This window comes from Oryctolagus cuniculus, chromosome 3, assembly GCF_964237555.1.
Source record: "Oryctolagus cuniculus chromosome 3, mOryCun1.1, whole genome shotgun sequence".
Lineage (NCBI taxonomy): Eukaryota > Metazoa > Chordata > Mammalia > Lagomorpha > Leporidae > Oryctolagus > Oryctolagus cuniculus.
Genome location: NC_091434.1, coordinates 29530049 through 29602137, shown reverse-complemented (window position 1 = coordinate 29602137; position 72089 = coordinate 29530049). Strand labels below are relative to the sequence as shown.

Here is a 72089-nt window from a genome sequence, read left to right as displayed (position 1 = left end):
GCCCTGCCATTTGCCAAAGATAAGTTCTAATATATGCTTTGAATTCCCTGTGATCTTTTGCTGTGAGCTTTCCTTCCTTGGTTTCCTTCCTTTACCTTCTTTCATACTGATGACCGTGTTTCTTTGTTTCTGTGTGTAACACATCTTTAAGCATCTTTTGCAGGGCTGGACGAGTGGCAACAAATTCTTTCAATTTCTGTTTGCTATGAAAAGTCTTTATTTCACCTTCATTCACAAATGATAGCTTTGCAGGATATAATATTCTGGGTTGGCAGTTGTTCTCTCTTAGTACCTGGGCTATATCTCGCCATTCCCTCCTAGCTTGTAGAGTTTCTGATGAGAAGTCAGCTGTGAGTCTGATTGGAGATCCTCTGAGAGTAATCTGACGTTTCTCTCTTGCACATTTTAGGATCTTTTCTTTATGTTTCACTGTGGAGAGTTTAATTACAACGTGTCGTGGTGAGGATCTCTTTTGGTCGTGTTTATTAGGGGTTCTGTGAGCTTCCTGTACTAGGATTTCTCTGTCCTTCTCCAAACCTGGGAAATTTTCTGCTAATATCTCACTAAAAAGGCCTTCTAATCCTTTCTCCCTCTCCATGCCTTCAGGAACTCCTAGAACCCGAATGTTGGGTTTTTTAATAGTATCCTGAAGATTCCCGACAATATGTTTTAGATTTCTAATTTCCTCGTCTTTTCTTTGGTCTGACTGTATCCTTTCCTGTGCTCTGTCTTCTAAGTCCGATATTCTCTCTTCTGCTTCTCCCATTCTGTTTGTAAGGCTCTCTATTGTGTTTTTCATTTGATCTATTGAATTCTTCACTTCAGTCACTATCCCAGTTTCCTGTTGTACTAGTTGTTTCGTTTCATTTTGATTCCTCCTTAATATTTCATTTTCACGAGAGAGATTTTCTATCTTGTCCATTAAGGATTTCTGTAGTTCAAGAATTTGTTTTTGAGAACTTCTTAATGTTCTTATCAATTTTTTGAGATCTGCTTCTTGCATTTCTTCTATGTCATCATCCTCATAATCTTGAATTGGGGTGTCTTTTTCATTTGAGGGCTTCATGGTAACTTCCTTGTTTTTATTACCTTGGTTTTTGCGTTTGTTATTTGTCATATTGGAGATATTTGGTTTCTTCACTGTGGTGCTTTTTCTTGTTATACTATGACTCTAGATTAAGTGGACTATCTGTTTTTGATGGAGCCTTAGGGCTTGAGATGGGTGTGGCCTGAGAGCTCTGTTTGGTGTGCCAAAGGTGACACTCCCAGGTTAGGCGTGGTAAACCTCTCTCTCTCTCTCTCTCTCTCTCTCTCTCTCTTTTTTTTTTTGATTCAAAAGGGAAGTTATTCTGCACGGCTGAACGAAGTTGGAGGTAGTTAGCAGGCAAATGATATACCCACAGGAGCCAGAGATCGGAAGCTCTTTCCCAAGGACCACACAGGGAATCTGTTCGGCCCTCAGAGTGGGCTCAAATTCTCCTTCAGTCTCCCACTGGGTTGCCAAAGTTACGGAATTGTAGTGTCTCTGGAGAGTGCTCACGTGAATTCCGTGAGTTCTCTCCCCCACCGTCTCTTTTTTCACAGTCTCAGTTCAGTAGCACCACAAATTTACTAGGTCCTAATCTCCTGTTAATTCGCCCCGCCCAGAGTCAGGTTTTTCTGCTAGGCTCAGGGCCGGTGCAGACCTGAGGTCGCTCTGCTTATGACGTATGTCCAAGATGGCGCCTGCTCTTTGTCTTGCTCGCCCTTGAGAGGTGAGCAGAGAGAGAGAAACCCGTGTCCGTACCAGTCACCTTTTTTTTTTCCCTCTCTCTTCCAGTTAGCTTGGTGAAGTCCCCCCCCCCGGGGGTCGTTCCCTCTAGTCTCCTCTCTCCGCTTGCCTGCCAGTGTCTCGGGTTATTGAGGTTCGGCTCACCTCGCGTTCCAGCGCTGGTGTGTTGAGTCTGCCGCTGGTGTTCCGAACTGTGGGCTCCCACGCTCTCCACGCAGGTCTGCTCCCCTTCCAGCGCCGATGTGTGGACTCGGAGCCCTGGACGTCCCAAGTCTCCCCGCTGTTGCACTCCCCTTCGAGCACTTGCGCGCAGACCCTGCAGCTTGCGCAGCTCAGTCCCGCGGCTCGGCTTCAGCGGCTCGGTCCCGTGGCTAGGTCCTGCCGCTCGGCTTTCGCGCGCGGTGGGCGACCTTGTTCTCCCAGTAGGTCCTCCGATTCACGCCCACTGGATCCAGAAGAGTTTCGTCTGCAATATTTTCCTGGTTCTTTTTTCTGAGGCTACCGTAACTCCCCTTTTATTAAACTAAATTTTCCCGGACTATCGGTGCGCGCCCTCACTATTCTGCCATCTTGGCTCCGCCCCTAGTTTCCATTTCTATGATACAGACATATGAAGGACTTCAAAAAGTTCACAGAAAAACAAAACTTTTTTTTTTTTTTTGACAGGCAGAGTGGACAGTGAGAGAGAGAGACAGAGAGACAGGTCTTCTTTTTCCGTTGGTTCACCCTCCAATGGCCGCCACGGCCGGTGCGCTGTGGCTGGCGCACTGCGCTGGTCCGAAGGCAGGAGCCAGGTGCTTCTCCTGGTCTCCCATGGGGTGCAGGGCCCAAGCACTTGGGCCATCCTCCACTGTACTCCCTGGCCACAGCAGAGAGCTGGCCTGGACGAGGGGTAACCGGGACAGAATCCAGCGCCCCAACGGGGACTAGAACCTGGTGTGCTGGCGCCGCAGGCGGAGGATTAGCCTGTTGAGCCGTGGCGCCAACCTGGACATATTATTCTTAACATGTTGTATTCAATTTCCTCTTATCTGCTTGTCAAGCAAATAAAGGATCATGTCCACTCATTGCTGATGCAGTTAGAGATTTATAAAGTAGGGCTATGTGAAACAATATTATTTGTGAGTGTGATGGAAGTAAAAATATTAATAGGTAGAAATTTTCCAATTGCTTGTGGAGACATGGTTATTACACATATGAAGTTTCACATTTTTATTTACATAAACTTAAAAAAACTCCTGCATTCATGTTAGTTTCAATTTCCATCTTGAATCCATAGATCCTCTCAAGATAATGTGCCTTCACACAGAAGTCTGTGAATCTGTAGAGAAAATCTAGCACTAAAATCGTCAGTCTCTTTCATTCCAGTTAAAGCAGAGATGAGTCTCTGAAGTGCAGCACACAGAATTACCACAGCCACTGTCTTTATAGATACAGTGTTACCAGGTCTTTGGAATCTAGACAATACCAGTAATTGTTGCGAAGTAGTTTCTGCTGAAATTCTTAGGTTCTACAAAGCCAGCAACACCTGAGAGCTTTACAAATGTCAAAGCTAGGGTCTTATTCCAAATTGCATAAATTAAAATCTCAGGGGCAGGGATCTAAATTTTTAAAAAATGTTTTCTAGGTGACTCTTATATGCACCCACAGTTGAGAACAACTAAGCTAAGTATTAGGAGATTGCCACTTCTAACTAGGTTCTGGACAATTTTTTAAATTAAATTCCTGTCGCATTTGCTCCAGGTCTCTTGCAAATACTTTATATTCTCTTCACTTTTCCCTTCCCTATCTTTCAGCAGATCTGCCTCCTACTTAACCAAACCCAGTTCATCAGATGGGATTTCCTGGCTTCCCAGCTCTGTCCTCCCTAAAAGATCGTCTACTTTACAGACTCAGTTCTCTCTCCTTGTCTCAAGGAAGTGTCCCTCCTCCCTCTCCTGCCCCTCCCTAAACGTTCCTACTTCCTGCAGGATTGGGGTTCATCAATTGTCCTCTCTCATCCTGAATTTTTAGTTCAGGCCCAGCAAGCTTTTGAGTATCCCCTATGTGCCAGGTGCTAGGACTATAAAGGAGAATACAACAATCAAGGAGTCCATTCAGGACTGGGAGACAGAAATCGAGACCTAAATATACTGTGGTCTGGTTTGGGTAACAATAGAAATATGTGAAGGACACAGAGGAAGCAAAAATAAAAAGTAGTTTGTCCATTTTTTTGTATCTCATGCCTGCCTTCTGTGCTGAAAAAAAAAAAAAGTCAATTTCGCATAATCTAAATGGCAGTCACCTTCCCCTGATTCTTAAATTGATTGTCCTTTTTTTCATGTCTTTTTATTCAATGTTAACTTTCTTGAAAGAGTAGCATTTATTTCATGCCTTCAGTTCTCCACACACTTCATAAGCATCATCCATCTGTACTGCTAATATTTTCTGGCTTACTTTTTTTGAAGATCTCATCAAATTATCACTTCAATCTAGAAAAACAACTTAAATACAGAGTTTTTTCAAAAATACTACTGTCCAGGATATTTTAAAACATTCAATAAGTGTTAGATCAATTCCATTTGTCAATCTTGCAAGTTTTAGTTCAGTGTTTCTAATTGTCTATCAGCTGGTTATTTCTACATGCCCTCAAAATTTTTATTTGTTCAAAACTATTCTTTTGATTTATTTTTTGTATGAATTTGTTCATCTTTATACAAATATTGACTGAGTGACTAGCTGTCCTTGGGAAACACTGATGAACAAAAATGCTCATGAAAATAATCTTCTTAGGAAATTTGTGATTTACTTAGTTTGGTCTTACTACAAAATTACTGCCTTTTTTTTAAAGATATCTAGAGATAAAAAATAAAATAATAACTGACTATATTCACTCAACAAATATATAATATTTCATCATTCCAATGGCTGTAGTATAGTTGAATAATTGTGATATTCTCCTAATTGCTCTTTGATTTATTTTTCTAAAATATTGTTAAAGCCACACTTTAAGCACTTTTTGTTTTCATAGTCCTTCAGTATTTTTCATTTCACTTCTTTGCTCCAACACTTTCAGTGGGTCCAAAACCTATGGGCTAACATGCAGAGTCCTCCACAGTCAGGCCTCCCCTCTCCTGCCTGCAATCTCTGTGCTGCTCGCTCTCATACACACTTCCACTCCAACCAGACCAGCCTCCTTGCAGCTCCCTGAGCACACACTGATTGTGGCTCTTTGCTCTTGCCTTGTGTTCTGCCCTTCCTCACCTTTGCTTAATCTTTGAAACCCAAGTCACTCTTAATAGCTCAGTTCAAATCCTTCCATTTTTGATAAATACCCTTTCCTCCTCACTTCACATCATCTCTACCACCTGGGAGTTGCTAAAAGGATTTGTTGTTATCATTGTTTTCTTTCTAGAACTTTATGACTATCTCCTGTTATATCTATTAAATATTTTCTGCATTTGTTTTTCTGGTTGCAGCATCATTAATACACAAGACTGACAGTTCCAATTCAAGCTACTTTTTCCACAAGATATGTCCTTCCATTGCTCAATCTTATCAAATTCTTTCACATTGTTAGGTATGTCTAATACTATTAGCTCTTTCATGAGAGGAATAGAGTACATTGCTCATCAAACAACTGAGTAACAATTCATTATCTGCATGATTCTAAAAAAATCAATTAAAAAGTAGAAAGACTTGTATTGAAGGCCTCTAATGTTTCGTGTCAGTCAGTATTTTGATTACTTATTTCTATATGAAATAGATATTAAGAAATCAGTAGGTATGCTGATGTGTTCAAGAATAAAGGAGCATGAAGGCTGCAGCTTACTCCCTAGGGTGTATGCCCAGGAAAGAGCCATAAGACAAAGTGGAGAAAATATTAATGGTCAGGAGATTAGAAGATGTTTGGGAATTCTTTGTAATATTCATGGAGTTTTTTCTGTGAGCTTGAAATTGTTTCATGATAAATTTGCTTTAAAAATCTTGGGATGTAAATATCTTTCCTTCAACTGCTTGAATTGAGGATGATGTCAAAACAAATTCCCTTATCATGTTTAAACTTTTGAACACTGAAAATTTCTTTTAGGGGCAAACATTTTTGTGTGGTCAGTTAAGCTGCAGGTTGTGATACTGGTATCCTGTATCAAAGTGCCTGTTTGAGTCCTGGCTGCTCAAGCTTCTGATTCAGCTTCCTGCTGATGTACGTGGTTAGGCAGTAGATAATGGCCCAAGGACTTGGGCCCCCTAAACCCAAGAGGGAGTCCAAGATGGTGTTCCTAGATCCTGGCTTTGGCCTGTGTCAGCCGTGTTTGTTGTGATCATTTGGAAACTAAACCTGTGAGTGGCAATTCTCTCTCTTTCTGGCTCCCCGTCTCTTTTTCTCCCTCTCTCTCACTGATGCTCTGCCTTTTAAACATGCATATTAATAAATCATTGTAAAAATTCTTTTAAAATCTTTAAAACTCTAGAAAGCTTCTAATCCAAAATAACATTAAAATAATTTTTATCTTTAAAAATAATTTCTATGGCTAATGATATTTTGTATCAGAAATAAATGTTTCCTAACAAATTCTTATTGAGCATCTGTGTTGTTCTAGGCACTGTTCAGGGTGCTTAATGAGCTAGGATCCTGTCCCTATGTAGCTTAGATTTTGTGGATGATAATAGTGATGAAGAAAACAAATAATGATATAGCTGAAGGTGATATGGTCAAAAGGGATAATTGAAGCAGGCCAAGGGTCAATGGTAGGTTTATCTGAATAAATTTTCAGAGGAAGTGAGTGATTAAGTAAAAAAGGCTGTCCTGGCATGGGAATAATGAGTGTAAAGACCTTTGTATACACATGATGTTCAAGAAGCAAGACCTTAGCAGTAAGAAGAGAATGTGAAAGAGGGAGAATGATTAAGGAATGAAATAAGAGAAGTGGTGGGAGTGAGAAAGTGCAAGGCATTGCAAGAGATTGTAAGGTCTTTGTCTTTTTATCCAAGTGAGATGGAAATGCATTGGAGGGTTACAAGCAGGGACATGAAAAAAAATCTGACTTATGCTTAATGAGGATAATTATGGCTGTGTTTTGTAGGACAGACTGTAAGACGAGGATAGAAGTAGGAAGTTTAATTCAGAGGCTGCTGCTATAATCCAGTTAAATTATGGTAGCTCGAGAACTAGTGTACTATCTGTAGAGATGTCATGAGGAATGCTCAAAATTTGTCTATTCTCTAGCTGGAGTTGAAAGGATTTAAGAAATTGAGTGTTGGGAGAGAGGGTAGGAGATAAATCAAGAATTATTTCAAAGTTTTTGACTAATGGGGAAAACAGAGTGAAAAAGAGGATTTGGAGGGGGGGAAATCAGGATTTGAGTTTTGAATATGCTATCCTTGAGATAACTCTGAGATATTCAAATGAAGAGGTTGGCCAGGCACTTTGTTACAAATATATAAGCATGGAGTTCAAGAAAAAAAGTTGGTTGGAGAATTAATTTGGAGTTATCAGCATATAGATGATATTTAAAGCTATGAGAATTTATGGAATCCCTTAGGGAGTGAGGAAAGAGAGTGATATAACTGAGGTCAGAAAAATAAAAGAGCTTCCAGGAGAACCAGGAGAGTGTAGAATCTTGAAGAAAGCACTCCAAGGAGGTGGGAGTGAAATGAAACTAACAGATCAATTAAGTTGATGAGTGAGCATTCAGTAATGGAATGAGTGTAAATTATTGATTTGAATACAGAAATTCTGGTGGAATGGTACAAGTGAAAGCCTAGGGGATTCAACAAGAATTACTAGAGAAAAATAGAAGACAATGAGTAGAGACAACAGTTTTAAGGAGTTTTGCTATAAAGGGAATCAGAGAATTGGAATAAGAGTTGTAGGGGAAAGAGGAAGTCAAGAAGTTTTTTTTTAAAATAAAATTGTGTATTTTATAGGAAACAATTGAGCAGGGAGAGAGAGTTAGTAATTCCTTGGGCGGGGGCAGGAATTTCTCCTTGAGAAGGAATGGGAGATGGAATCCATGCAACAGGTGAATGTAGGGTAGTCTAGCCAGCTTTTCTACAGTAACTAGAGAAAAGGCAGGGTGTATGGGTAGGGAAACATTTTGGTGTGTAAGGAGGTAGGGAGATCTCATGGAAACTTTCTTCCAGTTTTTTTCCATTCTTTCCATAAACTAGGAAACAAGTAATCCTCTGAGAGTACAATGAGATATAAAGTGTTGTAGGTTTGAAAGGAGAAGTTGCATAATGCCTTTACTCTTTTAACAATTTTTGGGTTAAACTCTATTTTGTTTGTTATTTGGATGGCTATACCTGCTCGTTTCTGCTTTCTATTAGCATGGAATATCTCTGTCCATCCTCTCACTTTCAGTCTCTGTGTATCTTTGTTGGATAAGTGTGTTTCTTGTAGGCAGCAAATGGTTGGGACTTGTTTTTTAATCCATTCAGCCAGCCTATATCTTTTAATTGCAGTTTAGACTATTTACATTCAAGGTGACTACTGATAAGTAATGACTTAGTCCTGCCATTTTTTCATAAATATTCTGGTTGTTTACTTTGGATTTATTTTATGCTTTTACTAGGAGATTTTCTGCCTTCACATTCTTTCATAATGACAACTATCTTTCTATGTATACCACAACCATGAAGATCTTTTGTAAGGCTAGATGAGTGGTGACAAATTCTTTAAATTTCTGTTTGTTATGGAATGTCTTTCACCTTCATTCATAAATGAGAGCTTTGCAGTGTGCACTATTCTGTGTTGACAGGGTTTTTTAAAATTTTATTTGAGGTATACAAGTTTCATATATTTCATATATACAGATTTAGGAACATAGTTATACTTCCCACCCAACCTTCCTGCCCACCCACACTCCAACCCTTCATCCTCCTCCCTCTCCTGTGCTCAAATCTTCATTTTTGGAATATGTCTCTCAATTCCCTCCTAGCCTGTAGAGTTTCTGATGAGAAGACAGCTGTGAGTCTAATTGGAGATCCTCTGAAAGTAATCTGTTATTTCTCTTGGTCATATTTTAGAATCTTTTCTTTATGTTTTACTGTTGAAAGTTTGACTACAATATGTCATGGTTAAGACCTTTTCTGGCCATGTCTATAAGGAGTTCTATGTGCCTTGTATATGTGGACACAATAATCAAGATGGATATTGAATCAGTAAAAAAGACCTTCCCAACAGAGAAAAGCCCAGGACTATGTGGCTCCACTGCTGAATTCTACCAGACATTTAATGAAGAACTAATTCCAGTTCTTCTCAAACTATTAAAAACAATTGAAAGGGAGCTAATCCTTCTAAACTTCTTCAATGAAGCCAGTGCCACTCTAATTCCTAAACCAGAAAAAGAAATAAGAGAAAGAGAACTATAGACCAATGTCCCTGATCAGCATAGATACAAACATCCTCAACAAAATACTAGCTATTCAAATCCAACACATCAGAAAGATCATTCACCTGGGCCAAGGGGAGTTTATCCCTAGTATGCAGGGATGGTAAGACATTCACAAATCAATCAATTTGATACATCACATTAATAAACTGAAGAACAAAAGTCATATGATTATCTCAATAGATGCAGAGAGAGCATTTTGATAAAATGCAACATCCTTTCAAGATGAAAAGCTTAAGCAAATTTGGTATAGAAGAAGCATTCCTCAACACAATCAAAATGATTTATGACAAACCCACAGCCAGCATCACATTGAATGGGAAAAATTGGAAGCATTCCCACCAAGATCCAGAATCAGATAAGGATGCCCATTCTGACTACTGCTGTTCAATATAACCCTGGAATTTTAGTCAGGTTCATTAGGCAAGAAAAAGAAATAAAAAGGATACAAATTGGAAATGAGAAAATCAAACTATCCCTGTTTGCAGATGACATGATCCTATATATAGCTATGGGAACCAAAAGATTCAATGAGAGACAACTGGAACTCATAACAGTTTGGAAAAGTTGCAGGATATAAAATTTTTAAAAGATTATTTATTTATTTATTTGACAGATAGAGTTACAGTGAGAGAGAAAGGTCTTCTATCCACTGGTTCACTCCTCAAATGGCTGCAACAACTGGAGCTGGGCCAATCCAAAGCCAGGAGCCAGGAGCCTCCTCTGGGTCTCCCACTCAGGTGCCGGGGCCCAAACACTTGGACCATCTTCTACTGCTTTCCCAGGCCATAGCAGAGAACTGGGTTGGAAGTGGAGCAGCCGGGACTGGAACTGGCACCCATGTGGGATGCTGGAGCTGCAGGAAGAGGATTACTCTACTGTGCCACTGGCCCCAGGATATAAAAGTAACACACAAAAATAAATAGCCTTTGTATACACAGACAATTATTTGGCTGAGAAATAACCTCTAAAGTTAATCGCTCTCACAATAGCTACAAAAAAATTAAATACTTTGGAATAACATTAACCAAGGAAGTCAAAGATATCTACTATGAAAATTACAAAACATTGGGCCAGCGCCGCAGCTCACTAGGCTCATCCTCTGCCTTGCGGCACCGGCACACTGGGTTCTAGTCCCAGTCGGGGCACCGGATTCTGTCCCAGTTGCCCCTCTTCCAGGCCAGCTCTCTGTTGTGGCCCGGGAGTACAGTGGAGGATGGCCCAAGTGCTTGGGGCCTGCACCCCATGGGAAACCAGGAGAAGCACCTGGCTCCTGCCTTCGGATCAGTGCGGTGCGCCGGCTGCAGCGCTCCGGCCATGGCGGCCATTGGAGAGTGAACCAACGGCAAAGGAAGACCTTTCTCTCTGTCTCTCTCTCTCACTGTCCCCTCTGCCTGTCAAAAAAAAAAAAAAAAAAAAAAAAAGAAAATTATAAAACATTAAAGAAATAGAGGAAGACACAAAAAATGAAAAAATCTTTCATGATCATGGATTGAAAGAATCAATATTATCAAAATGTCCATACTACTCAAAGTGATTTATAGATTCCATGTGATCCCTATCAAAATGCCATTCACATTCTTCTCAGATCTAGAAAAAATGATACTAAAATTCATATGGAAACACAAGAGACCCCAAATAGGTAAAGTAATCTTATACAACAAAAGCAAAGCTGGAGGCATCACAATATCAGATTTCAAGAAATACTAGAGGACAGTTATAATCAAAACAGCCTTGTACTGGCAAAGAAATAGGTAGATCATTGGAACAAAATAGAAACTCCAGAAATCAATCCATGCATCTACAATCAACTTATCTTTTTTTTAAAAAAATATTTATTTATTTGAAAGTCAGAGTTACACAGAGAGAGGAGAGGAATAGAGAGAGATCTTCCATCTGATGGTTCACTCCCCAACTGACCGCAATTGCTGGAGCTGCGCTGATCTGAAGCCAGGAACCAGGAGCTTTTTGGAGTCTCCTACTCAGGTGCAGGGGCCCAAGGACTTGTGTCATCTTCCACTGCTTTCCCAGGCCACAGCAGAGAGCTTGATGGGAAGAAGAGCAGCCCAGACTAGAACCGGCGCCCATATGGGATGCCAGTGCCCCAGGCCAAGGCGTTAGCCTGCTGCACCACAGTGCCAGCCCCTACAATCAACTTATCTTTAACAAAGGAGCTAAAGTCAATCCCTACAACAAGGACAGTCTCCTGAACAAATGGTGCTGGGAAAACTGGATCTCTGCATGCAACAGTGCGAAACAAGACATTTACCTTACACCTTACACAAAAATTCAATCAGAATGGACCAAGGACCTATGATCCAATACCATCAAATTACTAAAGGACTGCATTGTGGAAACTCTGCAAGACATTGGCATAGGTAAAGATTTCTTGGGAAAGACCCCAGAAGCACAGGTAATCGAAGCCAAAATTGACAAATGGGATTGCATCAAACTGAGAAGCTTCTGCACTGCAACAGAAACACTCAGCAAAGGGAAGAGGTGACCAGCAGAATGGGAGAAAATATTTACAAACTATGCAACAGATAAAGGATTAATATCCAGAATCTATAAAGAGCTCAAGAAACTCAACAACAAAACAAACAACAAAACAGTCTATTGAAGAAATAGACAAAGAGTGAGAGATGACATTCTTAGGAGAAGGCAGATCAAAGGAGATGCATCTGTCTCACATTATCTTTTTCTTGAAATAAATGACACAAAACACAAATACAATGGATATAAGAGCAACATACATACAGGAAGGATTCCCTAATAATTTTAATTTGGTAGAATTCCAATAGTGATTTCTTACAGTCCACATTTTTTTTCCACCTGAAAACAAATCACTTTCTTTTTTGCCAATTATCATTTTATTTAACTTTAGAAAGTTTTTAAAATAATTTTTATTTATATAAGGTAAACAGGTTTTGTGTATTTCCTGTATACAAATTTGTGAGCATGCTAATGCTTTCCACCCTGTCCTCCCTCCCCATCCATGCTCCAACCCCTCTCCTCCTTCCTTTCTTATTTTATATTTATCATTTCCCTTGAAAGTGATATCTGAAATCCTTTATGAATGTCCTTGTCCTTGTAAATATATACTTTATATTATATAGCCATTACTTTATGTTATATAACAATGCACAACAAATAAAATGAATAAAAATTTAAAAAGAAATATATATAATATATGTAAATTAATATAATATAACTATATATAATATAATATAACTATATATATAATATAATACAATTACTAAGGCCTCTGATGAATTTCTGTTGAGACCAGTCAGCAACTTGAACAGTCATTTTTCAAAAGAGGAAATTCAGGTGGTGAATAGACAAATGAAAAATGCAAATGAAAACAACAATGAGGTTTTGTCTCACCCCAGTTAGAATGGCTCTCATATAGAAATGAACACATAATAAATTCTGGTGTCCATGTGAGGAAAAAGGTACCCTAATCTGTTGATGGAAATGTAAACTAGTGTGGCCATTGTGGAGGATAGTATGGAGATAACGCAAAAAGCTGAAATTAGATCTATGACCCAGCAATCTCACTCCTGGGAATGAAGCCAAACAAAATGATAGCAGCATATGAAAGAGTTATCTGTACCCCTATGTTTATTGCAGCTCAATTCGCAACAGCTAAGGTATGGAATCAGCCTGATGTCTATCAGCTGATGACTGGATAAAGAAATTATTGCATGTGGCTGGCGCCCTGGCTCAGTAGGCTAATCCTCCACCTGCGGCGCCGGCACACCAGGTTCTAGTCCCGGTCGGGGCACCAGATTCTGTCCCGGTTGCCCCTCTTCCAGTCCAGCTCTCTGCTGTGGCCAGGGAGTGCAGTGGAGGATGGCCCAGGTGCTTGGGCCCTGCACCCACATGGGAGACCAAGAGGAAGCAGCTGGCTCCTGGCTTCTGATCAGCACAGTGTGCTGGCCGCCACGCGCCGGCCGTGGCAGCCATTTGGGGGGTGAACTAATGGAAGGAGGGCCTTTCTCTCTGTCTCTCTCTCTCTCTGACTCTGCCTGTCAAAAAAAAAAAAAAGAAATTATTGCATTTATACACTATGGAATACTACTCAGTGGTAAATGAAATCTTGCCTTTTGCAATAAAATAGATGCTACTGAAAACCATTACACTTAATGAAATAAGCCAGTCCCCAAAAGACAGATGCTGAATATTTTCTCTGACCTGGGGTAACTAATAGAGTACCTAAAATGTAATATATCAGAGTTAAATTGACATTTTGAGATCCCATGATCATTTATAGCCCTTGTTTCTACTGTTGAGGAGCAATGTTTTTTTCTTCATAGTATTTTTTTGAACTTTTTACTTAATGTAGGTTTAATCTTATGCATATGAAATTAACTGAAAATAGGACTTTATAAAAATTAAGAGTGAGAATAGGAGAATGAGGAGGAATAAATGTGGGAACATGGGTAGGAGAGAGGGTAGGGTACGAAATATCACCATGTTCCTAAATCTGTATACATGAATTACATGGATTTTATATACATTAAATAAAATTTGAAAAGAAAGAAAAGAGAAGCTATAGTGTGAAATAGTTACCCCTCCCCCAAATGTGAAAGTAAATGTCCAAGGGAAATATAATAATACAATTACTAAGGCCTCTGATGAATTTCTGTTGAGACCAGTCAGAAAGGTTGTTTTGTCATCTATGTGTCACAACAAAAATCTGAAAGATTGAGGTTTGGCCATGTGTCAGTGCTGCATGGGATGAAAGCAGCATGAGAATTAAAAAGGTATGCAATACTGTGATTATGAGTATGATCATGGAAACTAAGCTACATAAAAAGTAGTGCGAGGATATGAAGGTTGAAAGTGGATAATCTAATGGCAATAAAATCAGTGGTTTTGCTAGCAAGGTAGGAAGTGAGGTAGTGCTGTGACACTTGAAATTGAAAGTTTCGAGAGTGTGTCAATTTTGGTAATAACATTTAAGGAGATGAGAATGGAGTAGGTGGTTGAGGTAGAGTGAGAGGACAAGATCATTGGAGTAGAAGACATTACGTTACAGTGAGGCCAGAATGTTGGAAAGACTATCTACATTAGGGGTGGGGAAACTTTTTTCTGCCAAGGGCCATTTGGACATTTATAACATCATTTGTGGGCTATACAAAATCATCAACTTAAAATTTATCCTGCTTTAATGAAGTTTGAGTCCTGCCTGTGGTTGTCTTGTCAAGGCCAGATTATATGATTTTTGGATGCAGCCAGAAAGTCAGACATTTCTCTTCCCTGAACTACAAGAATATTTGTATCCTCCATGATCTGATTGTGAGTAACCATATTTTCTATTGTTGACTATAGCAAGTACGTGATACTGATTGATAGCAGGGACGTCAATGTTGGGGTGCTCTAGAGTGGAGAGAAAAAGAATGTTCTGGACGTGACACACCTCATCTCCAAATCTTGTATGTATGAGATGTGGAAAGAAAATAGACATCACTTGCAGGGAAAATAGAGTTGCCAGGAATAAGCCAAATTTCAGTTAGAGCATGAATATAAAGGGTACTTCAAAGAGATTGAGGACAGTCCATTTTTTTCTTTTTTGTTAATGGTTCAAAGCATTTTCCTTTAAGAGATTAATAATTGTCTATTCTGCCCCAAACTAATTTAAGAACATTGCTGCCCATCACTGCTACATTAACTGTAGATAAAATTTTTATAAAGTAATCTACATTTTCCTTATGAAGCATAGATTTTTGGTAATAGAAATTTTTAGCAGAATGCTCTAATGAAGTTAATCTAAAGCATAGTGGTCCAATTAATCTAGAAGACCAATGTAAGAACAAATTTTTTTTGTAGCTAGTCAAATGTTCTGAACATAATTATCTGATTAAAAGAACAGTGTTACTTAAGATAAGAGTAGAATATCCTCCTGAACATAGTTGCCTCACTTAAAATAAATCATTTTGTTGGAGGAGTGACTGTCCTTTATCCAAGAATTGATTTTAGCTCCCTTACCAAAGATAAGGTGGTTCTGTATTCATGGATTGATTTCTGGGTTTCTTCCTGTTCCATTAGTCTACATGTCTATGTTTGCACCTGTACCAGACTGCTTTGATTATAACTGCCCTGCAGTATGTCTTGAAATCTGGTATTGTGATGCCTCCATCTTTGTTTTCATTGTATAAGATTGCTTTGATATTAGGGATCTCTTGTGTTTCTGTATGAATTCTAGTATCATTTCTTGTACATCTGAGAAGAATGTAATTTGTATTTTGATTGAGATCATATTGAATCTCTAAATTGCTTTGAATAGTATGTACATTCAGTCTCTGCAATAGATAGTGTTGGGAAAATTTTATCTCCACACTTAGAATCATGAAACAAGACCTTTACCTTACACTTTATACAAAAATCAACTTGAAATGGATCAAGGATCTAAATCTATAACCTGATACCATCAAATTACTAGAGGACAGCACTGTGAAAACTTTGCGTAGGCAAAAACTTCTTGAAAAAGACTCCAGAAGCACTGGGAATCAAAGCCAAAATTGACAAATGAGATAACATCAAACTAAGAAACTTCTTCGCTGCAAATGAAACACTCAGCAAAGTGCAGAGACAACCAATAGAATGGGAGAAAATATTTTTAATCTATGCAACTAATAAGGATTAATTTCCAGAATCTATAAAGAGCTCAAGAAACTCAACAACAGCAAAACAAACAATCCAGTTAAGAAAATGAAAAAGGACTTTAACAGGCAGTTTTCAAAGGATGAATTTCAAATGGCCAACAGACACATGAAAAAATGCTCAGGATCACTAAGCATCAGGGAAATGCAAATCAAAACCATAATGAGGTTTCATCTCAACCCAGAATTAGAATGTCTGTTCTAAAAAAATTCTGGATAGGATGTAGAGGAAAAGTTACCCTAATCCACTGTTAGTGGGAATATAAACTAGTACAGCCATTGTGGAAGACAGTATTGAGGTTGCTCAGAAATCTGACAGATCTTACCGTATGACCCAGCCATCCCATTCCTGGGAATTTACCCAAAGGAAATGGAATCAGCATATAAAATTGTTATCTGTACTATTGCAGCTCAATTCACAATAGCTAAGATATGGAATCAACCCAGTTGTCAATTAACAAATGATTGGATAAAGAAAATGTGAGTAGGAATACTACTCAGCCATAAAAAATTATAAAATCCTGTCTTTTACAACAAAATGCATGCAACTAGAAACCATTAGGCTTGGTGAAATAAGCCAGTCTCAGAGACAAATATCATATTGTACTAATAGAGTACAAAAATATAATGTATATGAACAAAATTGACATTTTGAGATTTGATTACTTGTAGCCCTTGTCTCTACTTTGCAGGAACAGTGTCTTTTTTTTTTCCTTCTTACTATTTGTTGAATTCTTTACTTAGTGGGGGATTAAGCTTATGATTATAAAATAAACTGAAAGTATGTCATTGTAAAAATTAAAAGAATAAGAAAGGAAAGAAGAAGGAAGGTGAGATCATGGGTGGGAGGGAGCATAGAGTGGGAAGTACCACTATATTTCTAAATCTGTATCTGAAATGCATGATATTTGTTCAGCTTATCTAAATAAAAATTATAAAAAATAAACTTAAAAAGAAAAAACAAAATTCCTCTTCAATAAAAAAGAAATGAATCATTTTTTCTTTCTGTTCAAATCAAGATGAATATTTAGAATTACATTGATCAACTTTCAAATGAGACATCTGAAGAGTGGTAACTTTATTTTGATTTTAACAATCTAGTTTGATACACGCAACAACTATTTTGAGTGGGAAAAAAGAATCTTATGATTTTATTTTTATGACATTCTTTGCAGTAACAAAATTATAGAACTGTAGAACAAATTAGGGTTAGGGATTTGGGGAGAAAGGTGGGTGTGACTAGAAAGGGGCAGCAAGAAGAACATGAAAGATTCATGGACTTTCCCTGCACTCTTATTTGCAAGTTTTGTGAATCTGAAAAATAAAGTGTTTCAGAAAGTCCCAAGAAATATCCAGCTTCCACTAAATGTAAGAAATCACATGAATCAAGAGCTGCGTAATTTAAAACCACAAAATGGAGTTGTTGGGGAAGAATGGTGTGAAAATGTAATTTTAAAGGAGCCTCTCCTATTTTCATGCCTTGTTTGACACAAACAATTGTCTAACTTCACTTGACTTTCCTACTTTTAACCGACCAATAAATTGCTTTTTTTTAAAAAAAAAAAAAAGATTTATTTATTTGAGAAGTAGCGTTACAGATAATGAGAGGGAGAGACAGAGAAAAAGGTCTTCCATCCACTGGTGCACTTCCCAAATGGCTGCAATGGCTGAAGCTGAGCTGATCTGAAGCCAGAAGCCAGGACTTTCTTCTGGGTCTTCCATGTGGATGCAGGAGCCTAAGCCCTTGTGCCATCTTCTACTGCTTTCCTAGGCCATAGCAGAGAGCTGTATTGAAAGAGGAGCTGCCAGGACTAGAACTGTTGCCCATATGGGATGCTGGCGCCGCAGGTGAAGGATTAACCTACTGTGCCACAGCACCAGCCCCCAATAAATTACTTTTAATATTTGCTAATTGTCTCAGCTCATCGTTATCTTTATCTACTTTTTATATTCTTGACATATTTTTCTTTAGAAATGGCTTCCATAAACAATATGTGTCTGTGTAGAAAAATTGTTAATACTTCTCAGAAGACACTGGTTGTTAAGACTTCTCAGAAGACACTGATGATGATGTAGTCCACTATTTGCATTTTTGCATCGATTCTTCATTCAGAAGTTCAGAACTAATGCATAAAAATACGATAATTTACACACAAAAGCAAGAGAGATTAATTTCACCTGTAAGTAGATAAAGAAGACAAAGATTGAAAACACATGGAAGTAAACAGAGTATTCTGCCACTTAATCTGACTGTTATTCTTTTGAGGCCCTCTCTTTTTTTACTTCTTTGTTACCATTTGGTGATTCCCTCCCTCCCTCCCTTCTTTCTTTTTCTTCTGATTTATTTATTTAAAAGGTACAGAAACTGAGAGGGTTGGGGGCAAGAGATTTCTTCTATCTGCTTGTTTACTTCCTAAATGTCTGCAACAGCCAGGTCTGGGCCAAGTCAAAGCCAGGAACTAGGAACTCCATCAAGATATCAGTGGAAGGGGCCTAAGTACTCCAACCATCATCTACTGCCTTTCCAGGCACATTAGCAGGAAGCTGAATCAGAAGTGGAGCAGCTAGTACTCAAATCAGTGCTTTGATATGGGATGCCAATATTGTGCAGGCAGTGGCTTAATCCATTTTGCCACAATACTGTCCCATTTGTTATCATTTCTATTGTATATTTGACTTCAGTCAGCTTATTTGTTTCTCAGACCTACCTGCCCTGCTCAGCTCTCTTCCAACTACCAAAGCATCTCCCTTCTCGAATGATTTATGTCTATTTAGTTTCACTAACCAACTACACAAGACATGGGGAAAGATGTTGATAGCAGATCCAAGGACCCAGGCTTTCTTAAGGAAATGTGTTGCTCTGGCTGCTGGCAAGACTGTGTCCCAATATGAGAATACTTCTGTTTCACTCTCACAGTCTTAGGGAAGGGAGGATTTGAAGAGACAAGCCTTGCTCAAATTCACACAATTGAACAGACATGGACCTAGGGCTCCAGCAGTTTATTTTTTCCATGCATTTGATGAAATAAGGTGATGAGCTATACACATAAATTATTGCCTATAATTGAAAATTTTATAACAATTTTTAATGAAATTATAATAATTCTTTGAAATTTAATTATTGGTAAAAGTATTCCCTGGGGCCAGCGCCGCGGCTCACTTGGCTAATCCTCTGCCTCCGGCACTGGCACCCCGGGTTCTAGTCCCGGTTGGGGTACCGGATTCTGTCCCGGTTGCCCCTCTTCCAGTCCAGCTCTCTGCTGTGGCCCAGGAAGGCAGTGGAGGATGGCCCAAGTGCTTGGGCCCTGCACCCGCATGGGAGACCAGGAGGAAGCAGCTGGCTCCTGGCTTCGGATCAGCGCAGCACGCCGGCTATAGTGGCCATTTTGGGGTGAACCAACGGAAAAGGAAGACCTTTCTCTCTGTCTCCCTCTCTCACTAACTCTGCCTGTCAAAAAAAAAGTATTCCCTGGAAATATGCCAAAATATAGTGCAGAAATGAATATATAGTTTCTATTTGTATATTTCTTAACATCCTATTTCAGTAAATTTCATTATATGAAGAGTTATAAAACATTTTCTAGGTCCTTGTGGATAGTAGATGACAGTAATAACTTACATTTACTTATTGTTTTCATAATTTCTCAATATTTTCATTTAATATTTGTAACAGTCATGTGAAATAAGAATTGATTTTTGCCACGATTTTGTGAAAAAAATAGTGACAATTTTTTAGAAAATTTGACCATGACCAGAATCACTGAAAATAATAGAATGATAATCCAAGTCTGCTTATTTTGAATTTAGTGCTTATTTGACTAAATCAAAATGTCTCTCAGGTCAGCAAATATTGCATAAAGACCTGTGCAGGAACAAGCTCTCTCGACGCTTGCTCACCCCTTTGTTGAGACCTGGTGCATCTTAAGGGAAGGGCAATGCAGCTCAAGGTAAATGCACACGTTGGCAGTATAGCTAATATCTGACAATATTTATCACTTACTCTAGTTTATTGAACAAGTTGCTATTCAAAATGTAAAAATTATTACAGGAAAGAATTCATGAAAATTGTGTTAAGCATTCAGATACTGTACAGTAGGATTTAATTACTGTAGGTTTCCAGTTTCAGTCTAAAGGATACTAATCTGTGTCTGATCATATCTGATAAATTAGGTGGAAGAGCTTTCCAGAAACTCCTTTGCATGAGCACCCACAAGCCTTTTGAAAGAATGCTGAGGGAAGACTGAAGTTGTGAACAAAGGCATTTGGTGAAGCAGTGGGTGGGGCAGAGGGAAGTATAGCTCTGAATACAGCATGGTACCTGACACTTAGGTTTTATTCCTTGCCCCAGCCCCTTTAAATGAATACACGTGCCTCAGCCTGTAGCAGCCCTTTTAGCACTGTTGTGCAAACCAATAAAAGATACTTCTTTGGGGCGGATGCAGCCCCTTGAACATAAGACTTGGTGGCTTTGTAAGATGACATGACCTTTGTGGGAAGAAAAGTGCTTCCTATCCTCTGAGGAAATGTAGCCCTTCATGAATTGCTTGGCTAGCATTATAGCTGCTAATACCCTCCATTCGATTCCTTATCTGGGCGCAAATTGTGTATTTTTATGCAGAGTCCTGTATGCACCCTCTTTGGGCCGAGCACAAAATCATTCTTTAAAAATGGATTTCATTTTAACTAAAATATTGACCATAATATCAGCAATGTGGAGGTGTCCTTTATAATTCAAAATAAGAGGAGAGTAGCTTGTCTCACACATTTAAACAGTAATTTCTAAACAGAAAGTTGTGCTGTTTTTAGGTATTTTTGTTTTTGTGTTTGAAAGGTAGAGCTATAGATAACAAAGACATATGTATATATACACACATATATATGTGTGTGTGTATATGGATATATATATATATATGTAGATACACTTACTGGGGCAGAGTGAGGAGAACACCTTGTGTAGGAACCTGAAGAAATTGCTTCAGTGGTGTTCGAGGTAGGAAGGAGACATTAATGAAATTTGGCTTTTTGCTGCTTTCAGCAAATCTGGTGAAGCCTGCAGAAACTCAGGTTACACAAATAAAATATTATATACACACTACCTAATACAGCTCACCCTTAATATTTTGTATTTTGTTTGAAATCAACATTAAAAGAATTTTAGAAAAAAATGTGGCCTGATGTCATTCCTACAGCTATGCTGTAATTCTTTTCTGGGAAAGAAAATTTTATAGTTATGTCACTTCAGTATGAATCACACACAGGCCATCCAACAGTAAATTCTTTTTTTAAAATTTTTTATTTATTTTTTTTAATTTAGTAAATATAAATTTCCAAAGTACAGTTTATGGATTACAATGGCTTCCCCCCCATAATTTCCCTCCCACTCACACCCCTCTCATCTCCTGCTCCCTCCCATTCCATTCACATCAAGATTCATTTTCAATTATCTTTATATACAGAAGATCTATTCAGTATATATTAAGTAAAGATTTCATCAGTTTGCACCCACACAGAAACACAAAGTGTAAAATACTGTTTCAGTACTAGTTATAGCATTACTTCACATTGGTCAACACATTAAGGACAGATCCCACCTGAGAAGTAAGTACACAGTGACTCCTGTTGTTGACTTAACAATTTGACACTCTTGTTTATGGCGCCAGTAATCTCCCTAGGCTCTAGTCACGAGTTGCCAAGGCTATGGAAGCCTTTTGAGTTTGCCGACTTCGATCTTATTCCGACAGGGTCATAGTCAAAGTGGAAGTTCTCTCCTCCTTCAGAGAAAGCTACCTCCTTCTTTGATGGCCCCGTTCTTTCCACCCAACAGTAAATTCTAAATATGAGAAGAAAGAATCCTCCACATTCCACAAGTAACATTAGTAAAAGCAAGCTAGCTGAATGGGTACAAATTGACAAGAATGTGATGACAGTGGGGTCATTGCATAGGTGATGTACAAATAAAAGATTTTAGAGTTTAACTGACTAGTGAAATTCAGTGAAGAGGAAAATGACTTTTTGAGAGGTGAGAAAAATAACTTGGAAAAGTTCTTTTGATATTTGGTGTAGTAATTAATTTTACAGAAATGACATGATGCAGTACAATGACAGTTATGTAGATAACACAGCCATCATCACCTTTTTATGCAGAAAAAGGCAGTAACAAGGAATTTTGTTCCAAAAATAACTGGATTTTTGAGTAGGCTGGACTTGCAGGGGAGGAAGCAGAGAGATAGCCTTGGTCACCTTTACTACTCCCTTTAGCATCTCTCTATCAAGTTCCCCACATGGAAAATATTCTCCATCATTTACAAGAAATTTTCTAGACAATCTTAGGCAATTAAGAAAACGCATCCTGTTACTTTCAATCATAATAAAAATTTTATTTTAGTAATTAAAATGGCCTATCTCACATCTGAACAGCTGTTATGAGAAATGGGCTCAGTGTTTTTGTTATTTTCTTCTGCTGCCTAATCTTCATTGCAACTGATTTTTTTCTGCCCCTGGAGAGTCAGGCCTGGGGAGTGTAATGGGAAGATAATTCAGGAAAAAGGAACACAGCTTTCAGGGGCTAGAGTGGTGTGGTAATGGTATTGAATCGCTTCCTTCTGGCTGTGGAGGAAGCACATTTAAAGTTTATGATCTCCCACCTCTTCTGGATCACCTTTTTGGGCTCTTAAGTCCTGAACTTCCAAGTTTACCCTACAGAGGCGCTCTGTAAAGCCCTTCCAGGCACTCCTCATGAGTGGGATTTAAGACATTCAAGATGGTTCTCTTCACAGGTCTGCCTGGCCCAAGACAAAATTCTGCTTTCTAGTCCTGTCAAGTAGTTTCCTCCCCAAGTAACATCCTTCTCTTCCCTTTTTTGCCTCAGGGGGACCTGTAGGCACAGCCTTTTAAGCACTTTTAGGCTTTTTCAGGAGTCGAAATACAAGACCGTGGATTTCCCTAACCCATAGGCCTGTGCCAGGTTCTTCAAGTGACTCTCTTCCCAATCTTCTGGTTTGGTTTGATGTGAAGGAGTAGAGAGTTCCATGGCCTTGAAGACCCTGTCTTCATTCTTCAGTACAGACTCATTTATGTTGGGGGGCATGTGATTGCTGCTGCTGGCCAAACTCCTCTCATAATCTCTTAGTAGGTCCTGCAGATGTGTTCAGATGCCGTGCTGCAGTTTATGGGACCTTTGTCATGCTGTGCATTAGAAGGTAAGTTATAGGGAAGCTTCAGTAATCTGTCTCTATGTAAAGAACACTAAGGCATAATACAGGTTGATGAAGATCATGATGTGAAATCATCAAGAAGACACTGTTTAGTGTATTCTATTAATAAGGTATCCTATTAGTGTGATCAATTGTGAACTGAAATTGATCACTTGGGCTAGTGAGATGGCATTGGTACATGCCACCTTGATGGGATTGTATTGGAATCCCCTGGCACGTTTCTAACTCCACCATTTGGGGTAAGTCTGATTGAGCATGTCTCAAATTGTACATCTCCTCCTTCTCTTATTCCCACTGTTATATTTAACAGGGATCACTTTTTAGTTAAAATTTAAACACCTAAGAATAATTGTGTGTTAATTGATCACACTGATAGGTCTAAGAGTCAAAGGGACCACACAAACAAGACTAGTGTCTGCTAATATTAACTGATAGAATCAAAAAGGAGAGAACGATCCATCATGGGAAGCAGGATACACAGCAGACTCATAGAATGGCAGATGTCCTAAATAGCACTCTGGCCTCAGAATCAGCCCTTAAGGCATTCAGATCTGGCTGAAGAGCCCATGAGAGTATTTTAGGCATGGAAAGCCAAGACACTCTGGCAAAAAAAAAAAAAAAAACAAAAAACAAAAAACAAAAAAACCACACACAACAACAACAAAAAACACAAACACAAACACAAAACCTAAATGAAAGATCTCCGTGAGTGAGATCCCAGTGGAAAGAACGGGGCCATCAAAGAAGGAGGTAGCTTTCTCTGAAGGGAGGAGAGAACTTCCACTTTGACTATGACCCTGTCGGAATAAGATCGAAGTCGGCAAACTCAAAAGGCTTCCATAGCCTTGGCAACTCGTGACTAGAGCCTAGGGAGATTACTGGCGCCATAAACAAGAGTGTCAAATTGTTAAGTCACATTCCTCAATACAATCAAAGCAATCTATGAAAAACCCACAGCCAACATCCTATTGAATGGGGAAAAGTTGGAAGCATTTCCACGGAGATCTGGTACCAGACAGGGATGCCCACTCTCACCACTGCTATTCAATATAGTTCTGGAAGTTCTAGCCAGAGCTATTAGGCAAGAAAAAGAAATTAAAGGGATACAAATTGGGAAGGAAGAACTCAAACTATCCCTCTTTGCAGATGATATGATTCTTTATTAAGGGGACCCAAAGAACTCTACTAAGAGACTATTGGAACTCATAGAAGAGTTTGGCAAAGTACCAGGGTATAAAATCAATGCACAAAAATCAACAGCCTTTGTATACACAGGCAATGCCACGGCTGAGGAAGAACTTCTAAGATCAATCCCATTCACAATAGCTACAAAAACAATCAAATACCTTGGAATAAACTTAACCAAGGACGTTAAAGATCTCTACGATGAAAATTACAAAACCTTAAAGAAAGAAATAGAAGAGGATACCAAGAAATGGAAAAATCTTCCATGCTCATGGATTGGAAGAATCAATATCATCAAAATGTCCATTCTCCCAAAAGCAATTTATAGATTCAATGCAATACCAATCAAGATACCGAAGACCTTCTTCTCAGATCTGGAAAAAATGGTGCTGAAATTCATATGGAGGCACAAGAGACCTCGAATAGCTGAAGCAATCTTGTACAACAAAAACAAAGCCAGAGGCATCACAATACCAGATTTCAGGACATACTACAAGGGCAGTTGTTATCAAAACAGCATGGTATTGGTACAGAAACAGATGGATAGACCAATGGAACAGAATTGAAACACCAGAAATCAACCCAAACATCTACAGCCAACTTATATTTGATCAAGGATCTAAAACCAATTCCTGGAGCAAGGACAGTCTATTCAATAAATGGTGCTGGGAAAACTGGATTTCCACTTGCAGAAGCATGAAGCAAGACCCCTACCTTACACCTTACACAAAAATCCACTCAACATGGATTAAAGACCTAAATCTACGACCTGACACCATCAAGTTACTAGAGAACATTGGAGAAACCCTTCAAGATATTGGCACAGGCAAAGAATTTCTGGAAAAGTCCCGGGAGGCACAGGCAGTCAAAGCCAAAATCAACTATTGGGATTGCATCAAATTGAGAAGTTTCTGTACTGCAAAAGAAACAGTCAGGAGAGTGAAGAGACAACCGACAGAATGGGAAAAAATGTTTGCAAACTATGCAACAGATAAAGGGTTAATAACCAGAATCTACAAAGAGATCAAGAAACTCCACAAAAACAAAACCAACAACCCAATTAGGAGATGGGTCAAGGACCTCAATAGACATTTTTCAAAAGAGGAAATCCAAATGGCCAACAGGCACATGAAAAAATGTTCAAGGTCATTAGCAATCAGGGAAATGCAAATCAAAACCACAGTGAGGTTTCACCTCACCCCGGTTAGAATGGCTCACATACAGAAATCTACCAACAACAGATGCTGGCGAGGATGTGGGGAAAAAGGGACACTAACCCACTGTTGGTGGGAATGCAAACTGGTCAAGCCACTATGGAAGTCAGTCTGGAGATTCCTCAGAAACCTGAATATAACCCTACCGTTCGACCCAGCCATCCCACTCCTTGGAATTTACCCAAAGGAGTTTAAATTGGCAAACAAAAAAGCGGTCTGCACCCTAATGTTTATTGCAGCACAATTCACAATAGCCAAGACCTGGAACCAACCTAAATGCCCATCAACAGTAGACTGGATAAAGAAATTATGGGATATGTACTCTTTAGAATACTATACCGCAGTAAGAAACAACGAAATCCAGTCATTTGCAACAAAATGGAGGAATCTGGAACACATCATGCTGAGTGAAATAAGCCAGTCCCAAAGGGACAAATACCATATGTTCGCCCTGATCGGTGACAACTGACTGAACACCAAAAAGGAAACCTGTTGAAGTGAAATCGACACTATGAGAAACGGTGACTTGATCAGCATAGCCGTGACTGTTAATGAACAACTTAATACATTATCCCTCTTAGTAGTTTTTTTTTTTTGTCTGTTCTACTTAATATGACTGGTTTAATTCTGTAATTTATACACAGTTATTCTTAAGTGTTGAAATTTAACTGAAATGTGATCCCTGTTAAACATAAGAGTGGGGATAAGAGAGGGAAGAGATGCACAATTTGGGACATGCTCAAGCTGACTTGCCCCAAATGGTAGAGTTAGAAACATACCAGGGGACTCTAATTTAATCCCATCAAGGTGGCATGTACCAATGCCATCTCACTATTCCAAGTGATCAATTTCAGTTCACAATTGATCCTAATGAAAGGACTAAGAGTCAAAGGGAACACATAAACAAGTCTAGTACCTGCTAATCCTAACCGATAGAATAAATAAAGGGGAGAGTGATCCAACATGGGAAGTGAGATACTCAGCAGACTCATAGAATGGCAGATGTCCTAAATAGCACTCTGGCCTCAGAATCAGCCCTAAAGGCATTCGGATCTGGCTGAAAAGCCCATGAGAGTATTTCAGGCATGGAAAGCCAAGACACTCTGGCAAAAAAAAAAAAAAAAAAAAAAAAAAAAAAAAAAAAAAAAACCTAAATGAAAGATCTCTGTGAGTGAGATCCCAGTGGAAAGAATAGGTCTTCAAAGAAGGAGGTACCTTTCTCTGAAGGGAGGAGAGAACCTCCACTTTGAATATGACCTTGTCTAAACAAGATAAGAGTCGGAGAACTCAAGGGGCTTCCATAGCCTTGGAAACTCATGACTGGTGCATTGGGAGATTACTGATGCCATAAACAGGAGTGTCAATTTGTAAAGTCAACAACAGGAGTCACTGTGCACTTACTCCTCATGTAGGATCTCTGTCCTTAATGTGCTGTACATTGAAGCTTAATGCTATAACGAGTACTCAAACAGTATATTTCACTTTGTGTTTCTATGGGGGTGCAAACTGTTGAAATCTTTACTTAATGTATACTAAACTGATCTTCTGTAAAAAAAAAAAAAAGAAGAAATTATCAATTCCCAACTTGACTCTCACTGGGATTAAACATGACAATAGGTCTGATCTGATTTCATCATCATTTAAAAAATCATCTATTATTTTTCACTTTATGTTTCTGTGTGGGAGCAAACTGTTGAAATCTTTACTTTTGTATGCTAAACTGATCTTCTGTATATAAAGAGAATCGAACATGAATCCTCATGTGAATGGAAGGGGAGAGGGAATGGGAAAGGGGATGGTTGTGGGTGGGAGGGACGTTATGGGGGGGAAACCATTGTAATCCGTAAGCCGTACTTTGGAAATTTATATTCATTAAATAAAAGTTAAAAAAAAATAAAAAAAATAAAAACACCTTGGATGAAGCAAAAAAAAAGAAAAGAAAAGAAAAAAATTGTTAAGTCAACAACAGGAGTCACTGTGTACTTACTTCTCAGGTGGGATCTGTCCTTAATGTGTTGTCCAATATGAAGTAATGCTATAACTAGTACTGAAACAGTATTTTACACTTTGTGTTTCTGTGTGGGAGCAAACTGATGAAATCTTTACTTAATATATACTGAATAGATCTTCTGTATATAAAGATAATTGAAAATGAATCTTGATGTGAATGGAATGGGAGAGGGAGCAGGAGATGGGAGGGGTGCGAGTTGGAGGGAAGTTTTGGGGGGGAAAGCCACTGTAATCCATAAACTGTACTTTGGAAATTTATATTTACTAAATAAAAAAAGTAAAGCTGAGAAAAAAAATAAGGTATCCTAGTTACTTTCTCTTTGCCTCTTCAAATCCACTGTTTACCTTTTCCACCTTGCTCTGTTGTCAGGGAATCTGATATTTACTATACTTAATAACTATATAAATCTGATATTTATATATTTACTATACTTTCTTTCCCTTTGGTTTCTGGTTAGATTTGTCCATAGGAAGTACTTTTAGGCGACTGGAATATGAGAACTGAGCAGAGATGCAATATTCCCCTTTGGGATCTAGGGTGATAATAGCTTTCCATTGTTGCCAATTCCTGTTTGTTTCATTCTCTCTTACTGCTTTCATTTTCTACCTGAACCTCTACAAATAATCCTTTATTAACTTCTCTTAAATTATTCCTTTGAATACCCATCAGCTTGAGGCCAGCAATCTGAGACTTCCTATAACATCCCCATCTTTATTTTATATCTCAGGAAACCAGAGTGGGGTGTAAAATAAGTCACTTGCCAACGTACTTTTTAAGTACAAATTGTAGTAAAATCCAGGCCAGCATGAGAGCCCATCTTTAACAGTTATAGTTACACTGAGACTTGTCTGTGTTACTGTTAGGAATAGGGTAAGTCTGTTGCCAGCTTATGTTTCTCTTTTGCCATCCCAAAAGAACCCACTGACACTAAAAATGGACAAGTTTATTTAGAAATTTCTGAGATTTAACTGGTAAAAGCAAGGAGAGAATCTACATTGTGTATGCTATAGAAAATTACTTCAAAATCCACTGCAGATTGATTCCATTTGCCTACCAACAGTAATCAATACATCTCTCTCTGTCTCTCTCTGAATCTTGTTTAATACCATTGTATTATGCAGATATCTTTGTCCTTAGCCAAATAAACAAACAAAAACAAAACCTTGAAATTAATTTGATACATTAGAAGGCTATTTAGTAACTGAGGTTGGATTCTGTATTAAATGCAGACTATGAAAACGTCTCTTTAAGCATATACAATTATCTTCCCAGAAGAAGTTCTATTAAAATCAAATTTCCTCATCTCATTGCATAAAATATGCTTAGTTAAACAGACAAGAAGATTGGAAGTTGTAAAACATTACCCTTTCATTTGTTGGCTTTGTGTCCTGTCTCACAGAATATGCGTTGGGTCAGAGGAGTCTTCCTGTTAAACTATCTTGAATTATAAATTATTTAATGGTCATCCTGTTCCAAAATAGCACTATTAGAAGAGAATCATCAATGCATTTGCTTTACATAATTAGACCTTGCAAGGTGAGATAATAAGTGTCAGTAATTAAAGTAAATTGGGACTTTTTCCTTGGAGGAGGAGAGCTTTTATCTTAACTTTTTGAAACATGTAATCCCATTTCCACTTTCTCGCCTACTTCAAAGGCTTGGGTCCTTGCAATGACATTCTGAGAGAGAGAGAGAGAGAGAGAGAGAGAGGGAGAATGTGTATGCACTGCCTGCTGCTCAGCCTTCCTTCACTGCTATGCCACAGGGAGTCACTAGAGACCAACTAACATTTCTCCTGTGTTTAGATAGACTGATTTTATGACTTTCTAGTATTTGTCAAGTGGCCAATTTTATTTTCCTTTCCAAAAATCACTTTTTGTCTGTCAATTTAGTTTCATGCATTTTTAGGATGACAGACAACCCTGTGGCTCCCTTAATGTAGATGAATTATTTACATGAATGGAAGACTCAATAGTTTACTGCATAATTTCTTTTATATTGAATTCTGAAGGGACTTTTTAGAAAGAATTCCCAAGCATGGAAGTAACAGGTAAAGCAGGCATGTGTTGTTGTGATCACACCGCCACTCGCACTTGCAGCTGAAACAAAACTTACACAACACAGAGAAGGAAGTTACACAGGGTCACCAAAATAGTGACTAACACTTAGAGAGTAGCTACTATAGATGCCAACTGTGGGCTCATTCTCATGCACAAGGCCACCTAATCCCCATCATTCCTGGGAAGCTGCTATTATTATCACTGTTTTATAGAAAAGGAATAAAAAATACAGCAAGTTTAAGTGACTTATGTCTAATCTCTTAACTGTATCTTTTCTTTTTTAAAGATTTGTTTATTTATTTGAAAAGCAGAGTTACAGAGAGACAGAGGCAGAGAGCGAGGAAAAGAAAGAAAGATGGAGAAAGGGAGAGAGGGAGGTGGGGGTGGGGAGACAGAGAGAGAAAGAGAAGGGTCTTACATTCACTGGTTCACTCCCCAAATGGCTGCAACTGGAGGAGCTGGGCTGATCCAAAGCCAGGAGCTTCTTCTGGTCTCTGACACGGGTTCAGGGGCCCAATCACTTGGGCCATCTTCCACTGCTTTCCTAGGCCACAGCAGACAGCTGGATTGGAAGTGGAGCAGCCAAATGGGATACCAGCACTGCAGGTGGCAGCCCCACCCACTACGCCACAGCGCCAGTCCCTTAACTATATCTTTTTGTCTTTCTAGTCCATAACCTTCTATTACAAATACAGTACCCAAAGAGCAAACCCGTTGTGAAGAAATTTCCTTGGTACTTTATAAAATGGTAAGTGAGCAATAATTTGTTCTTTAGATATTTAATTCATGATTATATATTCTGCCTCATCCCAAAAAGGATGAGAAAGTTTATAAAATCAAATAGAAGAAAAAAGTCAATAGATTATAACAAAAGAAGGGAAAAGTAGGTACAAGAAAAATAAAAAATAAAAAATAGATAAATATAGATAAATCAAGAGGGATAATGTTACCATATGGTAGGTACTAAAGCTGTATTGCAGGCATTGAGCCACAGGCTTGCATAATACAGAGAATTATGCTTGCCTATTAGTCACAAGATTAGATTACAGATTTAGAATACTTCACACATACGAAGTATTTCAATTTTGTTCTTTTATTTGCTGATTGAGCATCTGGTCAGGCAACACATGATTATGATGCTGGAGCTGATTTCTTCATTTTATGTAATTAATAATAACTTTTGTCTTTATGAAGTGTTATTTGTTTTTATTTTATCTGACCAGCAGAGGGACAGACAGAAATCCCCCACTCACTGTTCTACTTCCCAAATTCCCATAACAATCAGGTTGTGTCAGGCCAAAGCCTGGAGCCCAGAACTCAATGTGGGTCTCATACTTGGATGTCAGGGGCCCAAATATTTGGGCCATCATGGCTACCTCCCAGGTTATGCATCAGCAGGAGATTAGATTAGAGGAGCTGAGATGTGAACAAGGCATTCTGATAAGGGATACAAGTGTCCTTTAGAATTTGATTGCTGTGCCAAACACTTGCCTCAATAATTTCTACCTCTGTCAATTTGTTTTAAATTTAGAAAGTATGCTTCTAAATCAATACCATATGTACTTTCAGTTTCTAACTGATTTTTTTTAAAGATTTATTTATGTATTTGAAAGTCAGAGTTACACAGAGAGGAGAGGCAGAGAGAGAGAGAGGTCTTCCATCTGATGGTTCACTCTCCAATTGGCCGCAATGGCCAGAGCTATGCTGATCCGAAACCAGGAGCCAGGAGCTTCCTCTAGGCCTCCCACTTGGTTGCAGGGGCCCAAGCACTTGGGCCATTATAGAATATATATGTAATGCAATAAAAAGTTAATTCCAGATAGACAGCTATATGGGTAATCCACTGCACAAACTCAGATGTTTTTCTAGGTCAAAGATGAGGTATTTGTTGGTAAGAAATTACTCCAAAAGACAGATGTAAACAGTAACTTGACTGGAGGGTAAAACAATAAAAAAGAATGTTAATTTAGCATATGAAAAGTGACTAAAGAATGTACTGAATAGTTTTCAAAAGAGTAAACTATACAAAAGTTGAGCCTTATAAACCTATATGCAGAAATCATTGCTATAGAATACTACACAGATAATTGAGATGGCTTGTGGAAAGATGTAGCAAAGAGAAGCAAATAATTTTTTTTAATTTGAAAATAAAAACCGGTACAACTTTTCCTGGTTCTGAGAGAGATTTCCTTAAGGGAAAAATCTACCTGATATGAACATTTAATTTCTCATCCTTTATAAAATCAAGAGGCTGCTATTTGAGAAATTGCCTTCAAGGTACTATTTCCACAAACTCTCTAATAAAGTTGGTTCAGAAATTTATCAAATGACAAGATTGACTTTTAAGCCTACTCAAGATTCTGGGAATAAGGTGTGTAATGTACAAATTGTTTGTATTCAAACTTGGTGTAGATCAGGAGAAAAACAACAGGTGAGGTTCTCATGGGGTCACAAACAAGGAACTAGTGAAATGAAATTTTAATTTCAACTCTGGTTACATATAGATATTATGAATTTTTTTGAGATTTATTTCATTTATTTTAAAGGCAGAGTTACAGAGATAGAGAGAGGGAGAGATGCAGACTTAGAGAGTGAGAGAGATCTTCCATCTACTGGTTTGTTCTCCAAATAGCCAGGGGTGGGCCAGGCCGAAACCAGGAGCCAGGAGTATCATCCAGGTTTCCATGTGTGCACAGGGGCCCAAGGACCTGAGCCATCTTCTGCTGCTTTCCCAGGCACATTAGCAGGGAGCTGGATCAAAAGTAGGGCAGCTGGCCGGCGCCGCGGCTCACTAGGCTAATCCTCTGCCTTGCGGCACCAGCACACCGGGTTCTAGTCCCAGTCGGGGCGCCGGATTCTGTCCCAGTTGCCCCTCTTCCAGGCCAGCTCTCTGCTGTGGCCAGGGAGTGCAGTGGAGGATGGCCCAGGTGCTTGGGCCCTGCACCCTATGGGAGACCAGGATAAGTACCTGGCTCCTGCCATCGGATCAGCGCGGTGCGCTGGCCGCAGCGCGCTGGCCACGGCAGCCATTGGAGGGTGAACCAACGGCAAAGGAAGACCTTTCTCTCTCTGTCTCTCTCTCTCACTGTCCACTCTGCCTGTCAAAAAAAAAAAAAAAAAAAAAGTAGGGCAGCTGGCACTCAAACCAGTGCCCATATGGGATGCCAGCATTGTAGGCAGTGGCTTAACCTATTTACACCATTACACTACAATGCCAGCTCTACAAAGGAAATGTAAAATGCCAGTTTGGTTTCTAAAGTAAGAAAACTAACAAAATGGCTCATTCTATCATTATTATTATTAACTTGGGGAATTTTCTTATTATGTCATGAGATTTTACAATTATGATCTTTTTTCTTTTTCAATTTGGAACAAATTAGAATTTTGGTAGTTTAGAAAACTTTGGCTACCTCTTTTTTTTATTTGATTTAGCATACTCAGAAAATAGTATACTAATTCCCACTCTTTTTTTTTAAATATTTATTTTATTTATTCAAAAGTTAGAGTTACACAGGGAGAGGAGAGGCAGAAAGAGAGGTCTTCCATCTGCTGGGTCACTCCCCATTTGGCCGCAATAGCCTGAGCTGCGCTGATCCGAAGCCAGGAGCTTCTTTCGGGTCTCACACATGGGTGCAGGGGCCCAAGGACTTGGCCATCTTCTACTGCTTTCCCAGGCCATAGCAGAGAGCTGGACGGGAAGTGGAGCAGCCGGATCTCGAATCAGCACCCATATAGAATGCTGGCGCTTCAGGCCAGGGCATTAACCCACTGCGCCACAGTGCCAGCCCCAACTAATTCCCACTCTTAAGCCATATGAATTTCAAGATAGATTAAATCTGCTTCTATTTAGTTTTACATTTGTCATTGAATAGTATTTGGAAGAAGGTGCTTGATGTCCAGAAAAATTATGACCCATTTTACCATTTTTAAATTTAATTTAGAAAGTTGCTTTTCATGGTTAATAAATAGGGTTTAAATCCAGAAAAATGAATTTATGAAGTCTATCAGTATGCTTGTAATTTATACCACCAATATTTCCAAGCAGTTTTTTTAAAAGATTTATTTATTTATTTGAAAGGCAGAGTTACAGAGAGGAAGAGAGAGAGAGAGAGAGAGAGGTCTTCGATCCACTGGTTCACTCCCTAGATGGCCACAATAGCTAGAGCTGAGCCAATCCAAAGCCAGGAGCAAGGAGCTTCTTCTGGGCCTCCTACATGGATGCAGGGGCCCAATCACTTGGGCCATCTTAATTTGTTTTCCCAGGGCATAACAGAGAGCTGGATTGGAAGTAGAGCATCCAGGACTGGAACTGGCATCCATATGGGATGCCAGCACTGCAGGTGGAGGCTTTACCCACTATGCCACAGTACAGGCCCCATCCAAGCAGATTTGCTGTGACTTATGATAAAAGCACTTTCTCAGGACAGTTGAGGTGTAAACTGAGATAAAAAATATATGGGGAAAATAAAGATGCAGTGCTCCTCAGCTGCTTGTATTCCAATCCAGCTCTTTGCTATGGCCTGGGGAAATAGTAGAGGATGGCCCAAATGCTTGGGCCTCTGAACCCATGTGGGAGACCAGGAGTAAGCTCCTGGCTCCTGGCTTTGGATTTGCTCAGCTCCAGCTGTTGCAGCCATTTTGGGAGTGGACCAGAGCATGGAAAACCTTTCTCTCTTTCTCCCTCTCTTTCTGTAATTCTACCTCTCAATAAATAAATAAAATTTTAAAATAAAAAAAAAGCCACCTTTATTTTCTTCTTACTTTCTAATTCCCAAATAACTTTCCACCAATTTCAAAAAGCTAAGAATGTTTACATAAAGTAAAGCAAGTATGCCAAACACTCATAATTTTACCTCTCTATTATCATTAATAATGCATTGATACTTCTCAACTTTTGTGTTTGTATATATTTTGTAGCATAAAGTTTAATTGTATTTTATTTGCTTGAATTATGAAACCTGAATTTGGATTATTAATACAAAAATGATAATTTTACTGGGTTAACCACTAGTAGATTTTAATTTCTATGGGATATTTAGGAGCTACAGCTTAAGAAATTGACAGATATGCTGAACTCATATTGGTCGAGGAAATAAATATGATTTGGATAACTTATCACTAGAGAATAAATGGTTTTTAGAATTGAAAACAAAATAATTGGGTTAAACTATTTCAATTCTTTTTTTCAACCTTCTCCCATTTTTACCAGGTTTTCCATAGTTCTCTCCTTGTCTTTGTATTCCCCTCCTCCTCCTCCCTTACTTTATATTTCCCTATAGAATTATCATGTTCTAACTATCTTTATAGTTTACTTATTCATTTGATTCTTTATTTTTCCAACAGCAGAATATAAATCCATGAGGGAAGATCTTTTATATGTTTATTTATTAATTATCTACTTGAAAGGCAGAGTGATGATGGGGAGAGAAGGAGAGAGAGAGAGAGAGAGAGAGAGAGAGAGAGAGATTGTGTATCCCTGGGTTCACTTCCCAAATGACCACAATGCCTGGGGCTGAATACAGAAGCCCAGAACTGCATCAGGGTCTCCCAAGTGGGTTTCAGGGTCTCAAGCACTTAAGCCATTATCTGCTGCCTTCCATTTGGAAGCTGGATTGGAAGCATAGCAGCTGGACATGAACTGGTACTCTATAGTGGATGCAGCATCCCACTGTGCCATAATGCCCACCCCAAGACTGGTGTTTTGAAATGCTGTTACACACTGATAGTTCACAGAGGCAAAATGAATATTTTCAAGACATAGATCGGTTCAATTTTTCCTCATAATATTTTACATTATTGGGAGAGTCTGATTGATAAAGAAAATTCCCTAGACTCTCAGAAGCAGCAATTTATGGCATGTGTTACTTCCGCCTCTCTCTGCCAGAAATCACAATGTTCACAAAAATTCTTTCAATTCTAATCAATTACAATATTCTTCCCAATTGTACCTGGGTACAGCTTCATACTCCCAATTAAAACTGTGTTACAGACAAACGCTCCCAATTGAAAAGAGTTTGCACTCATTTGCCATTTGATTCTAGAAGGTGGATACATAATTCAGGGTTATCTTACTTCTAAGTTTAGAAATTATTATTTATCAATAAATTCTTGTGTTCAATAATTCATGAGTATATTTATTAAACTCCCTGGAGTACCCATTGGGTTTAATTATTCTACCAAACATTCATGATACAAACAGCAATAAAATAGGTTTCTAAGCTTCAAAATCAACGGCATGGAAGTAGGAGTAATTTTATTCATTTATCCATTTGTGTTTAACACTATTTACTTAATACTAAGCATGTATCAGGAAGTGTCCTAAGTTCTTGGAATACAGATATGTTTTGATGTTAATAAGTAATAATGCTGTTATGACAACAGACACAAGGTTCTGTAGACATACATTGATGGTGTTTGTAGGTTGTTTAAGCATAGAAAAGTCAGTGGAAGATGTGATACCTACAAGCGGTAAACTCATTCTCTGAATGGGAACTATGGGAACTTTGATAACAAGATGTTATGGTATAATAGCTATCCCTTCTATATCCTTTAGAATATTTTCTATATCCTTTAGAATATTTTTTAAAGAATTATTTTAATTATTTGAAAGGCAGAGTTACAGAGAGAAAAGGGGAAGACAGAGAGAGAGAGAGAGAGATCGAGATCTTCTATCTGCTGGTTCACTCTTGAAATGATTGCAACATATGACGTTGGGCCAGAGGGAAGCCAGGAGCCAGAGGCTTCATCTACGTCTTCCACACAGGTGCATTGGTCCAAGCACTTGGGCCATCTTTCACTGCTTTCTCAGACACGTTAGGAGAGAGTTGGATTAGAAGTGGAGCAGCTGGGACTTGAACTGATGCCTGTTTGGGATGCCAGTGTCACAGGCTTTATCCTCTGTGCCATAGACCCAGCCCCCTATTCCTTAAAGTTTTTCTGGTACTTTACCTATGCTTCCTCACTGAATCCCCACAACAGGGCTTTGTAGGTATTCTATCTATAATATAATGATTCTTATTGAGGATTTGGCAAAACACATGGAAGCCCAAGTCTATGCTGTCATCTATCATACCATTCAGCAACATTAGAAGGAAGAGTAATTGAAAAAGAAATACAGTAGATAAAACTGAAAAGTTCTTAAATGGCCTTATGTATTGTGATGACCTTTGAACTTTATCCCAGAGGCAATGGGGAAATATTAAAGAGGTAAACTAGAAGAATAACATAGAAAGTATAGATATTTATAAATATTAGATTAGAAAGATTGGATGAAAAAGTGGAAACTTGGAGACAAGTTAATAGATTATTTCCATAGTTTGAAGGCAATATGGATGGAGGCCTAACTAAGTGAGGGCAAAACCAGAGAAGAAAACCTAGACAAGGGGGTGGCATGATGGTCATCCGAGTCACGTGGGGCAAAATAGATAATTCGAAAGAAGAGAAGATACACTCTGGAGATAGAGCCACGGGAATTTGTGACAGGAAGCCTAGGAGACCAATAAACTGGGCAGGTCCACGCTGAAACTGCAAGTGGAAAGGGAAGTGTCAGAGGCATGGACTGGGGAGGCTGGCGCTGGCCCCCAGTGGACCAGATGAGACAGGAAATCATGGGTCCACAGAGCTGCAAATAACAGTGGGAGGGAGGGCTCAGTGAACTGCTTTTGAAGTTACACATGGGAAAAAAGAGATAGCATTGAGGAACAGAGAGGTTGGGCACCCTCTGTCCATCTGCCACCCCCCACCCCCACCCCCCCACACACCTGGACTTGCAGCTGGCTGGGAGAAGCCATCTTGTTTGTTTACATTTTGGAATGTAAGCAGAGAACTGACATCTTTGCCTCCTGTGCACAGGCCCATCAATTGTGGGGGCCACCTCACTACACTCTCCTCCCCCCACAGGAATGAGGAACCACAACATTTCAGAAGAATTTCTTCCCCACCATGCAAGCTGTACAACAAGGAGAAGCCCTGAATATCAAAAACTCGATCCTTAGGCCGGCGCCGCGGCTCAATAGGCTAATCTTCCACCTTGCTGCGCCAGCACACTGGGTTCTAGTCCCAGTCAGGGCACCGGATTCTGTCCCGGTTGCCCCTCTTCCAGGCCAGCTCTCTGCTGTGGCCCAGGAGTGCAGTGGAGGATGGCCCAAGTGCTTGGGCCCTGCACCCGCATGGGAGACCAGGAGAAGCACCTGGCTCCTGCCATTGGATCAGTGCGATGTGCCGGCCACAGTGGCCATTGGAGGGTGAACCAACATCAAAGGAAGGCTTTTCTCTCTGTCTCTCACTGTCCACTCTGCCTGTCAAAAAAAAAAAAAAAAAAAAAATCGAGCCTGTTCCATCCACTATAGAGAACTGCGCTGGGCCCCAGTAGGCAGGGCTCTGTGCACCAGAGTTTGTACCCACCTCCACAAGATTGAGAAGTGAGCTGGGCTCTTGTAGGTGGAGCTCCCTGCTTCCGCTTGCAATGTACAGACATATAGCAGTTCATAACAGAGGGAAACCTCACCACAAGAAAATCTCTACAGATAGGAGGCACAGTTTGTTAAGCAAGGTGATGTAACACTGAACACACCAGAGACTAACGCCAGTGCATCCTACAACTGTGAGGAAAAGGGTAGGTTACATCAACAGAAGTGAACAACATCCTCTGACCAAAAAGCCAGAGGAAAGATACAAAGCCCTACAGGGGCCTTAAATTGGATACCTCCTCCACCCTGGAATACTGAACAGAGCACCGAGGCCACATCCAGCACACACCTGTTGGAACTTATTAAAATTATAGATGTCTCACTAAATCACAAAGGCACAAATTAAAGAGAAAAGCAATCAATACACAAATGCCAAAAACAAAGGAAAAACTCTAAATAAGAATAAGGAGGATACTATGAGCCCCACAAAGGAACAATACAACTCTTCAATAATAGAAGGTGAAGATGAAAGATTGAGGATATGCCAGAAATGGAATTCAGAAAGTTAATTTTCAGATTAATTAGAAGCAATTAGAAGCAATCAAAATACCAAAGACATTCTTCTCAGATCTAGAAAATATGATGCTGAAATTCATATGGAAACACAGGAGACGTCAAATAGCTAAAGCAATCTTATACAACAAAAAGCCAGAGGCAACATAATACCAGATTTCAAGACATTCTACAGGGCAATTATAATCAAAACAGCCTGGTATTGGTATAAAAACAGATGGATAGACCAATGGAACAGAATAGAAACATCAGAAATCAATCCAAACATCTACAGCCAACTTATATTTGACCAAGGAACTAAAATCAATCCCTGGAGCAAGGACAGTTTCTTCAACAAATGGTGCTGGGAAAACTGGATTTCTACATGCACAAGTATGAATCAGGATCCCTACCTTAACACCTTATACAAAAATCCATTCAAAATGGAATAAAGACCTAAATCTATGGCCTGACACCATAAAATTATTAGAGAGCATTGAGGAAACCCTGCAAGACATTGGCAAAGGCAAAGAGTTCCTGGAAAAGACTTCAGAGGCACAGGCAATAAAATTCAAAATTAACAAATGGTATTACATCTGCAAAAGAAACACTCAGGAAAGTGAAGAGGCAATCTATAGGATGGGAGAAATTATTTGCAAGCAATGCAACTGATAAAGGATTAATTACCAGAATATATAAAGAGATCAAGAAACTCTGCAGCAAATAACCCAGTTAAGAAATGGGCAAAGGACTTAAACTGACATTTTTCAAAAGAAGAAATCTAAATGGCCAACAGACACATGAAAAATTGTTCAGGGTCACTAGCTGTCATGGAAATGCAAATAAAAACCACTATGAGGTTGCACCTCACCCCAGTTAGAATGGCTTTCATACAGAAATCAACAAACAACAAATGTTTGCGATGATTTGAGGGAAAAGGTACCTTAATCCACTGTTTATGGGAATGTGAACTAGTAAAGTCACTATGGAAGACAGTTTGGAGATACTTCAGAAATCTGAATATAGTCCAACCATATGACCCAGCCATTCTACCCCTGGGAATTTACCCAAGGGAAATGAAATCAGCAAATAAAAGAGTTATCTGCACCCCCATGTGTATTGCAGCTCAATTCACAATAGCTAAGACATGGAACCAACCTAAATGCCCATCAACTGAAGACTGGATAAAAAAATTATGGGATGTGTGCTCTATGGAATACTACACAGTGATAAAAAATGAAATCTGGTCATTTGCAACAAAATGGATGAATCTGGGATATATACTTAGTATGTGATAACTACCTATCAGAGCACCTAACAGGAAACCTGTAGTAGTGAAATTGACAGTTTGAGAAGCAATGACTCTAACAACACTTGTCTTGACTGTCAAGGAATAGTTTTTTTTCTTCTTAATACCACTGGTTGAAATCTTTTAACAAAGAATTGATTATATCTGTATAAAGTCAATTGAAATAGTAAAATAAGAGTGGGAATAAGAGAGGGAGGATGAAGTTTTAGCTATAAAGCTGTATAGTTCTGCATACATTCCTGCAGACTTAATTCTAAGGGTACAGCTAAAAACTTGCCATGGAACTGATGCCATAAACAAGAGTGTCAATTTGTTAAGTCAACAACAGGAGTCACTATGCACTTACTCCTCATGTAGGATCTTTGTCCTTAGTGTGCTGTACATTGAGATTTAATGCTATAATTAGTACTCAAACAGTATTTTTCACTTTATGTTTATGTGTGGGAGCAAACTGTTGAAATCTTTACTTAATGTATGCTAAACTGATCTTCTGTATATAAAGAGAAACGAAAATGAATCTTGAAGTGAATGGAAGGGGAGAGGGAGTGGGAAAGGGGAGGGTTGCGGGTGGGAGCGACATTATGTGGGGGAAGACATTGTAATCCATAAGCTGTACTTTGGAAATTTATATTCATTAAATAAAAGTTAAAAAAAAAGGAACTCCAAATCCCATTAAGCTAGGTGGTAATAATGCCATCTTAAGTGTTGAAGTGATCATATTAAGTGTTAAATTGATCATATAGATAGGATTTAGTGTTAAAGAGATCACATGAATAAGATCCAATTTCTGGTAATAGCAACAGATAGAATAAAAAGGAGAGAATATTCCAACATGGGAAGCAGTCCACACAGTTGATTTATAGAATGACAGTTGATTTAAATAGCACTCTATCTCAGAATCAGCCCTTCAGGCATTCTGGTCTGGCTGAAAAGCCCATGAGACCATTTCAGGCATGGAAAGCTAAGACACTGTGGCAAAAACAATGTCCTATATGAAGGACCTCTGTGAGTGAGACCCCAGTGGAAAGAAGGGGCCATCAAAGTAGGATGTACTTTTCGCTGAAATGAGGAGAGAACTTCCACTTTGCTTATGGCCTTGTCTAAATGCTAATGGCAATTGTGACTCAGAAAACTTCCATAGGCTTTGCAGCACATGTCAAGAGCCTCAGGTGATCAGTGATATCATATATAAGAGTGTTAATTGTTAAATTAGCAACAGGAGTCACTGTGCACTTACTCCTCATGCAGGACCTCTGTCCTTAATGAGTTGTACTATCAGAATTAACTCTACAACTTGTCCTCAGTTTTTTATATTGTGTGTGTGTGTTTGTGTGTGCAAATTGTTGCAATCTTTACTTAGTATGCAGTTGGTCTTCTGTGTATAAAGTTAATTGAAGACTAATCTTAATGGATAATGGGACTGGGAATGGGGGGGGGGTGGGATGGGAGTCGGGTTGTGAGGGTGGGCACGGTGGGAGGAATCACTATATTCCTAAAGTTGTACTTATGAAATTTGTACTCTAAATAAAGGTTTCTTTAGAGAAAAATAAAGAAAGAAAAGAAAATCTAGAGGATAACTTTCAGGTATTTTTTTAAAGATTGATTTATTTATAAAAAAGCAGATTGACAGAGTCTCTCCCTCTCTCTCTCTCTCTTTCTCTCTCTCTCTCTTACACACACACACACACACACACACACACCTTCCATCTGCTGGTTCACTCCCCAAATGGTGTCAAGAGCTAGGGTTGGGCCAGGTCAAATTCAGGGGCCAGTAGGAACTTCATCTTGGTCTCCCACATGGGTGGCAGCTACCTAAAGAATGTCCAAACTGCTTTCTCAAGTGCATTAGCAGGGAGTGCGGATATAAGATGCCAGAATCACAAGTGACAGCTTAGTCTACTGCACCAAAATGCTTGCCCCAGTCATCAGGCTTTGGTGGTTGAATTGATGTGGAGTGAGAGAAAGTTCCATATTGATTTCCAAATTTTTGCCTTGGGCAACCAGGTGTATGTCGGGTAAAGGATGTAAGACAAAGAGGAAGAATATGTTTTGAGGGATGACAATTACTATGGTTTTGGGACCAGTGTTGTAGTGTTACAGGTTAAGCCTCTTCCTGCAATGCCAGCATCCCCTATGTGTACCGGTTCAAGACCTGGCCCCTCCACTTCCAATCCTGCTCCCTGCTGATTTGCCTGGGAAAGCAGTGGAAGACCACCCGAGTGCTTGGGCCCCTGCACATACATGGGAGACCTGGCGAAAGCTCCTGGCTCCTAGCTTCAGCCTGGCCCAGCCCCAACCATTGCAGCCACTTGGGGAGTGAACCAGTGAATGGAAGATTTCTCTTTCTTTCTCTCTCTGACTCTCCTCCTCTCTCTGTAACTCTGCCTTTCAAATAAATAAAAAATAAATCTTTAAAAAAATTTTAAAAATCTTTAACAAACTATGGTTCTGATGATGTAGGAAATGAAATGTCCTGGAATATTCAGTAGGCATGTCTGCTATGTGTATGAGTGGCTGAATTTAGGGCTCGTGAATGTCTGGGTGAAGACATAGATCTGAGTGTTCCCACATCTGGATATTGAATTTGAAATAGAAGAGAATGAGAAAATGTAGAGTGGGAAGAAAAATGACACTGGAGATAAAATACTTGCAACATCAGAGGAAGGAGAGTACACAGAAAGATCAGAGAAGGAGCAATCAGGGCAGGAGAATCAGGAAACTGTTTTCCCAGAGGTCACAAAAGAAAATTTTAAGAGGTCAACCTCATGAGTGTATCACAGGGATTGAGAACTAGAAAATTACGTTTGGTGTGGTCCCTATTTTTTCTGAGAGTAATTTTACTGTTTAGAGAAATAAAGTTTTTTTTTTAAATTGTGTTTTTTGTTCTGTTTTCCCATTGATGAATTATTGGGAAATGAAAAATTGGATATAAATTGGATATAATCAGCATAGAAAGTTCTCTTGAGATGTATTCTAATGAAGAGACATAGTAGAAGCTGGAAAAGAAGAGACAAGACTCTATCCTCAAGGATCTTATTCAATCCAATCAATCATATTTGATATTGCATATTCAGATTGACTATATAATATGGGATATTGACAACAAAAAGACCTGACAGTTAAAACTTGGACAATACACGTTATGATGTGTTAGAACAAAGGAGAAGATTTATGTAATTCTAACTAGCCTAAAAGATTTCAGAACATTAGTGAGGTGTGAAGGTTGAGCCATTGATAGATAAAGAAGCCGTTATCCATTGATGAGGAGAAGCAGGGTGTGCAGATTTCCAGAAGTCAGCAAGTGTAGGGTGTATGGGCAGCAGTCAGGAGATCAATATGACATATGGGTAGAGAATGAGCGTGGAGCTGAGGAATCATGAAAGATGAGACTGGGAAGGTATGCAGAGACTAGTCACCTAAAGTTTTGCAAGCTGGATTGGAGAATTTTGAATATTATCCTGGGGGCAGTGGAACCTTTGAAATGTTTAAAGCAACAGAGTGACATCACCCAGTTTACATTTTAGAAAGATGATTCTGGTTGAATGTTGATAATAGATTGGGGAAAAGGTTACAGATGGGATTGGTAAAATGGAAGTCAAAGTGGCCAGTTGGTGAGCTGCAGTAGTCATTTAAGGAGCAACTGATGGCTGTGTGAACAAAGGTAGTGACAATGGAAATGAAGACAGCTGGACTTAGAAAAGATACTGGGGAGATAGATTATAGACTGATTGCGTGGGAGGGCTAGGGGTGAGTTCGAGGGTAAAGTCAACTAAAGGATGGCATTATGAATTAGTTGAGAGGAATTTTAAGTTCTCTTTTGGACATTTTATTTTGAGATGTTGATGAGACATATGCAGCAAACTGTTGAATGCATAGTTTTCAATTTTAGGGGAGAAAGCTTTCAGAATATAAAATGGAGAGTCAGGAGTGTACAGATAATTATTTAAGACTTGGGAGAATCAGCAAGGAGAGTATATTGACTAAGAAGAAAAGAGGGCAGAGGTCAGAGCCCGGAGCAGCAATAAGATTTAGTAGGTGAGCAGAGAGCAGAACTTCCCATAGAGATTAAGAAGCATCAGCGAGAGAGTTAGGAAAGCAAAAGTGACAGTGCAGAAACCCGTAAGACAGCCACATGTTGCAGAGATATAGGACAAGGAGTAAACAGAACTTACTGATACCGCAACTGCTTTTAGCCAGGACATTGGCCATTCCTGTCCCTGTTATTTCTTACCTAGTTTGAGTACATCTTTTGCTAGTTTGAACTTAATCTTTGTGGAGGTAATATATAAATAAGCAAATTTATTTATTTATTTACTTATTTTTTGACAGGCAGAGTGGACAGTGAGAGAGACAGACAGAGAGAAAGGTCTTCCTTTGCCGTTGGTTCACCCTCCAATGGCCGCTGCGGCTGGCGTGCTGTGGCCGGCGCACCACGCCTATCCGAAAGCAGGAGCCAGGTGCTTCTCCTGGTCTCCCATGGGGTGCAGGGCCCAAGTACCTGGGCCATCCTCCACGGCACTCCCTGGCCACAGCAGAGAGCTGGCCTGGAAGAGGGGCAACCGGGTCAGAATCCGGCGCCCCGACTGGGACTAGAACCCGGTGTTCCGGCGCCGCAAGGCGGAGGATTAGCCTAGTGAGCCATGGCACCAGCCAAATAAGCTAATTTAATGTTGTGACACATTCATATAAACCCAGACAAGAGGCTATTCATGGGTACTAAAGAAGTCAAGAAGAAAAATATTTGAGTGCTTGCTGCATACCAAATAATTCATATTCTTAATTTACTGTAATTCAGAAAGCATCATTTTATAAAAGATGAACTTGAAAAGGTCTTGTGAATTCTCATGGTCGCACAGTTCAGTAGAATTCACATCTACTGCTAATTCCAAAGCACCTACTCTTTTATTATTTTGAAGAAAGCTTAACCAATGAAGATAGAAAAGTAAACAGCAGCAAGTACAATACTGTGCTGTCAGAATTGCACTTATTCATATCCTATATGAAGAATATTAAGAGATGAATTGATTTTCTCTAGGAAGAGTACCACCCAGGTACTAGAAGAGAGCTTGGAGACATTCAGGCAGGAAAATTTGAGGTCCTGAGTATCCAAAGCATGGTATTAGGGTAGGAGCATGAATTCCAGAGTGATATTTCGTATTTTGGGAGGACTCCTTGGCTCTAGGGACAAGGCTGTAGGAACCAGAGTGGCTCCCTCTTATGGATGAAGTCCAGAAAATGGACTACATTTGCCTTGGTCTAAAAGTGGTACTGTTTCTCAAATCTCCATGGTCATGGTGGAGGCAGAATAGCTGTAGTGAATCACATTCAAGCAGATGAGGGCCTAGGCAAGATATGACTAGTATTTCCTCCTACCAAATATTAATGAATAACAATGAAAATCTTTCTTGATGAAATTTTTGGAAAGATTCCCAGCAGGTCCTTGGAATATCATTGCACATCACTTTGTATGACTTTCCTTAGTCAGGGATTTACTCATCAAACTAAAATTGAGGTAATTACCTGAGTTATTTCTTAATTTGCTTTTCTTTGGCTTCAGTTACTTTAGTAATTCAAGGGAGCATAACTCTTGCTAGCTATTTCTTGAGAAATTTTACTGTGAAGTCTAAAAATAAAATTTTATTTTTTAATTTAATAATGATATTTATTTCATTCATAGAGGAGAGTAAGTCCCTGTATGCTATTTAAATTTCAGATATAATTTAGAGACAAAAATGAATGCAGAACATTACATTCTTCTAGAAGGGTAACTTAGAGATAGTGAAAAAATAAGCTTGAAAATATTTGCTTATGTAGCATAGGCTTTTCAAGTTATTTTTAAAGACTGAGGAATTAGGCACCTGTCATTTTTGCCAGCTGGTGTAGATGTTAAAATTACTGTCACTCTTCCGCTTGCTAGTCTGTTTTGCACCTGCTGCCACTTGAGATATGGACATTTCACACATGGTAATTTAATAAGGTTAGGTCCCATGATGCCGTACTAGATGTTATTCCATTGTGGGTAAAAGTAGTTTTATAAGGTCTTGAGGGAAATGCATTAAATATAAAGCCTGAGGCTAAAAATTTAGTACCTGATAGACATTATATTTATCTAATTGAAAAATTTTAAAGGAATATTCTAGAAAGATGGGAAATTTAGACACATATCCTAAAACAAAAATGAGCCCTTTATGCTTGGACTATCTGTGTTGGTCAGCCTATCTACATAGTGGCATCTGTAAATATACAAATTATTCGCCTGATATAATTATTGAATTAAATATAATTATTGAAGATAAATATTGAGAGCTGCACTGTTCAATGTAATAGTTATGAGTCAAATGTGGCTATATTGATTCAAATTTGAATTCGTTAAAATTAAAAACAATGAAAAAACTCAGTTCCTCAGTTGCGCTAACCAGATTTCAAAAGCTTAGTAGTCACATGTGGCTCGTGATTATCATATAGGCAAAGCAGATACAAATTTCTGTTTTTGTGAAAGTTTCTCTTAGTTTGGTGCTGCATGATATATCCAAATCCTAGCCTTAGGTAAATTTGCCATTAAATATCATGGCATCAAAGTGCATTTACCTTAAAAAGAGTGATTTTACTTTCCCAACATCATACTAGCTATAAAAGCATAGGTTCAATTTCAAGTGTTGGCTACTCTAATTCCAGGAGCCTGATGACCTGAAGCTCCCAATGTCAAGAAAAAGTTGTGTCAGCTTCCAAAAATATATGGGTAGGCAGATAGTTTTCAGAGATTTTATATTCCCAAGCATTACCATTCTCTTTTTTGGGAGGTGGGAAAAGATTTTATTACTCATCTCTTCTAAATATTCAACTATCAACCTCCAGATTCTCTTGTAACAAAAGGCAATATATGATACATGGTAGCACTCTGAAATAATGAAATAAATATACGTTTTAAAGTTTTCTGTCAATTAGCCCTGGTATTGTTGACATGTATTAAAAAGATTGAACCAAAACTTAGGGACATGGACATGGAAAGTGAGAGGGATCATAGTAGGAGACAATATTAGCAAACAGGTTATTGAATACTCGAACAAAAATTTTGTCCTTAGGAATTTTTTTAAGGAACCCTGAAAGATCTCTTTAAATTTTAACCTTGAAGTCATTCAGGGAGAAGGACCAAGGGATTATTAGAACTTTTTCTGGACTAGATTGTCAATTGAAGTGAGATCAAATCATGAATAAAATGATATATATAAATCTGAAGAAAGCTGTTTTCACCTCGAATTAATAGTTTTTATTAACATGTCTCTGATCCTAAGTTTCTTTTCATATAATATGTGATTATCTTCATTATCAAATGTATTAGTGCTGTACGGATGCAATGATTTATCCTTTTAAGTTTATAATTCACAGATATTCTATCCATTTAATGTAAACATTGAAGTTTCAAAAATTATTTTCATTGAGCAAGAAAATAAAAACAGTATGACCTGAGAATTCCAGACTGACCAAAGTGTTTATTATTTATTATTTAAAGATGTTTGTTGACTCCAGGTAATTAATAAAGAGTAGTGCTTGGATTTGCGATTGTCAGTGTTCTTCTCTGGAGCAGCAGGCATTTGGTTTTTGTAATATGAATACAATTCAGAGAGAAGCTCCAAGTGTATAAAAATTCAGGGACTCCTTCAGTCCTTCATTCTGGAACAGCCCAGATATTATTTTTCTCAAAGATGGTAAACAAATATGGATTGTTAGTTATGGATGTTATTAAAGTAAGGTTCCAGCCAGTCTTCCTGCATAATGCTCATTCTGTAAAGACAAAAGGAAAACATGTCAGGTGTTGATTGCATCTTTTCAGGAAAAAAACCTCAGGAATAGGTCATTTGAGTGCAAAAGAAGAAAACGCATAAAACATACAGCACTTGCAAGGTAAGCCATTTCCTACCTGTATGACCTTCCTTACCCATGCTTGAATTTGAACAGTTACAACACAATTTTCTAGGGCAGTAGTTGTTAAATACTTCAGTTTTTCAAAGACCTTAGGCCCTTGCTTGTATTAGTATTGTCTTTCAACTAAATTAGTTAGCAATTTTCTTGTTTGTTGAGTCTCCACTGCATGGTTGTAGTTTAGTTTAAAAAGATCGGGTTTAATGGATGGGATTCTACCTTTGTACAAAAAATACTCTATTCTGAATTACCCATCTCAAGGAGCTGATGTTTTCAGGTTAATATAAATAACTCTAAATGAGAAAGCAATCCTAATTATGTTTACAGGATATAAAATGAAGTTGTTAATTAAGAGAAAAACCAATTTTGAGAAGGTTTTTGTTTTAAAGAGGAAGCAGGTACCTACCTGGAGACCTCCATTTAGATAGACATGATATGCTTCACAAAAGCTGGAGGATTAAAACAGTTTGGAATTAGAAAGCAGTCAGCTTTAACAAAAGGGATGATCAATAGGTTAGCTCAATCCTAATTATTAGCTATACCAGTAAACTTTAGTTTCCTAAGTTGCATACGGCCCATATTTATTAATACCAGATTTCAGACTCTTGCCTCAGTTTTGTAAATTTAATATTTTGAACAAATGGTTCATTCACATGGCTAAAAATTTTTATTTAAAATCTAAAGGGATATATAACAAAAAATGTTCCTCATCACTGTCTGCATGCTAGCCAGTTCCTATCTCTACCACTAAATTGATGGAGCTGTTTCACCTATACAAGGAAATACAAATACGTCTTTCTAAAAATATTTTACACAAATAGTGGCATACTCCAGACATTGTTTTGTGCTTTTCTGTCTTAATAATTTATCTTGGAGATATTACCAAAGCTTTGCACAGAAGTATCTTTATTTTCTAGGACTTCAGAGAATTTCATTGTGTAGACATACAAATGTCAGTAAGAAAGGAAGAGGAGAAGTTATTTTAAGTTCAAAAGGAATTCGTTATCACCCCAGTCAGTTAAGAGTTGCTGAAACCACCAGTGCACATTGATTGTACCTTCATAGTTGATGCAGCCATTGGAGTCTTCTTGACCTGCCATCAGGGCTTCTACTTCTTCCTCCTTCATCTTTTCACCTGATAAAACCAAAGTGCTCATTCAGAAAGAAGGTCAGAGGATATTTTTAAAAATACACCATGAGCAATCAGCCATGGCCTTCTGGAGGCTGACTAAACTTTAGGGCTATAGGAACTGTGGCCTTCTTTTTTCTCTGGCTCTTATTAGATTGTCAGTATACTGATTTTGGATGAATGAATTACATACAAATTATCCCTGATTGTCTAAACTATATCCTATGAGAATTATATTACTTTACTTATCTCCAGTAATTTAAATAGCCACCTTCCCGAAACAAACTTCGTATCACTGAGGCCAATTGAAGCAGTCATTAAAAACTTCTGACTCTTTTTTTTTTCCTGTGTAGCCTTCCCCTCTACCTTATAATATGCTCTCTTATATGCTTATAATATACTCTATTATATGCTTATAATATGGCTCTCTTGCCATGGTCTTTCCTACATATTTTGTTGTATTACATCCACTGAAATGAATTCTTACCCAGGGTAGCTAGAACATGGCGGAGTTCAGCACCCATGACTGTGCCATTGCCTTCCTTGTCAAAGACACGCAGCCCCTCAACAAAATCTTCATAAGTGCCCTGGTCCTTGTTGTTGGAAATAGCTTGCAGCATGGGCAGAAACTGTTCAAACTCTATCTTCTTGGCATTCATCTCTGGAATTATAATTTGGGAAATTATAAGTAACGGTGAAACACCATCTCTGAATTACAGCTTAAACTTGCAAGTTAATTCTGAATCATCTGAAAAATCTTCATAATCTTTATACATCTTAAACTGCAATTGATAAATTACTAAACTGACAGAAATAAGGTAATAGCATGAGCCCTTGTGTCCCAGTGTCCACATGAGTTTTATCCCCAAGGCACCATTTACAACTATGTGACAGTGGGTAGATTTGTTAACCCCTTTGAGCATCAAGATTTCATATTGAACATAAAAACATCTCATAGTGTTATTGTGAGAATTAAATGAGATAATGTGTGCAAAAATTATTAAACTATTTTGGGCAAACTGAGTCTTTAATAAGTATTAACCACTATTTCATTAGTTTTGTCAATTTAATATTTACCACAAATGCTAGGGAAGCAACATAAAAATATACTGAGAGACAATAAATCCACACATATGGATTATCCATGTTAGTAACAGTTAACTTTAACATATTGCACTTATGTCCTGAACTTTCCTACAACCTTCAGTTTCTTTACATTTTAAGTAATTTTAAAAAGAAATTTAGTTGGAGAGGGAGTGTATCAAATATTCTGTAATCTCCTGACTTTGCAATTTAGAGACCTGGTGATAATAGGACTTTGTTGGTATCTTCTGACAAGGTACATCTCATTCAGAGCAAAAGTATAAGTAGACTATCCAGAAACATGCAACTGGGTAAAATTATGTACACCCCATATCACAGTTTCCTTTTACTACTTTTCTCTCATATAGTAGGAGTCAAATATATTGAGTAATATTAAAAAGATAAAATTTGAGTGTGGAATAAATTAGCATTAACTTAATAATTCCTTTAGAGATGGATGTTTGGTAAGTTAGAAAGCGACATTTGAAAATAAGGTTTGGCGAGTAAAACTACTACTCAAACAGTACTCTATACTTTGTGTGTCTGTGTGGGCGCAGTCTGTTGAAATCTTTACTTAGTATATACTAAGTTGATCTTCTGTATATGAAGATAATTGAAAATGAATCTTGATGAAGAATGGTCTGGGAGAGGAAGTGGGAGATGGGATGGTTGCGGGTGGGAAGGAGGTTATGGGGGGAAAAGGTGCTATAATCCAAAAGTTGTACTTTGAACATTTATATTTATTAAATGAAAGTTGAAAAAAAAAGAAAAAGAAAAAAGTATAAAAAAGAAAATAAGGTTTGGCCTATTGCTCTCTTTCTCTGTGTCATGCTCTCAGCTACTTCTGCATGACTTAACTGGAAATTTTCTTCCAAAGAAAGTGAAATCTGAGGAAGATTCCAGAATTAGGAAATAAGATTTTTTGAAATCATTTTTGTTTTTCTCTTTTTATTAAGGAGAGACTCCAACATTTTTCAGTTATCAAAAAAAATGTATTTGCCTTCCCTCTCCTTGTTTTTCCTAATGGCAAAGATAAACAGCTCAAATAACTACTTGAGAAAACTTGTTTTGTGTCCTTTTCTGTTTAGAGTAAAATTTTTCAATTAAATAATTAAATATTTTTTTGCCATTGAAGCATTGGGGTTAAAAATAACATTTTCATTCCAGACTAATAACTGAGTTGCTGTTTTGAGTGAATGACTTCTGCAATTTTCTACTTTTGTATCCCACTGATTTTTGTTCCAGGATTTACCTTGGTGAACTGAATAAAGATTTTGGCTTAGGCTTATTAAGACTTCATGATTCTTTAGAAATAGAAAATATCTTTATTAAGACATCATCTTATATTTTCTTCATTAAGATAGCTAAGGTTATTTTAAGGTGGCCACAGAAACAGGGAGTCAAGGGATAGAGTACAGGGCCAAATCTTCAGATGTTATCAGTTACTTTAAAACATTACATTTTTATTTCCACAGTTTACATAAAAAAACAGATTCTCTCCTGATATGTGCTATTGTATTTACTTGATATTGTTACAATATTGTGTTTTAACCCCATTGAATATCTGTCAAAATGTCTTTTTGTTTTTGCAATTGGAAGTCTAAAAATTTGTGCGGGTTTGAATATTATTTAATTTTATTATCCTTTAAATTATGAATATTTGATACAGTGCTGGCATTGCATATTATTTCATTTAATTAGCATGATAAAGTTATTTTATTTTATGAGCTAAAGAGCTGAGATACTAGATGGTTAAGAGTCACAGTTACCACCATCAGTAGCAAACTGAGCTGTATTATGTGAAATGGGTTTTTCACTCTGTCTCTCACGCATGTGCACACACTCACAGACACACACATTCTTCCCTACACTTCTACACTTCTTGGAAAAATTGATGAATTTACCTTCATTGCTGGGGTTTCCCAGAACCTTCTTGACCTCTGCATTGGTGGGATTTGTTCCCAGAGCCCGAAGGACATCACCAACCTGGCTTAAAGTGATCTTGGAATCACCTGTTCTGTCATACAGGAGAAACGCCTCCTTGAATTCTGCAAGAAGCAATAAGCATTAGGGTGCTTTTTTCTTCTTGAGAGCTATTCATTAGCCCTAAATCCATAAAGGATTCAGTTAGTACTTTTCTCTGTTTTGTTAACCACTCAAGGTGTTATTGTTAGGCCTCTTGTTTTCTATCTCAAAATTCATTGACAAATCCTCTGGAATTATTTTAAAGCAGCCTTTGCAATTTCAAGTCATATGTTATTATTAATCAGATATGGTAATTGATCATATTTCCTTCACCTGCCTGGGAAGTGGGATTGGGTTAAGAATTCTGAGACTTTGATAAAATCTTAGTAATTTCTCATATAATTAGCAAGAATAATACAATCTCAAGAAAGCAAATTTTCAATTGGGGTTGTGTTGTGTGAGATTAGACCAAACTTCCCAAATTATGCAGAATCTTCATATATAATATACTTAAATATAGAAGGTAAATTTTTATGTAGAAAAATATTTGAGGTATATATTTACTAGAGTCTCCCCTTAAATAGTTTTTTCCAGAAATAACTTCGTTTTCTGGATAAAATGTAGATGAGTAAGACAAACCTGTAAGTTGTATAGTGTTACTTAATCATTTCAATGTATTACTCTTTTAGTCTCCTGATATAATTAATTGAGAGATAAATATTTGGACCTATTGATATAATAATCTATACATTTTATACCTTTTTCAGATAATACGTATGACAACATTGCTTTATTAGCTTTAGAATTTTTAAATTTATTTTTAATTCACATATAAATGTTGAATTTATGGAGTATCATGTGATGTTTCAATACATTTATGCATTATATAATATTCAACTCAGATTAAGCATACTGAATTCCCCAAATGTTTATCATTTCATTTCAGTGAGTGACAAAATTCAAAATTTTTTCTACAGTATATTATCATCTGTAATCATGCTACTGTATAATAGAACACTGGACTTTATTTCTGTTATCCAATAACTTAATATTCATTGACCAACATCTTTGCCACCTCAGCCTCTGCTTTACAACTTAAGTATACCATTTTTATAAAAATTTGGAAATAGTTGTAGAGTTCATGCAGTCATAAGAAGTAATACAGAAAAATTCCTTGCATAATATTATCAGTTTGTCCCAATGGTAACATTTTGTGAAATCAGTTTAGTTCACAATCAGGATATTCAGGTTGAAGAACTGCACTGATATTCTTCATAATCCCAGTTTCTGGTGTATACCAGTAAGGCAGCATGGAAGATTACTATGGATTTAGGGGTGAGAAAACCGTTTTAAATGAAACTTCTAAACTTAGGTAAACTTAAGTAAATGAAAATTTTTGGGAAACCCAAAAGTACTATGGTGATTTATTGGGGTTACAATGAACAACAGTCAGAAAACCATTTGTGAATGACTGGTAGAGATGAAAGCATTCTTTTTAGGTTATGAAGTCAAAAGGTGCCATCTAGATAGATTACTCATCCATATATCCTATTTTACTACCCTCTACTCCCTAATCTGATTGTACCAACCATTATATTCACACTTAGCTGTCTTTCATGGTATCTTTCCTTGCTAAAATTGCCCCCTCAAATTCTGTGCAATTTGAGTAGAATAGATGGTTACCCTAATCTAAAAATCATGCCAATGGTATTATGGAGCCATTAGTTCAATATTATTTTTCATCTTTCTAAGGGACATGTGAACCTGGACTATTCTTGTTATTGGCTCCAGGCTTTCATGCACAGACTGCTCAAGAGGGCTTACAATTACCCTGGGCAGTTGCTGATGTAGAAATATGATTTTATGGGCTGTAATAGAATCACTCTGACATTAACCCTTGTCATGATTTAAAGGCAGAGGGCAGAAAATACTGTTCTTTTCACTACAGATTTTTAACGCAAGGCTTAGTTATTCTCTTGAAGAGTCTGGAACATGGGTTGGCAAACTACTTCCCAGGGACTGGCTGTAGTTTTCATGAATAATGCTTGATTTGGATATAGCCATGCCCACTCATTTAAGTGTTGTTTGTGGCTGTTTTCACACCATGTTTTCCCTTTCAAAATGACAATAACAGCAATTTTAGAAGGATACACCAGAATACTGATAAGGGAGGATACTTTCCTGCCAGCAAAGCCTAACACATTTATCATTTGATGGTTTAAGAAAAGGTTCACTGACCTCTAGAACAGCATGTGTAGAACTGATAGGAAGCTGCTAGCTGTGCCTCTTTAAGAGGAAAACATGACTAGTTGGGACTGAGGAAATAGCTTTCACATTTTACTTATTTTTAATGAATTGAAGTTTAAATAACCACAAGTGGCTAGTGGCTGTTCTACTGGTCAGCACAGGACTTATTAAACCTTTATAAAACTATAATTTTCTAGATTTTCCCCCTTTCAATCTTATATGTATATAAATATATATATATATATTTAAATAGAGCAGTCATCAGAAAACTCTTTAATCATTAAACAAGGGAATGATCTAAAATAGTCTTCATTTCAGAAATAGTAAGATTTCCATGTAATTTAAAAGGCTTATGTTCGTTCTCCAGCACAAGAGAAACCCAGTCCACCATACCAGTGTTTACTGAAATCCTGTGTGTCTGAAACCTATTTCACATGAGGAGCAATAGGTTTAATGCTCAAGAGTAAGTCCTTTTGTCCCTGCAAGGATGTTGTACTCTTACATTGCTTGATCATATAGCTTTATAGTCATAATGACACTGCAAATTAGACATTTGAGAGGACTGGTTACAGCAACTGATAATAATGTAGCATAACCACTAGTTTCAAAAGCATTAAAAATCAAATTGTGTAGTAGAATCAACTCTTTTTTTCAATTAAAAAGTCCTTCACAATATAGTCTCAAATAATCTTGAGTTATGAATCATCAAACTAATCTGACTACATGAGGCCATTAGCCAAAATGTAGATGCATGAAAATATGCACTATGGCAAATTTCTTTTTTTTTCTTAATTGATATCCAAGCAATGACAAATGTGAACCTGAAATAGGCTGAAGAATGTGGACTCTTTTAGGTAGATAGTGAAGTATTTGAATAATTCCTCATTAATCATCTATAATTATTTATATTTTGTTTATCTTAATATACATGATATATAAATATTCATTATTATGACCAATATTCTGATTTTAAAAATATCATATAACTTTTTCTTCTTCTCCCTTTTACAGATATATATCTGTTCATTTAGAAATTGGAACATTTTTCATGGCATAAAATCTTGAATCTCAAATGTTTGGAGTCTTCTAGCTAATAATTGTTTTTATGTAAGAAATTTCCACTAATTCCAGGTTTTGGTTCTACACTAATTCTTTGGGCCCATGAATAAGTCACATTACTTCTATGAGAGTTTGTCCTGCATCTCAATGGAGGGATATCCTTTTTTGGATTTAACAAATTGCTATCTAAAACCTATGTATTTTTGGATATATATTATATATGCAATGGGATATATTTTTATGGATACATATTATTAGTATATATAGCAATATACATAAATATATAAACAATATCAAACATATAATAGTATATAATATATCCATATTATACATACATATAAAATAATATATACTATATCCACTATATATATATAATATCTATCCTATTGCATCAAACTACCTTTATTTAGAAATCAGTGAATTTAAGGACTTATCTTCTGGCATTTAGCTTTTGTTTGCTTTAAACTTTGATTGCTTATTATAAGCAAGCATTTCAGGTTGAGCTAATTTATATTTAGAGTGATTGAGGGCAATTTATATTTAGAGTCACAACACCAGTGGGGATAATTAGGAAGAGCTAAGCTCCTCCCAAAGGAGTTGGTTTTCTCACATACCATCTTTATGAGTGTGCACATATTAACCACTGTAGCTTTTAAACTTACCATCCTGCTGTTCCTTAGAGAACTCGATCTGTTAGAAAGAAATTAACCACAAAGAATATTTTAACCAAACAAAAATGTCCTGATTTTAAAGTGTATCCAGCTCATTCCCTGAGTTATCTTCAAAGTAAGCTCCCCAAATCAGCCTACTTTTCAGAGTTCAGGAATAGCTTGGACACTCACAGATTGAGCCACAAAGCAACATGCCTTGAATCAAGTGATTTTTCAGAAACAATGCAGGACTCTGCCTATATCTGCAGTAGAGAAGCTCAATTCACTTACCAGCAATCTGGTCAGCACTGAAGGACTGTGGTGGTGAGAGAGAAAAAGAAAGAAACAACTAGTACTTTTTCAAATGCATTGACAGATGTGTGCTCTGCCCTGACAATCTTTAGGGAGCCATGTAGATAGATGTCATAGCATAGGAAGGTTGCCTTAGGGTAGGTTTGAATCTAGAAACATAAAAAAAGCTATTGCAAAAGATAATTGGGGAACATCTCTCTGTATCTTAATCAATGAATCAATGATTTAAGAACTGCTAAATCAAATACTTCCTAGAATAATATAATGCTCTCTGGAGTATTTAAGATGTGTCTAATAAAATACACTATATTAAAAAATACAGATACATTGCATTAAAAATATCACCTTAGGTCTTTTGTTTAGCCAATATATTTTTATGCTAGTATTTAACATCCAATGCATCAGAAACACCTTCCTTAACTTTAGCTATCGGTTTCATTGGATTGTATTTTAAGGTATAATATTTCATGATAGTTGTAAGATTTTAAAAACAAATTTAGATATCATAAACCTTATGTGATATGGCAAAATAATGTTCCACCCTTAGAGTAAGATGCATTTTTCCAGTTGGCATAACAGCCTTAAGTAATCTCATCTTTCCTCCGTGCACTTCATCCAAAGGAAAAACAAATAGATTTTAAAGGTTCATACTGAATACGTTCTCTCCTCAGTTCTATTCCTTGTCTGTATTCCTTCTCAGCTGAAATCTCCTATCTATGCCCTTCTGTAAATGAGAAACAGTTTTCTCATAGGACGCACCATGATGGAGCTGCTGGGCTGCAAAACAGCGGCGAAGCTGAAGAGTGAGTTGAGGGCTGCTCCAGTCCCTGAGTGGAGTCCTCCCTTGCTGAGGCTTCCTTTTATTTCTGGGCAATCTGTGACCTCACTACCAGCATCGGATTTCAGAAGGAAGTTGCCACTCCCCTTGGAGAGTTCTTTAGCTTTCTTAGGGCAAAGGGAAAGAGGGATCTGTACCCTGAGGGCTATTTTTAGGAAGCCAGAACCCAGGAGTGGACAGCCATGGTGAGACTGAGGCCTGTCAGTACTTTTATGGTCTTGGTCGCCAAGATTGTTGGTTGGAGCATCTTCCTTTGAGAAGCTTCTTATTTATGTGGGGACAGAGGAGCTCAGAATTTCTCTGACGACTCAGGCTGACCCCTTCTCTTAGTGAATTCTGGACTCCACAGATTTCTAGTCAGCAAGTTTTGGTATTAATGGATGTTCTTGGATGGGACTGGTCTGGGGTTTCAAATGGCAACTACCATAGAAGGAACATCCTCTGAGCTCTATCTGTTATGGTAAAGTTCAGAGGATTTGAGAAGGCCATGCACGTTCTGTTTGTTCCTTAGGGTGCCCCCAGGTGACAACTGTGTCAGGTCCTTATATCTCCAAGTAAAGATCATTCCTTTGCAAGTTGTATTCTCAGGAGTCTTATCTAAGCCAGGAATGGTTTGATCATTTTTTTTTTTTTTTTTTTTTTGACAGGCAGAGTGGACAGTGAGAGAGAGAGACAGAGAGAAAGGTCTTCCTTTGCCGTTGGTTCACCCTCCAATGGCCGCTGCAGCCGCAGCACCACGCTGATCCGAAGCCAGGAGCCAGGTGCTTTTCCTGGTCTCCCAGGGGGTGCAGGGCCCAAGCACTTGGGCCATCCTCCACTGCACTCCCTGGCCATAGCAGAGAGCTGGCCTGGAAGAGGAGCAACCAGAACAGAATCCGGCGCCCTGACCGTGACTAGAATCCGGTGTGCCGGTGCCGCAAGGTGGAGGATTAGCCTAGTGAGCCGTGGCGCCGGCCATTGAACATTTTTAAAAATAGTTTTCACCTTTCTCTCTTTGTTTCTTGACATTGGATCTGAGTGTTTCTCTTTCACCATGTCTGTTATCTTTACAGTGGTTGACTGGTCACGTCTTGTACATTTCTGAAGTTCTTCTAATCAGGAAAGTTGATAGACCATTTTTGCACTCATCTCTTTTCATTGGATGAATATTCTTTTGAAATTCTGCGTAAGTTCTTACTAGAATGTGTTCCTTCTGTTTCTGTTTTTCCAACAATTTATGGCTCCGTCTCCAGACTGAGAATCAAAGGAACCTGACAAAGGGGTTATGTGCAAAATTGCACATTGGATTTTTTTTTTTTTTTTTTTTTTTTTTTTTTGGGGCAGGCAGAGTTAGACAGTGAGAGAAAGAGACAGAGAGAAAAGGTCTTCCTTCCGTTGGTTCACCCCCCAAATGGCTGCTACGCCGATCTGAAGCCAGGAGCCAGGTACTTCCTCCTGGTCTCCCATGCGGGTGCAGGGCCCAAGCACCTGGGCCGTCCTCCACTGCCTTCCCGGGCCACAGCAGAGAGCTGGACTGGAAGAGGAGCAACTGGGACAGAACCAGCACCCCACTGGAACTAGAACCCAGAGTACTGGCGCCACAGGCGGAGGATTAGCCTAGTGAGCCTGGGCGCCGGCCACACATTGGAATTTTAAAATTATCTAAATGATTGGTTGACAGTGGTATTCATGGGAGTTTTCCTAAAAATAGGGGCAACACCCTTCCTCAAATAGGAAATGTGGTACTGGAATATTAGTCTTAGGTCCACTGAAGTTCAGACAATATGTTGATCTGTTTTCTACATATTTAAATCAGCTCATAGGCATTAAGTATATTAACTATCTCCTAAGCACTGCCCCAGTAATTTTTTAAAGGAATGGTCCCAAAAAGCATGAGGTTTTCTCAGCTAGAAAGAAATTTTGTAGCTTCTTTCAGACCATTCTAGAAGAAATTAATGTCTATATACATATTACTTTTGGCCCAAATTTTACAAGTGGTGGAAAAAAGTCATAGGTTCTTAGATCCCAAAATGAAGTTTGAAAATATAATTTTTAAATGATTAGTACCCAGGTAATCCTTCATAAATGGATGGATATTTTGATGTTATTGTGAAATGGAAATAATAGAAAAATTAAATATTTCTCTAATTTTTGAATTTTTCAACATTTTTGAATCATTATAGAAAAATAGAAGAGAGACAAAGGTAGCAATTTATAACCGTTCATAACAATGCAATTTGGAATCTCTTTTGAAATGCAAATTGAGGTCATTAGAGCAGAACAAATTTTCTTTGTGGTCTTTTTAAGTTTTGTAATTATATTGAAATAATTGTGTCATTGAATTTGAATTGCCATATGATTACTATTGAGAACTAGCATATATCTTTAGTAGAGCTAAAAATACAAAATTGACCATCAAAATTGCTCTACTAGATAGACACACTGATCATTTTCATGTTTCATACTTCTTTCCAGGTAGAAAAACTGTGTCCTTATATACATATAGAATATGGTCAGTTTGAATAAAATCTATTGGGTAAACTGGAAAGTCAATTTAAAAGTTACATTCATGTTATGAATAAGCTATTCGTAGCAACTAGAATATCATGTTAAGGTTATTATTATTAAAATAGAAGCAGTAAAGTGGCAAGTAGTTGTCAAACTATTTTTCATAGTCTTTATATATATCAAATAGAGAATGGGATTTCAATTTCTTTGTACCTTTTGAGAATTGAAAAAACATTTCAGCACGTTCTTTGACAATGGGAAAGTCTTCAGTATAGCCTAGTCTAGAGATAAACTATAGTTTAAAATGTAGACATTCTAGATTTTCAAAGAATAAATGGGAAACATAATTTATTCTCTGGTATACTTTTATAATTGACAAAACCTCTCTTTACCTCTTCCCTGGTGTTATAATGAGACAATCTTCCCTTTCATCAAAGGCATGATATGAATAAATAATGTCAGTTGATTTTGACCTCAGTTCGAGATATCATCATTTGGTTGATTTTAAAAAATTGATTTAAGTCTCCTCTGTGAGCCATGCAGTCTTCTCATCTCTCATTTAAAATTAAATATTTGGGGCCAGTACTGTGGAGTAGAATGTTACACCTCTGCCTGCATTCCATATGGGTACCAGTTTGAGTCTCAGCTGCTCTACTTTCAATCCAGCTCCCTGCTAATGCACCTGGGAAAGCAGCAAAAGATGACCCAAGTGCTTGGGCTCCTGACTCCTAGCTCTGACTTCAGCCTGGCCCAGCCCCATCCATTGTGGCCTCTTGGGGTGTGAACCAGTGGATGGAAGCTCTCTTGCTCTCTCTCTCTCTCGCTCTCTCTCTCTCTCTCTCCTTCTCTGTATCTCTGCCTTTCACATAAACAAATAAATTTTTTAAAAAGAAATTAAATATTCTTCAAATCTCTTCTCCTTGAAAGAACCTTTTCTTCTCTATGTTCTAACCAGCTGCTTTCTCCTACTGCAAGTTGTTTGATCTTCTTAATTTAAACTTCTGGAAATTGTAGGCCATTCCTGAAAAGTCATGTGTCCATGATATGGACCTGGGTGTGGGCCTGTCCCTACTTCTTCCTCCTAGAGCAGTACTCCTACCTTACTCTTAGATTTAACCCTGATAAAATTCCATATAATGCCTTTCTTATATGAGATACTGAATATATTTACATTCTGTTAAAACCTTTAGAATATATATATATATGTGTGTGTGTGTGTTTTGTATAAGCTTCTCCTTCAGACATAAACTCCTTCTATAGAATACTTTATTCTGCCCCCCTTGCCACTGCCACTCTGGGAAAGAGACTTCATCTGTTGTCAAAGACCCTGCCTACTAGAGGAAGTACAAGCACGCTCATTCAATTGAATGCTACATCTTTAATACTTAGAACTGTTCAGCACATGATAGGCACATTTGTTTTAAATTGCTGATGTATGCACCTTTATATTTCTTTTTTTAAGTAAAGATTTATTTATGTATTTGAGAGGCAGAGTTACAGAGCAAGAGCAAGAGGGTGAGAGAGGGAGAGAGAGTCAGAGAGACAGAGAGAGGTCTTCAACCCTCTGGTTCACTCCCCAAATGGCCGCAATGGTCAAAGCTGGGCCGCTTTTAAGCCAGGAGTCAGGAACTTCTTCCAGTCCCCTAAGTAGGTGTAGGGACCCAAGCACTTGGGCCATCATCTGCTCCTTTCCCAGCCCATTAGCAGAGAACTGGATCAGAAGTGAAACAGCTGACCAGGAGCTCATATGGGATGCTGGCCGTGGGCAGAAGTTTACACTACTAAGCCGGCCACACACCTTTATATTTCTAACACCTTTCCTTAGGTTTTATGTAAATGTTTAGATCTGGACTTCTAATTTGACAACTCTCCACTTATTTTTTAAAGGCTTTAAAAAAATCTTAATTTATTATCCAGCATTGTGGTGTAGCAGGTTAAGCTACCGCCTGCAACACTAGCATCCCCTATGGGCACCAGTTCAAGCCCCAGCTGCTCCACTTCTGACCCAGCTCCTTTCTAATGTACCTGGGAAAGCAGCAGAAGATGGCCCAAGTCCTTGGGCCCTAGTACTTATGTGGGAATCATGGAAGAAGCTCCTGGCTCCTGGCTTTGGCCTGTCCCAGCCATGACTATTGCTGCCATTTGGGGAGTAAAACAGTAGATGAAATGTTCTCTCTCTCTCTCTCTTTCTCTTTCTCTCTCTTCCCCTCACCACCCCACCCCCCGTAACTCTGCCCTTCAAATAAGTAAAATAAATCTTTTAAAAAATGTTAATTTACGTTTTTATCAGACTATTCATAGATAGATACTGTCCACATTTTTTTGTGGTTCATGTGTAATTATTTGTTGTTAGATTTAGGTAAGTTATAGTCTACAAGATATTGCTACTAGAAAGAATTTTTAGTACAATGTTTATAGATTCATTTTAACTTTGAGAAGCATCTTTATAATAATCTTGAAGTATGTTAAATGATTAAAAACAAGGAAAAGTTTCTGGTATATTAAAGGAATTGATCTATAGTAAAAAGTTTAAAATTCAGTTAATCAAGAGATTCTGAAATTGATATCTGTTCAACTTTAGAGTAGCAAAGGAAGAAAATACATTGTTAAAGATGATCTGAGTGATGTGGAATAAAATGCCCTAGGAAGATGCTTAGACAACAATCTTCCAAAGAATTTCATAGTCCCAGCAGAAAACAGTGGGGATTAATGACCCAAGTAAGGCTAATCTCATGAGGACCAGTTCGCCATCAAGACAACATTGCTGTATGTTGCTTGTCAAAGAGACAGAAGACCTGTATATATATAAACACTTGGGAAAATCTTAAGCTAATTTCACTGTGGAAGACAAGCAAAAGTACTATTTTGGAACTCTTAGAGTTCTGTACTTCAGAATAATTTATTTATTAAAGGGAATAAATATGTTTCCATGCATTGTTGACCTCGACAAAATATTAACTAAGATGGGTTACTATACTATGGTGTAGAAGAGAAATGAAGAACATTGAGAATACAGTACTAGCCCAGGTTACATGTAAAAGAGAGATTTGATGGTTAGATTGGGCAAATTGATCTGAATGGAACAGGAAATGCATAATTCTGTGCTCAGAAGGCCTAGACTTGTCAACCGCATTCTATCTCATAAGACTGAAGACTGAATTATTAAGCAAACAAGATTCAGATCTACAAGAACTGACAAAGGTCTAATCTAAGTGAATTTCGATAAAATAAAAAATTTTACCCAAGTCCACAACTTTGCATTTTTTAGCTTAATTGATAAATTTAAGATTTCTTGAGAGTTGTACTTTCTTTCCTTTGTGCATTTATTTGCATGTGATTTTTTAAAAATCAAACTTTGTTTTTATTCACTCTTTCACATTTTTGTTCTAAAAATGTAAGCATTACTAAAATTCCTTGTGTACGTTTTATGAAAATTAAAGTATCTGCTTTTCCTTAGTTGTTTGTAGTGAGAGCTCCTTTTGTGACAGCAGGAATACATGAATTTTGGCATTGCCATTCTGGAGCCTTCAAGTCTGTTGATGTGATAGAAAGGGAACTAGACCAGGAATTTTGTTCTGTCTTTCTCATAGAAAAGCATATTGATTAACTGTAGTTTCTGTAATATAAAATGTCATATTGCGTGATTTCTAGGGTTGCTTATGAGTCTAAGTTTTGTGAGTTTTCCTTCCTGTGGTCATTAGAATTTACCCATCTGACTTTTTTTAATGGAAAAGGGCAGGATACCTAAATATTCAATAGATACCATTATTTTGTAATTTAGATATATGGGAGTTAAGCAAAATATAATTTCATAATGCCATGTTTAAGGCAGTTGGATTTTTTATGAATAGGAGGCAGTGTGCTATTGGGCACTTAATGGATATTAACAACCTTTCTCATAGTGTAGAAGGAAGAATATAAAATTTATAAAGTGGTTTTATGTTTAAGGAAACTTTTCTTCTCTGGCTGCAACTCACTATTATTAATTTGTGACCAGAATTGTCAGGATTTATCATTCATATAATTTCAGTTTTAACTAGTATAATTGAAGCCATTACTACTTTGTATCATATGTTTTTTACTCTCCAAATTCTGGTTTCAGGTGTCAAACAAACTCTAGAAGCTGATGTAGAAACAAACTATAGAAAATCCCGTTTTCATACAAAAAATCTTGCTGTCTGGAGAGAAACAGAAGAAAGTGTAGTATCAGCAGACTAAATATAATCCTTTCCACAATTTCCATGAGTCAGATGGTGCTTAATACTGCGTAATTATGGAAGGACTTCTAAAGACAACTTGCCAGGGGGTTCATTTGCAGAACTAAAATGTCAAGAGCTATATTTGGCACTGTCACTTTGTGGTCTCCTTGTCTTGCAAAGCTTTCATTATCTTTAAAATTTAAAAGTTCTATTCATTACTAATTGGTCAACATATCTCTTCAGTTCCAAACTGTATTTTACTTTGAAGAAACATTATTTGCATAATTCAGAAGAGTTACAAAATGCCCTTTAATGTTTGCCACTCCATCCCACCTGTTTTCTTATATAACATAGATATTTCAAGGAAGAAATATAATACCTATGTCTAGTGAAACCTCAAAGAATTTTTATTTGCTTCTGAAGTTATATGTACATTGCAAATAGATTAACGTTAAAACTGGTTAACATTAAAAATGTATTAAAAACTAATTTGTACTATTGAAAATCTGGGTGAAAAAAGATTCCTAAAATTATTTATCAAAAACTTAGAAACAACTTATAAATGTTTACAGTAATTTCATCTAATTTGAAACTGGCTATGTAAGTTCTTTCTCTTTCTCTTTCCCTCAAACTAGTTAAGGTTAAGATTTAACCATATTCTACATATGGCACTGTATTTCTTGGTGTCACTTCAAAGAACGTTTGTTGGGATTTCCAGTTTAAATTGTGTTATTAATTGATAAGCAAAATATAGATCTCTTACTCTTTTCAGAATTTTTCAGCATGTTAAACTGATGATGAAATTTGAAGGTCAGGTTTTATATATGTATATGCTTAATTTTACAACAACAAAAACAAAATTATTTAAAAATTTAATGAGCTTCATTACATTTAACAGCATTTGTTTGATATTAATATTCTCTTTACAACTTTTTACAGGAAGCTGGAACAAAATGACTAGATGTCATTTTAAGCTCCTATTATTTCACCCTCCATCTGTGAAAGACAGCACCCAATTTGTCTACAATAGGTTCTAGGATAAGAGAAGTTGCAGAGAGCAAAACCATATTGACTGTCATAGTCAAAAGTCTTGATGAACTTGATCATATGTGTGCCTGTTACCCCTTCTTCTTGTTTAGACAGGACTGTTCAGGACCATATAAGAACCTCTGTATCTCATGCCCTGAAGAGCAAAAAGAGCTTTTTTATACACTCTTAGAAACAGCAAATTACTCTTCATAAACCTCAACTGGCTTATGATACAGTTAACACAGAGTACTCTTTTTGGCTTAAGTCCTAGCTCCATCACTTAACTAGTTAGTGGATCATAGGCATAACTCTTAACCTCATTTAGGCCCAATTTCTTTCCTTGCAAAATGAGGATAAAAACAATCTCTGTGAAATGTTCTGAGGATTAAATAAAATAATGTAATGGAATTTGAAATGTTTGTGGAAAAATAGAATTAAAAGATGAGTTTATTTTGGTGCAAAAATTTTGAAATCCACAAATAGTTCTCTCATAATATGCATTTTTCATGAAAGATTTGAAGGATTCTCATAAGGATGAATTTCAAAACTTTTGGACTAAACTAAATTTATTTTTGACTGCATTTTCTATGAATGTTTTGTGGGGTTTTGTTATAGGGCACAGAATAAATTCATAATGAACACATTATAAAGAGCTTTATAATTTTCATAAACTTTCATTTCATTTTCCTAGTCTTCTAAGCTGAACTGGGTTTAGATTATCCATGTTATAAATTAGAAAAAAGGAATTTATAGATTACCACAAATAATCCTATTCCTGCAACAAAGCAAGTTTAGTATCACAATGGATATACAACTATCTGCCTCCACTGATCACCCATTCGTAAATATATTTGGAAACACTAGATTTCTACTTTATCACTTAGAAAATTTAAATCTTCATAAGCATGTTGCTATTTGTTGCTTCAATATATGTTATTTAAGAGTTTCTGTCAATGCATTTTGTACTATTACCACCATTTGCAGTATTCACATTATCTAATCAACAATGACTTGATTCAATGATGAATACAATGAGAAATAAAACTGAAGCAGCAGAGTGAGATACACAATTCAGAGCTCTGTCACCTCACAGCATTTCTGGCATATCTATTGGTTAGTACATGCATCATGCAAAAAAATGCACTTACACAACTGGAGATTTTTAAAAATCTAGGCACATGATCATCTCATTTTTTCTTTAAGTATTTCACTTGGTTGTAGCTTTGAGCAACTAGTATTGACTCTTGCGTTTGTACCTACAACCACACTTATGGTAGGTTTTAACTCCTGTTGGGATTCTGTCTGGGCATTGCTGTTGGAAGTATCAGTCTCTGAAGACAAACAACACTTAGAACCACCAAGGACAGTGACTCTAATATTCACACATCAGCTATACTTTGTGTTTGGAAAGGGTGATTATAGGATATATAATGGACATCATTATATAGGACATTAGATAAACATTCTCTTAGAGAATACCAACAGTTTTGTTGGAACAACCTGTATAAATATTCTAAACCAATAACCAATGACCTAGAAAATCAGGTTGGAATGTACAATTAAGAAAGTGATACAGCTAATTAATAATATGCAAGATTGTACAGTTTATAGGGAGTCCAGTATGTAGTTATTAAAGGCGGTTTACTGCAAAATGGAACTTGGATGTTAGCTGAGAGTTGTGTTGAGGAATCAAATTTTACTATTGCCATGTACTGCACAGAAAGTTGTACTTAAACTACTGCATGACTCAAAGTCTAAAGGATAGCAAGATTTTTAATGTTGTATGATTTATGAAAGTTTGTAATCCAGTTGAGTTTTGTTCTTTATCAAGTTTTCAAAAAGTGAATAAACACATATAAAAGCACTATTAATTTCTTTACAGTTAATTTTCTCTGCATGAAAAAAGTTGGTAACTGATGAGGTAATGTATCTAGAAATATCATTAGGTGATTAGAAGCATCAATGATTTAATGCACATTTTAATTAGCCCTGTTACCTATTAGGATGAAATTGAAATTTTAAAAAGCCTCAGGTTGTACCAAATTTTTTGGTTATGCTATAATAAATACACACTGATTTCACATTGATGAATGGAAATCATTGAAGGCATTTAAATTCCTTTTCAAAAAACATTAATTTCAATTCTTTTGTTTTTTTTTTCCTCTGTTAGGAATGACCCTTGTAAGTGAATGAAAGATATAGTTTAATTTCCTCCTGTTTCTTCAAGATTCATTTAAATTCTCCTGTTTCGTGTCCCTTATAAGAATCCACCACATCTGTTCTTCTGCAATGAAATAGTGAAGCTAAAGCACATCCAGCCCTACAAAGATTCTCCTGGAGTATTCCTTACTTTGTTCAGTTGTACCAGCTCATACTACCTTAATTCCACATACAGGAGAAGGATAAACCTACTTTCAAGATTCAGTACAACTTCTTTGCTGATTGTGAGCAAGTAATTGGAATATTTAAAAAGTTACCTTTTGTCTTTTCTTGGAGACTTCTCACCTGTCAAGCTATATTTTTATTTATTTACTTATTCTTATACAGTTCCTTGGGGAGGAAAATTAATGTCTGTTTTCATTAGTGGGATGCTTCTTTTTCTTTGTAGGTAAAGAAGGCATATTGTTTTTCCTTTCCAGTAGCTTGCAATCACAAACACATGATATTGTCTTATAAATCACAATAAATATAAAGAGGACAAGCTTTGACACTTATTCATACCTCTAATATTACTATAGAGTAGAGAGTTAAACAATAGAGACAATAAGATTTATTGTAGTGGCTGTAATCACACTTGCTAAATAATGTAGTCAGTGTGTATCTATAAAGATACATTAAAAACGTGCTTGTGATGAAAAATTTGATTTCTTTCAATGAAGTGTTTGCATGCAATCCTTAAGGTAGAAAAACACTTATTTGAAAATTTGACATGTGTTTCGGAGTCATTTAGAATATCAATGAAGAATAATTCCTAACCAACATTGGATTCTATGACCTACATTTTTCAAATACAACTCAAGTACCTACAAACTAAACATTAAGTATTTGTGCTAATCTTCTCTTACTTGGAAATATAGTTTCATATTTAACTGGAATGCTATAAATTATAAATATACCTGTTTAGTTATATTATGTATGTGAGGGTGATCTTATTCAGTAATTATTTCAGGGATATTTTTTAAAACCGTTCATTACATTAACAATATTCAATTTAATTTCATTATGTATCTAAAGATGGCACAATTCAATAATTATTCCAGGAATTTTTAATAGGTTTTTTATAAAGGTTTTTATAGTTTTTTTTAAAAGATCAGTATCAGACTTGAAAGTAAACTGTGTTATGTTAGCAAAATTCAGGTTTATTACATACAAAACTTTGGGTGTAAGTAAAAATATCACCTCATAGCCACTTTTGCTTATTGGTTTCCATAAAAGGCAGAGTTCATTAGTTGAGGATTTCAAGCTCTTCTTTGGACCAATCAGATCCCAGAGAATGAGGAGAAGATTCACATTTGATGGGTCACATCACTAAGAGTTAACAGGCACCTCCATTCTATCATTTTTTCCCAAAAGCAGAGATGATCTTTTAGCCGTTGAAAACTTTGATTACAGCAAATTGTTTACACAAAAATCAATCACATTCTCTTTAGTTCAAGATCAGTATGTAAAGCTCAAAGATATACACTATAAGTCACATAACCATAACTTTTATAGTATTTTGAGGGGTTAGTTTCATTTAGAAAAAACTCACAAAATTATGAATTATGTACTGAGTATAAAAAAACAAGATGATCATTATAGTCACTGAAACCCCTGAATTCATAATTTTCTGCTCTGAGCTCTGGTTTAGTGATGTATCAGATTTTATTAAGCAAAATTGAAAAAAGAAAATTAACTTGAATTGCAAAAATCTTCTCTTTCTTCAGATTAAATAAAGCAGCTGTCAAATAAATCTATCCAAGACAACTGGGTTATCACCTGTTTTTAAACTTCAGGAAAGACAAAGAGGCTAAAATTTGGCTTTCGTTGTAGTTTTGAGGTGAGGGATATAGTTTCCACAGAGATTTTGTTCAAAAGAAAACCAAAAATTACTGATTTAAATATTTGTAAATGCAACACCTTTATATTTGTATACTTTCTTCCTAAATTGTACTTTGTCAATTTGGAAATAAAAAAATGGAACCTAGAGAACAAACAATAGAACAAGCACAGGTCCCACATAAGATACCATACTCCTAATAATTTTACTGCATTTGTATGTTACTTTTTTTTTTTTAAAGCCCAATCTTTTTCATCCAAACTCTACCAGTTCTCTGAGTATTGCCATTCCTCTGAATGAAAATATACTTCTTTGTGAGTTCCTAGAGTTCCCTATTGTTGAAAGATGTTTCAGTGACCAAACAATTCACTCGGTTAGTTACCTTAATGGCAGAGAGGTCAATTTTTTCTTCTTTGGGTTTGGCTGGGGCAGGTGCAGGTGCAGGTGCTGGGGCAGGGGCTGGGGCAGCAGCAGCAGCAGGTTTCTTCACATCTTTCTTTGGTGCCATTTTTTTTTTAAAAAGGATGGGTTAAAAAAATGAGCTCCTCCAGCAGAACCTGTCAAAATGATGCTTGGAGAGAAGTGTTGGTTTGGTTGATCCACAGCCTGGTGTCTTGAAGGTGGACCCAGAGCTAAGTGGTATAAGGGCATGCATATATATTTCACTTAGTGCCTAATAGAATCTTGACACAAGCGGCTGGATTGGACAGTTCACTGGTCTAGGGGGATGGCATTCCGCCTCAGACTATAAATGGAATCTTTGGGTGAAGGCTTCATCAATTTTTTTTTTTAAGCTCCTCGTGCTTCCCCCCACCCCACCTCCATGTATAAAGAAGAAAGAAGTACGGCAAAGCCAGCTTCAGAGCCTTTGGTGACAGTGCATTGACACACTTTTTCTTGGTAGAATTACAGTTCTGCTGAAGTTGTAAATCTTTTTTTCCCCCCATGCCTTGGGAACTTTACTGAAGGATTTGGTTTCAACTTGGAATTTTGGCAGGGAGTGTCATGAACTTTCATCCAGCTCCTTGCTCCTCCCTCCTTGCCATAGTTTGCAAGAAAATGTTGGTCAGCAAAGAGGAGGTGGTGTTTAAAAATAAAAAGCAGACGTATAAGGAAAGCCCATCAAGTCTTAAAAGTGGTTTCCCTTCTAGGGAGCACAAACTCTAGGTCTCTCTCTCTCTCTCTCTCATAGTGAAATCCACACCAAAGAAAACTAATTGAAAATTACTTCCTATATTTTATTTTTCTTTGTATAATTTATTGAAGAATAATAGTTGGGATGGTAATGACAAAGATTAACTTGCCTGTGAATCAACTTTTCTAATAGCAAAGTAACCTAGTTGATATTTTTCCATTTTACCTTCTAAATGTCAGAAAGTTAAATTATTTGTTTATCATCTACATCTTTTATCCAACAAGCATTTTTAGAGAGATAAGGAGACAAAAGGACTTTAGTTATTAGTACTATCTACATTTTGGTAAATCACTTGAAAGGTTTTTTTGTTTTGTGTCCTTGGTTTCCTCAGTTTTCCAGGCTAGAATCATGTTAAGAAGTATATGATAACCAGTGGAAACTTTATAACTTTTTAATTGGTAAATTCTTCCCAGAAAGGTTACAATAGCAATCAGCTATTGCTTATTATATTCTCACCTCTGCTGCTTCAACTTGTGAGATATTTAATTATTAATAGCTATTAATCGGTAAAAATAGCTTGAGATTTATTAGCAGTAATGCACCTAAGTTATTACTGATCCATAGTCGGTCTCCTTTTATCACACAATAGCCTGAACTACTGACTTATTTTATTCATAAAGTTCAGGAGCAGCTTTTTGGTTACTCCTTTCCCCCTGGTTCCTCATACTAAGGCCTTAATCATTACCTAAATTTATTTGGATATACTCATTTCTTACATACAAGACAGCCATAACGATTTGAACATGCTTTTACCTAAGAGTATTGTTTTATTTAAATAATTATAAGAGTTAAAAATAATGCCATATTTACAATGGAAATACTGTTTTCATAAATAGCAGAAATTTGTTTACCGGTCTGAAAACAGTCTGGATTTTCAAAGAATAGATTTGGGGTCTCTATAATTATTGAGCAATGGATATTATCTTACTTTAACTCACAGCCTATATTAATACTTTACTTTCTATGCAGAAATCCCTTAAAAATCTATGATAAAGCTAATAGGTAAAGGAGTTTATGTGTTCTGAGCAAACAGAATTTGGTTCTCCTTTCAGTCATTAGAGAAATCAAAATGATACAAAATATATTAATCTATACAGATATGTTTCACTAATTCATTAATCTAAAAACATGCTTCACATTAGTAATGTCACCAAAAATCAAAAAAATTGATATTAAAAACACAAATACTTAGAATAAAAAATAAGAACCTTTTATTTTATGCACTTTATTTCCCAAAAGGAAGAAAATAGCTTGATGTTACTATATATCTAAATCCCTTTGTGTGACTAAATATATAGCATAGGTTTGGTAAAAGTACAGAGGACAATATGTTGGCACAGAATTTCTCCCTTAAAAGGTAGAAATAACAGATGTAAAATACCATTCTTATCATCAAGGGTACATGTGATCGGCATGACTTCACTGCGGATGTTAACCTTGACCACATGGCTGAGGTAGTGTTTGAGTACCACAAACCCATAACTCAGTCTAATACTGACAGAAAAACCCATGCAGACTCAAATTGAAGGAGAATGTCTTAAAATTGTCGAAGTTATCAAAGCAAGGAAAGTCTGAGAAATTACCACAGTATGGAGAAGGCTAGGCAAATGTATTGAATAAATGGAATATGGTGTCCTGAATGGAATCTTGGAGTAAAACAGAGACGTTAAGACTAAGAAGGCGGTCGACGCCGTGGCTCACTAGGCTAATCCTCCACCTAGCGGCGCCGGCACACCGGGTTCTAGTCCCGGTCGGGGCGCCGGATTCTTTCCCGGTTGCCCCTCTTCCAGGCCAGCTCTCTGCTGTGGCCCGGGAAGGCAGTGGTGGATGGCCCAAGTGCTTGGGCCCTGCACCCCATGGAAAACCAGGAGAAGCACCTGGCTCCTGGCTTCGGATCAGCGTGGTGCGCCGGCTGCAGCGCGCCAGCCATGGCGGCCATTGGAGGGTGAACCAATGGCAAAAAGGAAGACCTTTCTCTCTGTCTCTCTCTCTCTCTCACTGTCCACTCTGCCTGTCCAAAAAAAAAAAAAAAAAGACTAAGAAGGGACTGGCACTGTGGCGTAGCAGATAAAGCCACCACTTGCAGTGTGGCATCCCTTATGGGCGCCAGTTTGAGTCCTGGTTGCTCCACTTCTGATCCAGCTCTCCGCTATGGCCTGGGAAAGCAGTGGA

At 37.5% G+C, this 72089-nt stretch overlaps 1 protein-coding gene across 3 annotated transcripts; it reads right to left on the bottom strand.

Annotated features, from left to right (window-relative positions):
* Positions 1–47235: 47235 nt before the first annotated feature.
* On the bottom strand, positions 47236–69609 carry MYL1 (myosin light chain 1). Of its 3 annotated transcripts, none has more exons than XR_011387006.1 (7): positions 69105–69609; positions 55831–55858; positions 51802–51945; positions 49181–49475; positions 48743–48913; positions 48092–48134; positions 47236–47547 (listed from the first exon to the last, which is right to left on the bottom strand). XR_011387006.1 is itself a non-coding variant. In XM_008258923.3 (7 exons), the coding sequence occupies exons 1-6, from the start codon at positions 56890–56892 to the stop codon at positions 48106–48108; spliced, it is 453 nt and encodes a 150-aa protein (XP_008257145.1). In that variant the 5' UTR covers positions 56893–69098; the 3' UTR covers positions 47236–47547; positions 48092–48105.
* Positions 69610–72089: the final 2480 nt, after the last annotated feature.

Bases quoted from the DNA above. Each gene is read 5' to 3' on its own strand.
- MYL1 (XM_008258923.3), bottom strand. The intron at 49,476-51,801 runs GTAAATTCATCA...TTATAATTCCAG, and splicing joins GGGAAACCCCAGCAATGAAG to AGATGAATGCCAAGAAGATA. The intron at 48,135-48,742 runs GTACAATCAATG...TTAATCCTCCAG, and splicing joins TGGCTGCATCAACTATGAAG to CTTTTGTGAAGCATATCATG.